The 72,089-nt window shown below is 34.3% G+C and overlaps 1 protein-coding gene and 2 long non-coding RNA genes across 4 annotated transcripts; 2 read left to right on the top strand and 1 right to left on the bottom strand.

The window, feature by feature from the left end:
* Positions 1–34,883: 34,883 nt before the first annotated feature.
* Positions 34,884–36,160, bottom strand: LOC105784628 (uncharacterized). Of its 2 annotated transcripts, XR_008192961.1 has the most exons (4): positions 35,962–36,160; positions 35,519–35,704; positions 35,339–35,401; positions 34,884–35,256 (listed from the first exon to the last, which is right to left on the bottom strand). It is a non-coding gene; the product is annotated as an uncharacterized LOC105784628 (long non-coding RNA). The 2 variants fall into 2 exon arrangements; XR_001130602.2 differs by having other exon boundaries at positions 35,519–36,160.
* A 9,901-nt stretch (positions 36,161–46,061) lies between these two features.
* Positions 46,062–47,401, top strand: LOC105781845 (transcription factor MYB10). Its single transcript, XM_012606362.2, has 3 exons — positions 46,062–46,284; positions 46,400–46,529; positions 46,637–47,401. The coding sequence occupies exons 1-3, from the start codon at positions 46,152–46,154 to the stop codon at positions 47,148–47,150; spliced, it is 777 nt and encodes a 258-aa protein (XP_012461816.1). The 5' UTR covers positions 46,062–46,151; the 3' UTR covers positions 47,151–47,401.
* A 4,498-nt stretch (positions 47,402–51,899) lies between these two features.
* On the top strand, positions 51,900–54,768 carry LOC105784415 (uncharacterized). The gene is made up of 5 exons (XR_008193031.1): positions 51,900–52,001; positions 53,514–53,705; positions 53,797–53,841; positions 54,445–54,510; positions 54,600–54,768. It is a non-coding gene; the product is annotated as an uncharacterized LOC105784415 (long non-coding RNA).
* Positions 54,769–72,089: the final 17,321 nt, after the last annotated feature.

Below are 72,089 nucleotides of genomic sequence, written 5' to 3'. Positions count from 1 at the left end.
TTTTTTTTGAATATGGGTTTGGGTTTCTGTAATTGGGCTATTTGGGTTGTATTGTAATTGGGTTAAAGTAGTGGGTTTATTTATTTTAGGTTTTAGATTGGACCCGGGGAAAAATTGGGTGTTACAGTCTTGAATGGCGAGATGATTGAGAATGCCATAAGATGTGGAAAGATAGATGCCGGAGAAAGTAACAAAAGGTCAGCCTCAAGGAAAAAAGAAAGCGAGGTGAACAACACGAGTACATACAACAAATGTTACTCGAAGTCGATCATGATAAATCAACCAGGAAAGGGGTTTGCCAATCAGCAAGGCTCATCAGGGCAGGAATCGGGTACAAGATAAAATAATGAGAGGCTCCAGTTCACGCCAATTCCAATGTCGTATAAAATGCTATATCAAAGTTTGTTCGATGCACACGTCGTTTCCCCTTTCTATTTAAAGCCCTTGCAGCCTCCGTACCCTAAATGGTATGATGCAAACGCACAGTGTGATTATCATGCGGGAATTATGGGGCATTCTATAGAAAATTGCACTACTTTTAAGAAACTGGTTGAAAGGTTTATCAATTTGGGTCCAGTACAGAGAATCCGCTACCCAATCATGCTGTTAATGGTATGATGCAAACGCACAGTGCGATTATCATGTGGGAATTACGGGGCATTCTATAGAAAATTGCATTGCTTTTAAGAAACTGGTTGAAAGGTTTATCAATTTGGGTCCAGTACAGAGAATTCGCTACCCAATCATGCTGTTAATGGAAAAAACAAGATGAGTGAGACTATAGGAAGAAGAATCAAGGCAGGCGTTACAAAAATACAAACTCCCCTTAGAAGGATCTAGAAGGAGATGATCAAAAGGGGGTTAATTGTTCCAGATTTAGGGGAAAGATGTGAAGAGACGAGGAATTACTGTGAGTTCAACCATAAAGAGGGGTACGAAATCTAGGAGTGCAAAGAGTTTAAAGTCCTAGTTCAAGGCATGATGGATGACAAGAAGTGGAATTTTATGAAAAAATCAAGGAGGAGCGAAGTATATGTGCGTCCGAGTCTACAATGAATGTTTCGAAGGTGAATCATCCTGTGGTTATCATTTCAAGACTAAAAATTAATGACGCTGGGGTACTAGTAGCACCGAAAATCACAATTTAGAAACCCGCAGCCTTTTCTTACAAAGATAGTAAGAAGGTCCCGTAGAACTATAAGTGCAATGTAACCATCCCGGGAAGGGAGACTTCAGTCGGTGCTTTAAAAGAAAATCAGGGTATAAGTTTTTGTACACATAGTGAGAGATGTTATGACGGACAGAAAATGACAGAACAAAGGAACGAGGAGGCAGTCAAGCCCATCAATGAGCCAGTAGGGGAGGAAGAGGCCAAAGAATTCCTTAAGTTTTTAAAGCACAGTGAATACAGTGTAGTAGAACAGTTGCATAAACAACTAGCTTGCATATCTGTACTAGTATTGCTCTTGAGTTCGGAAGTACATCGAAGCGCATTAATGAAAGTGTTGAATGAAACATATGTGGCCAATGAGATCTCTGTCAACAAATTAGATTGGTTGGTTAGCAATATAAGTGCCAATAACTTCATCTTCTTCAATGACGATGAAATACCACCTGGAGGTATGGGGTCTACTAAAGCTTTGCACATTACTAGCCGATGCAAATGGTACACTTTACCTAAGGTTTTGATTGATAATGGATCAGTGTTAAATGTACTACCCTTGTCCACACTTAACAAGTTGCCAATGGATAGCTTGCATATGATGTCGTGCCAGAATATAGTGAGGGCATTTGATGGCATTGAGAGGAAGGTTATAGGGAGAATTAAAATACCCTTATTAATTGGTCCAATTGTCTATGAGGTAGACTTTCTTGTGATGGACATCAACCTTCCTACAATTGTTTGTTAGGAAGGCCATGGATACATTCGGCAAGGGTTGTACCTTCGTCACTACATCAAAAGCTGAAGTTGATATCAGAGGGTCGATTGGTGACGATAAATGCCGAAGAAGATATTTTTGCGGCCATAACTAGTGATGCGGCGTACTTAGAGGCAAATGATGAGGTAGACGAATATTCTTTCCGGTCTTTGGAGTTTGTGAATGCAAAATTTATTACCGAAGGGAGCAGGATGCCGGTGCCAAAAATGTCTAAGGCTACAAGAATAGGTCTACAGTTGATGGTAGGAAGAGGAGCCCAGCCGGGAAAAGGACTAGGGAGAAATCTTTAGGGAAGAGTTGAGGTTCTAATGTTAAAAGACAAGTATGACCTTTTTGGCTTAGGGTACAAGCCAAATATAAGACAAAGAAGGAATGAGATAGAGAAGAGGCAAGAAAGAAGAAGGGCACGCATAAGTGGGGAGGAACTCATGTGGGAACCGATGATATTCCCTCATATATCCTAAATTTTTGTGTCAGATGAGATTATCTATTCCGAGTGAAAGACGCCAATGAGAGAAAGTATTGAAGAGATGTTGGGAGGCTTTCATATCAATGTCATAGACACGGCTGAAAGAGGGACCTTGTTAGAAATCCCCCCTTACAAACCTGTGAGCGAGCTAAATAATTGGACCGCGGAAGAAATCGCTGTAGTCTTTAGAGCTTATTCAGAGTAATGTTCAGAATATTCTTGTTGTTTTTAGCCTAAAATGATAGGAATTCCTTTCTGAAATAGGCTCATGTCTGAACGTTATTAATCTAATAAAATACATTTTTGCATTCACTTTAAGCAAGTATTCTTTTATTCTTTCATTTGTTTGAGATTGTCTTCCAAATCATTCTTTCATTACATTTATAATCATATTGTACAAATGATTATTCATAAATTCATATATTCTTTGTATATTCTTTGGTACCCACCGTAGGTCCCCAGATATTAATGACATGAGTGACGCTGCTGCAAACTCAGAATTTCTTTTTGAATGAGACATGTGTTTAAAGGGATCGTATGAATTTGAAAATGACGTAGATTGTGGTTTATCTCAGGACTTGTTGAGGATGGTAGAATAGGAAGTGAGACAAATCCTACCTCACAGGGAGTCAATAGAAATTGTGAGCTTGGAAGAGGGAAAAGAAGTGAATATTGGAACTGAAATTACCACAGAGACGAGGCGAGACCTCATTGGGTTACTTCAAGAATTCAAAGATGTCTTCGCATGGTCATACCGGGATATGCCAGGATTAAGCACTAACATCGTAGTGCATCGCCTTCCTATAAGAGATGATTGCAAGCTAATACAGCAGAAACTTTGAAGGATGAGGCCTGATATTGTGCTAAAAATAAAGGAGGAAGTTAAAAAAAAGTTTGATGCTGGGTTCTTACAGGCGATCAAGTACTCCGAATAGGTAGCCAATATTGTCCTAGTCCCTAAAAAAGATCGAAAAGTAAGAATGTGCGTGGATTACAGGAATCTGAACAAGGCTAGCCCAAAAGATAATTTCCCATTGCCTCATGTTGACACTCTGATGGATAATACAGTAGAGTACTCTCTGTTTTTCTTTATGGACGGCTTCTCTGGATACAATCAGATAAAGATGCATCTCGAAGATATGGGAAAGACCACATTCATTACCTTGCAGGGAACGTTTTGCTATAAGGTGATGCCGTTTGGTTTAAAGAATGTTGGGGCAACATATCAAAGAGCCATGATAGCCTTGTTCCATGACATGATGCACAAAGAAATTGAGGTTTACATTGACGATATGATTGCAAAATCTAGGACGGAAGAACACGTGCAGGTCCTGAGAAAGTTGTTTTTAAGACTGAGAAAGTTCCAGCTCAAGCTTAACCCAACGAAATGCACTTTTGGAGCTAGGTCAGGAAAACTGTTGGGTTTTATAGTCAGTGAAAAAGGAATCAAGATCGACCCAGATAAGGTCAAGGCGATACGAGATTTACCTCCGCCGCGTACTCAGAAGGAAGTTTGAAGTTTCTTAGGGAGATTGAATTACATTGCTTGGTTCATTTCACAACTAACTGAGAAATGTGACCCCATATTCCGTCTTTTGAAGAAACATAATCTAGATGAATGGGATGAGAAATGCCAGGAAGCTTTTGACAGGGTAAAACAGTACTTGTCCAATACTCCAGTATTGTCACCACCTAGCCCCGATAGGCCACTGATACTGTATTTAACGGTGTTTGACAATTCCATGGGATGTGTGCTAGGCCAACATGATGAGACAGGAAAGAAGGAAAGGGTGATATACTATCTCAGTAAAAAATTCACTGATTGTGAAATGAGATACTCGCCTGTTTAGAAATTGTGTTGTGCTTTGATCTGGACGACTCGGAGACTGAGGCAGTACATGTTGTACCATATGACTTGGATAATTTCAAAATTAGACCCTTTAAAGTATATGATGGAGTCGACTACTTTGAATGAGAGGATGGCCAGATGGCAGATTTTGCTTTTCGAATTTGACATAGTCTATGTGAGTCAGAAGGCCGTGAAAGGGAGTGCAATAACCGACTTTCTAGCTAGTAGAGCCTTGGAGGATTACGAGCCCTTGAATTTTAATTTACCAAACGATGACTTGATGTATGTGTCAGTCACTGAATAAAATTCCCGAGTGGGTCACATTTGGAAGCTAAATTTTGATAGAGCCTCGAATGCTGTGGGCAATGGAATTGGGGCAGTCTTAGTATCCCCAGACGGAGATCATTATCCTTTTAGTTGTAGATTGGATTTTGATTGTACAAACAACATGACAGAATATGAAGCATGCATCATGAGCATTTGTGCGGTTATAGAGCATGAAATCAAAGTACTAGAGGTATATGGAGATTCTGCATTGGTGATATACCAACTCAAAGGTGAGTGGGAAACAAGAGATCCCCCATTAATCAGTTATCGAAAGCTGGTTCTCGAATTGATTGAACAGTTTGATGACATTACTTTCTGCTATCTCCCACGAGATGAAAACCATATGGCTGACGCGTTAGCCACTCTAGCCTCCATGATTAAAGTGAACAGATAGGAGGACATGAAGCCTATCCGGATGAGCATCTATTAGACCCCAGCTCATTGTTGCAATGTCGAAGAAGGAGAAAAGGATGACAGCCCTTCGTATCAAGATATATTACGATATGTGAAGAATCGTAAGTATCCTGACCCGGCAGCTGAGAATGATAGAGGACTCTGAGAAGGCTAACCATTGATTATGTCTTAGATGGGGAGATTTTATATAAAAGAGGGATGGATTAGGTACTATTAAGATGTGTGGACGCTGTGGAGGCCAAAAAAATCATGGAGGAGGTTCATGAGGGTATTTACGGAACGCATGCCAGTGGTTTCACAATGGCTAGACAGATTATGAGATTCAGTTACTACTGGTCCACTATAGAAGGAGATTGCATCAATTATGCTAAAAAGTGCCATAAATGCAAAATTTATGATGATAAAGTGCATACGCCTCCTTCGCCTCTTCATGTTATGACTTCTCCATGGCCTTTCTCCATGTGGGGTATGGATGTCATTGAGCCAATATCGCCGAAGGCTTCTAATAGGCATCGTTTCATCTTTGCGGTTATTGATTACTTCACTAAATGGGTAGAAGTTGTTTCGTATGCTAATGTCACAAATTCAGTAGTCAGCAAGTTCTTGAAAAAAGAGATCATATGTAGATATGGAATGCCCGAGAGAATCATATCTGACAATGCGTTGAATTTGAACAACAGCTCAATAGCGGAGGTCTGCAGTCAATTTAATATCAGACACCATAATTCGTCACCGTATCCCCCAAAAATGAATGCTGCAGTGGAGGCAACGAACAAAAATATTAAAAAAATTATGGGGAAAATGGTTGAGACTTACAAGGACTGGCATGAGAAATTACCATTTGCCCTCCTTTCTTACCGAACATCAATCAGAACTTTCACCAGGGCAACCCTTTCTCCTTGGTTTATGGTATGGAGGCAGTGTTACCTATCGAAGTTAAAATCCCTTCCCTCCGGGTGTTGGCTGAGCTAAAGTTGGATGAGTTAGAGTGGGTCCAGCCTCGACACGATCAATTGAACTTAATAGAGGAAAAAAGGCTAAAAGCTATCCAACACGGTCAGATGTATCAAAGGCGAATGATACGAGCCTACGACAAAAATGTTCGTCCAAGAGAATTCCACGAGGGGGACCTAGTATTGAAAAAGATCCTTCCTATACAAAAGGATTTTAGAGGAAAATGGATGTTAAATTGGGAAGGTCCATATGTTGTAAAGAAGGCCTTTTCCGGAAGAGCTTTAATCTTGAGTGAGATGGATGGTAAAAACTTGTCAAACCCTTTAAACTCAGATGCAATCAAGAGTTACTTTACCTAAAAGGAGAAGGGATCAAGGTGAAAACCTACAAAGGGCGCCTTGAGACTAAAGGGGATTTGAGTTGAAAACCCGAAAAGAGCGGCTCAGATTTTGATCAAGATGGGACATGAGGTGATCAAAGTAACTCAAAATTTTGAATGGGGCATGTGGTGATCTTGCTATGCCTGAATTAACAGGAAAGGGGGTATGCAACATTTGGGGCATCGACAGAGTACTATAGATCTCCTAAACACATGTCTTCAGAAAGTCTGTACGGAGAAGCTCAAGCTGTGATATTTAGGGCACCAAGTCTTCATACTATTTATATTGAACTTGTTGTCCCTGGAATACTTTATTCTTTGCTATTCTTGGAATACTTTATTCTTTTCAAGATACTTGTTCTCAATCAGTTCCTTTTTTTCTTTTTTATACGTACTTCTCGATAATTTATTCATTTTGAGCTATCCTATTCTTATCCAGTGTTATAATCTTTTGCACGCATGTTGCATTAGAATAATGATTAATGGACTAATAAAACTTTCACAATGGAAGTTTTGCATATTACTCTAGAAGTTTCTAAATAATACAGTAACCTGAAATAAGACTATTGTTTAGAATACACCAAGTTTAAAGGTTGAAATATCTAAGAAGGAAAAGTCTAAATTGAGACTAACACCAAGTTTAAAGGTTGAAATATCTAAGAAGGAAAAGTCTAAATTGAGACTATCCCTTCAGATATCCCTTCAAATTTTGTTGTCAAAAGTATTCAATCACCAAACAATAAAAAGGGGTTTCCTTGGAGAAGATAATCATTCATTTGTATATAGGCATTTGGCTTGACACCTTGGGAATGGTGTAAAGGGCCAAAGAGTTTCACATTCCATATCCTTGAATTGTAATGGAGAAGATTGAGGAAAAACCAGATTTTTGTACCCTTAGGTTACAGCGGGAGAAAGATGGTACAAATTTTGTGTCCCAGTGGATTGAACTTTGAAGTTTATAGTGGGGCAATCTGATTAAGTGTTTTTTTTTGAGATACCAGCCGAGCAAGAAGGCGTTATAGCACGTCAGTGATAAGACCTTAATAAATTTCGAGTAATGACAACATAAGCGATAAAGAAGGATCATTCTCAAAAAATGATATTCTGCATTCATGTAAACATCATTCATGCATGTCTAGTTAGGAGTACTTGATTCGTTTTGATCATGGTGTCTTAATCATTAGGCATAATTAAGTTCATAAAATGGATTATACAGGTTATGTTCCCCAGAATAGATCGGTGAAACCATAAACCCTATACCACTAAAGTTGTAGTGGAGTGGATTGGAGAAGACGACGAATCTTATCTTCCCAAGGTAGTAGGGAAGCAGATTTAAGCCACCAGTCCTATCTCCCTAAGCAGCAGTGGAGTAGGTTGAAGATAGCAAATCTTGCCTTCCTATACTGACAGCGGAGCTGATCGAATGCGGCGAATCTTATCTTCCCAAAGAAGTAGGGAAGCAGATTTAAGCCACCAGTCTTATCTCCCTAAGCAACAGTGGAGTAGGTTGAAGATTGTAGATCCTGTCTCCGTAAACAGTAGTGGAGCAGATCGAAGACGGTGAATCTTATCTTCTCAAGGTAGTAGGGAAGCAGATTTAAGCCACCAGTCCTATCTCCCTGAGCAGTAGTGGAGTAGGTTGAAGATTGTAAATCATGTCTCCCTGAGCAGCAGTGAAGTAGGTTGAAAATAAACAGATCTCGCCATCCTATACTGGCAGCGAAGCAGATCAAAGACACCAGTCTTGTCACTTTGACGTCGTAGTGGAACAGGTTAAAGCTAAAGATAACGAATCTTGGGTCCTTGGCGTTGCAGCAGAGCAGATAAAAGCTGAGGGCAGCGAATCTTATCTACCTGGCGTTAAGACTTGGAATAGCTAAAATGGAGCAGATTAAAGTTGTGGGCAACAAATCCTATCTCTTTGGCATTACAGTGGAATAGATTAAAGCTACAACAGCAAATCTTACTTCTCGGGCAGTGTAGTGGAACATATTGAAGCTACAACAACGAATCTTGCTTCCCAGACATTACAGTTAAATAGATTGAAGTTACAACAACATATCTTACTTTCCTAGCGTTGCAGTGGAATAAGTTGAAGCTACAAGTCTCATCTCCTTAAAGTTGTAGTGGAGCAGACTGAAGATAGCAAATGTTTTTTTTGAAAAGCTACGAGTTACAAATCCTATCTCTCTGACGTTGCAGTGGAGTGGATCGAAGTGGCAGCTCTTATACCCTTGAAGACATAGTGGGTCGGAGTGAAGCTACTCACCAAAGGAAGTCAAGACTCAACAAGATTGGGGAAATTTGGCCTTGTTAAAGTCTTTACTTCATTCCCGTTACACAACAATGAGCAAAGAGGGGCAGCTGTACAAACCCAAAATTTGCCCAGCCCATATACATATAATAAAACCAAATTTAAACTAAAACCAAAATAAATGAAACAGGCCCAACAACCTAAAAGCTAACCCTAGCCCAAAACAAAAGAAAAACAAAACCCTAGGTCAGAATTCAAGCCTCACAAGCAAGCCCAATCTAGCAGCCCATGTGTCTCTTCCAAGACATGCCGCCACGTTCATACCTGCAAAAGGACTAGGAGAGTCCAATAACAACACAAACAGTGTAAAAGTAGGGAAAATAGGAAATTTCGAGATATAAAAAGGCCTCGAATTTATGTATTTTAACACACACGAATGAATCAAAAGAGATTGGAAAGAAATCAGTTCAAATATCAGGCATTCTCAAATGTGGTTATTTTATTTTTTTCGACTTATATATTATTTATTTATTTTTCTTTTCTTTTCTTTTAAAATGAAAACCGAAAATAAAAAAATAAAAATCGTACCTTTTTGAGAAGGAGGTGCCGATTTTGATGAAAATCGATGTTTTTGGAGTTCGAAAGTCGAAAAAACAAAAAAAAATGGGTTTTTGATTTTTCAGCCACAGTGTACGGCGGCACCGTCACTGGCGATCGGCGGCCGTTACAATGGTTCGGCGCCGAAGCCATGGCCAAATTTTGGGGAGTGGGAGAGAATTTGAGAGAAAATTTTTGGTTTTTTTAAAAAAATAAAGGAGAAGTGGGGATTTTAAATTCTTTTTGGTATTTATAGCTTACCCAAAATGGCGCCGTTTTGGACCAAAGGTTAAGCACAAAAACGGCGTTGTTTTATTAATGGCCCGTCCAACCCGACCCGATTTGTGAAAGACCCGCGTGTTTTTGAAGCCAAATGGTTTATTTGCGAGAATGGTCCTTTCGCTTTCGTGGCGCAATTCAATTTAGCTCTATTTTTTTTCTCTTTTTTTAAATTTAACCCCATAATTTCTGTATCATTTTATTTTGGCCCATTTCTCAACGCTGTGTATAAAGGCCTGGGGTATTGCCTCAATCGGTCCTTGTTATTTTATGCGTGTTGCAATCAGGCCCTCATCAGTTTTTTTATATATGTTTTAAATCAATGCCTTTAAATATCATTTAGTTTCAATTAAATCCTTTGTTCACTTAGATTCCCTATTTTAAAGTTTTTTTTATTTTCATCATTATCAGATTTTTTTATTATCATTGTTATTATTAATATTATTATCATTATTATTATTACTTTTTTTAAAATTTCATCTTTTAAATCCTTAATTAATTTAACTTTAGCCTTTTAAAGTTTAGATTTTTTGGTGCGTTTTATTCTTGTTTTGAATTTTATTATTATCCTTTTAACTGCTTTTATGTATTATTTTAAATTTCTTTTATTATTTCTTTATTTCAAAATTTTCACATGTTTTTAAAATTTGTTATGCAAGTTATTTATTTCTGAATTATTGAGTATATTATTCATTGTACCTTGTTTTGTATGTTATTTACCTTAAATTGTTGTACTATTTACTTTAAAATTGTATTATATATTATTCCTTGCGTCTTCTTTGATTAATTGAGATGATATGTGCCATTATGAGTGCTAATTGCCCATTTGTATTTTAATTCGTTATTATTCATCAATGCAACTATAGATTTATGATTTGTCTTCCATATTACCTTAATTTCTACTCCCAAGTCTGTAAATTTTTTTTAAAAAATGTCGTATAACAAGATTTGCAATACCTGGTATTTGGGATGACAAGAAGTCGTGCTCTAACTTACGGGGCTTTAGTTTTCTCGTCAAACCTCAGTAATTAAACTTTTTAAAAATTTCAAAACTTACGTTTTTAATAAAATTAAAAGTAAGTTGCATGTCATATTTGGAACTCCGAGAAGTCGTGCCTTAACTTACGAGGTTTCGGTTTTCTCATTGAACTAAGATGACCAAACATTTTCAGATTTCAAAAATACGAAATTTTGATAAATTCTTTTAGGGTTAGCTTATTCTCAAGGATTCAAATGCTGTATCCTAACTTACGGGGTACGACACTTTGTTGCCTTGAGATGAGGAAGCCTTTTCTACATTCATTTAGTTTTTTTTCCCTCCAAGTATTGTTTTTAAAATTGGCATCAATAAAAAATGATCATATTTTTAAATTTCTTCTCGAATTTTCAATCATTTGACCTTAAGACATTAAATAATTAATTTGGTACCAATTTGGGCGTTACGAGGGTGCTAATCCTTCCTCGTACGTAACTGACTCCCGAACCCATTTTTCTAAAACTCGTAGACCAAAATCGTTTTTAGGTGATCCAATCACACTTCAATAAAAGATTGGTGGCGACTCCAATTTTCATTTTTAAGTCGTCAACTAATTTTTGTTTTAAAAAAATGGTTTCGACAGTTCTATTATAAAATGTTAAATGTGATACCTGAACTATTAATTTGTATATTATTTGATACTTATACTTTCATAAAATGTTTAATGTGGTACACGTTCTTTAAAAATGTCCGGTGCGGTACTTATACTTTGAAAATGTTCAATGTAATATTATTATGGTACATGGAGTTAACATCCTTAATAAATGCTAAACCAATTAATGGAAACTAGACAAGTGAATTTTTTTCCAAATCATTAATTCCACACGAATAATATAACAAACGTTATGTGATAAGATAAATAAAACAAAAAATTGGAATGGGATTAAATTAAATTAAAATAAATAAATAAGTAAACCTAAACTATATAAGTTTAACTTAAAAAACCGTCAATTTTAACTTAGATTTTTTTTCAATTTTTAAAACCCTAAATGCTACTAATATTTTTCGAAATTTATATAAGTCAAAATTTCTCAAAATTTATGTCTCTTGCTCGAGTTACTGAGCTTGAATGGGAGGTTGAATAACTTGATTTCGACTACCATTTCATTTTTTTTGTTTTATTTATCTTTTCACATAATATTATATTATCCATGTGGAATTGATGATTTGGAACAAAAACAATCCACATGTCGAATTTTCATTGGTTGATTTAGCATTTAGTACGGGTGTTAACTCCAGGTACTGTAATAATACACAGATTAATAGTTTAGGTATGACATTGAACATTTTCAAAGTATAAGTACCACATTGGGCATTTTAAGAAAGCACAGGAACCAAATAATACACAAATTGATAGCCCAAGTACCACATTAGACATTTGTAATAGTTCAAGTACCAAATAATACATAAATTGATAATTTAGATATCATATTAAACATTTTCAAAATACGATAGTACATTAAACATTTTATTATCCTTAAAAAATAAAAGATTGTAAGTCAACGAATTTTATTCAAGTAATATTGTAAGTGGTGCGATTAATGGATTGATATATCAAGAAGCATAATCAAATAATTTCACAAGTGTATTTTAATCTACTTAATTTTTTAAAAATTTCTTTAGCTAGTTATTTATTTAACAAAAGTGTGTATTGGACAAATAATTTTTAGGCCTGTTTAAATACAACTTTATATGATAGTTATCTAATTTTGCAAAAAAAATTTATTTTAATACCAAAGTTACCAAAGAGTTTTATCTAATTTCGCCCAATTAGTTTGTGTTCAGTCCTATACAAGTTGGTTATGAAGGTTATAGCCAATTAGTTTAATCATATTTTTCCCAAAATAATTGCTCAAGAGCAAGTGAGATTTATAACAGGTAGGTGTATTGTGGATAATACCATTATAACACAGGAGATCATACACTCTATGAAAGACAAACGTAATAATAAGCAATGGATGACAGTTAAGATTGACTTGGAGAAGGCATATGACAAAGTGCAATAGGAGTTTATTGATGCCTCACTTCAGGCTACAGGTATTCCAAGTTTTCTCAAGAATATAATTATGTCTACTATCTCTAATTCTACCATGCAGGTTTTCTGGAATGGAGTGCCTACACAGAAACTCAGGCCTGTCAGGGGAATTCGACATGGTTTTCCTTTGTCTCCTTATCTCTTTGTGCTATACACGGAATGGCTTGGACATAACATTCATTTTGAAGTCTCTATAGGCAAGTGGTGTCCTATTCGACTATCTCGTTCTAGATTGGCTTTGTCTCATCTTATCTTTGCAGGTGACTTGGTTATTTTCAGCAAAGCAAATGTCCAACAAGCCAGGTTACTTAAAGACATTTTAGAGTGTTTATGTGCTTTCTCTGGCCATAGGATTAATGCTAGAAAGACGAATATTTTTTTTCCCAAGTGCAGTTAGGGAGGATCTAGGAAGGATGATAAGTGATATGCTTGGTTTTCAAATAGTGGAGAATTTTGGATATTATTTGGGGGTTCTTTTGTTTCATGAAAAATTCACTAAAAGTACTTTGAGGTTTGTGGTGGAAAAGGTTCGAAACAAATTGCAGAGCTGGAAGGCCTGGCAACTTTCTCTAGCAGGCAGAGCTACTTTAGCGCAAGTGGTTCTGTTATCAATTCCTACTTATTTTATGCAGTCCATGATGATTCCCAAAGGAATTTGTGAGGAGATTGAACACATGGTCAGATAGTTCATTTGGGGCTGTTCCAACTGTAGGAAGAATATGTCTCTTATTGGCTAGGGTTAAGTGTTTCAACCGTATTGCTGTGGTGGCCTTGGACTTAGACAATTGTGAGATCAAAATACTTCCTTTATAATGAAACTTGTTTTCAACCTAGTTGCAAAGGATAATGCCTTGTGGATTCAAGTTTTTGTTCTAAATGTAGCATGAATGAGAGACTTTTAAAAAATTTTCAAGGAATATATGCTTTTTTTCTTTGGAAAGGCTTATCCAGGGTCTGGACTCTACTTCTGAATCATTTAGCATGGTTAGTAGGTGATAGAAATAGTATTCGATGCTGGGAAGATCCTTGGATTTTGGAACCAGGTCCTTTAATTAAGCAAATTCCTTCTCAGGCTAATAATGTTTTGGATTGTTTGCTTAGCAAAATGATAACGGATGAAGGTACGTGGAATCTAGAATCATATTTGATTATCAGATGATGTCATTAATATTATTGTAAGCATTCCCCTCTCACCCTTTTGTAAGGCCAGATAGGATCAATTGGACACATAGCCCAATAAGGTCATTTTTCGTGAGAAGTGCATATTGGATGTTATGGGAGGGGTCTTGGTGTAACAGCCCGTTTTTCAGCATTGTCGAAAACAGTGATTTTGGGGCTACAATCCCTACGAGTGAGTCCATAAATATTATTATTTAATATTTACGAGTCAAATATTGTATTATATTTGATTTTGATATGGTAATTTATGTTATTTGAATGAATAATTTAGTTTAAATAGTGTCCCTAAAGTCAAGTGGGTTTAGAAAATTAGGTATTGAGACCTTATTTTTATAAACCGATAAAATATTTATGGAGTGTTATTAATGTTGTATTAAAATTGGTTAAGAAATTTTATGATTTAGATAGTTAATTAATTTAAAAGGATTAAATTGCAAAGGTTGCAAAAGTAGGTTTCTATTGATTAAATGAATTAAATGGATTAAATGGCTATGGAAAGGCAAACTAAAGGACCTAGATGGTAATTATACTATATATATTAGTGGTGGAAAAATATGGACTTATTGTAATTACTTTATAAGTTATAACTTGAGGTTAAATAAGTAATTAAATAAATTTAATAAGCCAAAATAGCATCATCTTCTCCAAATTGCTAATGTTTCAAACCGAAACCCTTGTTGAGAAGATGAAGCTTTCGGCCATGGAGTTTTACATGCATGCTATGATGTTGAGTCTCGTTATTAGTGTTTTTTTATATTTTTGAGCTCGTATTAACTTAATTTAGTTAGCCCGAGGGTCAATTTGTAAAGTTATTAAATGTTTAGAATTATGCCATGGATGTAATTTATGTGTTATGAATTTATATGATTGATTATTAAATTTGGTTGTTGAATAAACAAGTTTTGTTAAGTAATTTTAGTGATTTTAATGTTTAGGATTTATTTGCGAAAATGGTAAAATTCAAGGAAAACATTGTAAATTTTTATAAATATGTGTTTTTTAAGATTGGGTAAAATCGGCTAGCATGAATTATGGTTAAAAATGATGAAATTTCAAGTTTCGGGTTTAGGGAGTAAATTGCATAAAAGTTAAAATATTAGGGATAATTTTCTAATTTCGCAATAGTGTGGATTATAAGCTTGAATTAAATATTTTAAGTTAATTGAATGGTTTAATTGATTGGAAAATTATTATTTAGATTAAGAAATGCTACAATTGAAGTTAAATCGAGGAAAAGCTTAAGTTTCGGATTATTTGTCGACTCCATTTTAACAACAGTCCTAGTTGAGGTAAGTTCGTGTTACACGTAATATTCTAATAATCGTGGTGATTATAATTATTGAATGTTGGTTGTTGAAAATTAATAATGAAATTGAATTGTATTAGAGATAATATATCGGACTTTGAGTTTAGCAAGCTTCGTACCGGTGATTTATATTAGGCTCTGTGCCTAGTAGACTTCGTGCCGGTGATTTATATTAGGCTCTGTGCCTAGTAGGCTTCGTGCCGGTGATTTATATTAGGCTCTATGCCTAGTAGGCTTCATGCTGGTGATTTATATCAGGCTTTGTGCCTAGCAGGCTTTGTGCCGGTGTAATTGTATTAGGCCTCAAGCCTAGCAGACTTTGTTTTACTGTGATATATCAGTATTTGGTACAATAAATATTGTTTCAATTATTCAATGTTGTTTTATTTGGTTCAACGGGCAAGGTATTGGTTAAAAATGAAAAGGTAAGTAAATAAAATGAACGATGATTTTTGAGTAATGATATGATTTATGATTAAATGCGCAATTGAAAGGAAAAGTTGGTTTAATGTATGTGTATGAGAGATGAATTACAAAAGTGAAATGTTAAATATGTTTTACACCATGCTTTGATTGGATTTGTATATGAAATGTTGCACCAAATGACCTTGTGAGATGATGTGTATAGGAAAGGAAAATTGGCTTATGATATAATGAAGTTATGCTTGGTTGTTTAACTTAAAATGTTCTGTAAGTTTAAGTTTCATTGATACGAGCTTACTAAGCACTAGTTGCTTATTTTGTTGTTTTCTCTGTCATGCAGATCATCGGAAAGCTTGATCGGCTGGAATCTCGTCGGAGCACTGTAATGGCCTAATATTTCCCGGCCCATGCATAAATAAATACCAAATAAAATGCAAAGTCCTATAAACAGTTCAAAATTACACCTAGCCCAACTACACCTAGCCCAACTATCATACGGCCCAACACCAAAGAGAATCAGAAAACCCTAGCAACAGTCCTCCTTCCAGCGCCGCAACCACTAGGGCCTTCCTCGCGTACGCTGTGCCACGTCCACCATCTCCGTATGTCATCTGGCCTTCGTACCTGTGAAGAAGACAAAAACAATGCAGCAGAGAAAAAAACATTGTATTTTCATTCGGCTATAAAAATCAGGAGAAAGCCATTGTATTTTTTTACACGGATACTAATACGAAATCGAAAAAAATACTAAATCAAAAAGCAAAAAGTTTTAGAAAGGTGACCTCAAGTCTCTTTTTTTTCTTTTCGATTCTTCTTTCCTGTTTCTTTCCTATTTATTTATTATACTATTTGTTTGTAAAAGAAAAAAATAAAGAAGGAGAGGGATTTACCTTTGTAATAGGACTGTTGGACCTCCGCCTACTCTGTTGCAAACGGAGTTTAGATGGGGAACCCAAGGACGGCACAGCTTTCGGAAGAGAGGGGATTTTCTTTTTAATCTGTTATCTACTTCATTAAGTGGCTGGGGTAGGGTTTTAGTTTTAGGGTTATAAGAATCATAAAACTATGTCGTTTGAGGCCAGATTTGTGGCTCCAAAATGGCACCGTATTGAGCTATACCCGATGACCCGGTCCAACTGCGGCTAGATCCGCGTGTTTGGTATGGGAAGGGGTAATTGCGCGCCAAGTCCTTCTCATTTTGCGCTGTATTTCAATTCGGTCTTTTGAATTTCTTTAATTTGAGCAACACAATTTGTCGTTGATTTCATCTGGGTCCATTATGCAATGAAGTGTTTTGGGAGACAAGATATTTCTTATTCTGATCCCCCATGTCATTCGTGCTTTGTAATTTGGTCCCTACCTTTTATTTATTTTAGATTTCCACCCTGAATTACTGTTTTAATGTCAATTAAGTATTTTGTTTTGTTAGTTACTGTTGTTATTATTGGTATTACTATTATATTAGTTTACATGTTTATTTATTTCTACATATGTACAATATTTTATTTTATTATACATAGTTATTTTAATTCTTTTCTTATCTAATATATTAATATATAATTCTATGTTAATCTAATATTATTCAGATATTTTTAATGATTTATTTTATAATATATCTTCTCTAAATTTTTTATGTATGTATATTTTGTGCTTTAAAACCAATAATATTTTTATATAATGCTATTTTAATATATATAAATTTATAATTTGTATTAGGTTATCTTTGATTTTAACATATCATCGATTTTACATTTACATATCCTCTACTTATTACATACATAATTTGTTTCATTAAAACCTTATCTTATTATATACTTGATTTATACATATTAATATACATATATCATTAAAGGAAATCTTCCAATCCATATGTAACATTTATTTAAATTAACGTGTATATATCGTTTCACGTATTTTGGTTTTCTTCTCATGCAATATTCATTTTAAAATTCATTTAAATTTTATTTCATGTAGTATTCATCTCAAGTTTTATTTTTAAAATATTTCAAATCTTCACATTAGTTATTACTTCTTTTTAAATTTTTTATGTAATTTCGTGTACATACATTGATAATTTCAAATTTATTTTCTATCATTTTTTAGCTACCTCAAATTAGTTTAGTTGTGTTTGGGATAAACTTTTATATCTTTAATTTTTAGTGTTGGTGCTAATATTTAAATGTAATATGTGATTATGGATATCGTGTACATTATATCATTTCGTTTGTGTTGGTAGATTATTCGAGTTCATTTGCATGTATTTTAGGATTATGAGTTATCCTTTTGCGCTATACATTGTCATTCCATGGCGTTTCATTCATTGAAAGGATTATGTTTTATTTAAATATTAAAATCATTTTATTCAAAGGTTTTCAAGATAACGCGATCTCGGGATTTGGAATCTTCAAGAAGATTGAACCCTAATGTATTGGGTCTCAATTTTCTTTGTCGAATCTAAACAATCGAGAATATTCGCTAATCAAAACGTACAAATAAAAAGCTCCCTCTCGGGAATTTGATACGTTGTGTCCTAATGTATTGGAAATGAATGTTGATTTCTCGAGACGAGAATTTTCCAAAAAATAAAAAACAATATTCAATGTTTGAAATTTTGAGAAATTGTGCCCTAATGTATTGGGCCGCGATTTTTCATCTGTCTTAAACAATTGAATATCCTCTTTAAACTTCACTACATGAGTTTTTAATATATATATATATAAAGACAAACTCATTTTCAAGAACGAGAAATAGCACATCTTAACTTGTTGTTTGTGACAGTTTGTCTCCTAAAATAAGAAGACTTCAACACACATTTTAATTTATACAAGTTTTCAAAGGAGTCGTATTTTTAATCTTTTCGAGTTTTTAATATTTGGCCTTAAGACATTAATTAATCAACTAGGTACCAATTTTGGGCGTATCGAGGGTGCTAATCCTTCCTCGTGCGTAACCGACTCCGGAACCCATTTTCTGGATTTTGTAGACCAAAAATTATCGTTTTAGTAAATTTAAACTTTTGTTAAAACGATTAAATTATGAGGTGGTCCGATCACACCTAAATAAAAGATTGGTGGCGACTCCAACTTTCATTTTTAATAAGTCGATAACTAATTTTTATTTTTAAAAAGTAGTTTCGACAAGCACCATCACACTATCCATACGTTATTTTGGTAGTTTTGGTAGTTTTAGTTATTGGTTATAAATGACATGTAATAGGAGTTTATTTTATGCTAATTACCAATATGATATAGTTTAAGTTTACTTGCCTATATGCCTTGATATTGGCTTATAAATGTATATGTAAACATGAGTTTTGGTCACTTGTGAATGCCTTGTGATTTAGATGGCTTTTGGTTCATTGAAGTGTAAATGAAGTGGTTATATGGTAGATGTGTGAGGTAAGTTTAAAATATGAAATTATGGCATTGAGTTTGAGTTTATTTGAATATTTACATGTAGTACTAATGAGGGTACACTGGTCGGTTGATGGAAATAGGTTGTGTATGTGTGATTTTGGCATGATTTTGGTCTTATTTTAGTGAATTATTGAGTGGATCTAAGAGTTGGCTAATGTTATACTTGTGGCCTAAGAAAACATTTTTGGTAAACTTGATTTTTAAGGTACATTTTGGTATATATGGCCTGAGACACAGGATGTCACATAGCCGTGTGTCACACATGGTTTGTTTGCACGGCCGTGTGTCTTTTTAAGTTACAGGTGCAGGTTTCACACGATTTGAGGCACAACCTACGACATGGCTATGTGGCCCTATTCAGTGAGTTACATCGTTTGGGAACACAAGCGTGTGAATTAGCCACACGGGCGTGTGTGTTAAACACACGTCTATGTTTTTAGCCACACGAGCTGGCCTGTGTCACACGGCTTGGCCACATAGCCGTGTGACCCCTATTTTCAAAATTTTCAAGTTTTTCCTAAAATTTATGTTCTAATTCATTTTGATCCCTAATTGCTTTTAAGTTGTTTTTAGGGCCCCGAAAGTTTGATTTAAGGCCTAAATAAATATGTTTGCTATGATTAGAATGAATTATTGGTAATTATACTTAACTTGAATTATTTGTTCGAATTTAAAGTTAAAGGTTCTATTTTGTACAATAACGTTCTGTAACCCTAAACCGATGACGAACACGGGTTAGAGGTGTTACACTTGGTCCCTTAGGAATACGAAGTGGAAAATGGCGTGGAAGTTTCAAGGGCCCCAAAGGGTAAGATTTTTCCTGTGATTAGTTTTCAAACATCGTTTGCTTACTAATGTTGAGCATGTGAGAAGAGGTGTTGGCCATGATAGCTCTTGCTTAATTTGTGGTGATCCTATGGGAGATATCTTACATGTGCTTAGGGACTGTTCAGCTACAAAAGAAGTTTGGACATAGGTCATCCCAGTATCTTATCATGGTACATTTTTCTCAACCAATCTTCATGACTGGCTTGTATCGAATTTGCAGAACCTTTCAATGTTGAAAATAGAAAGGGTTAACTAGCCTTGTTTTTTTGGTTTGCTTGCTTGGCGCATTTGGAAAAATAGGAATCTCTTTATTTTCCAAGATGTATCTTGGAACTCCTTTGAGATTGCTAAAGTCTTGTACAGTTGGGCGACATAGTACTTGTTAGTTCATAAGGATTTTTGAATCAGGCAGCACGAGGACAGTTCCAGTCAGTCTTTTTTAGGAAATTGGGTTCATTTAAATACCGAAAGAGCGGTAAAACTAGATTCAGGATTCAGTGGGGTCGGTGAAGTGTTACAAAATGGAAATGGGGAATGGATCCTCAAGTATAACAGGCATTTGGGGAAATGTTCGATTTTTTTATACTGAATTATGGGGTACCTTGGATGGTTTGGTCCTTCTCCAACAGCACAATTACAGCAAAGTAGTGATCCATTGTGACAGTTTGTAGGTGATTAAAGGTATCCAAGATAGTTCTTTGGTAGTTTCAAATTTTGCTTTGATCAAACGGATTCATCAAATTCTAGTACATGAAGATCATTGGATTTTGTGACATATCTCTAGAGAGAATAACCGAATTGCTGATTGTCTAGTCAAAATGTCATTTAATGGGGAAGGTTTACAGATTTATGATAGTCCGTCAAGAGAGGTCTTAAAAAAAAAGTCTATAATAATGTTTTAAAATTTTTAATATTAATAAGGTAGTGAAAAGTCTATAATAATGTTTTAAAATTTTTAATATTAATAAGGTAGTGCTGAATAAATTTTTTTTAAATATAACAAGGTAGTGGTTGATATACTTCATAATTATTATTAGCTATATATTTTATTATGAAGTAGTGTATACATTATAAATAAACAAATCTTTTATTTATTTTCATTAATTACCATAATTATATATTATTTTCTAATTTATTTATTCTTTTTTTTTTTGCAGGAAGCCTAAAGGGTAAGTCTAGCTTCAATACATTGGAAATATAAGTTTCTTTTTAAATTTATAATAAATGCATGCTTAATGTAGAGAAAGGTATGGTATTGTTTAGGGCAACTATTGTATGAATTTAAAAATTTTATTTTGGGCAAACACGTAGGTACCTAATATATATTATGATAAATTTAGAAAATTTCATACACATTGTTGGATTTAAATTTTAATTTAATTAGTTTAAACATATATTTTTATCAAAAGGAAATTAATAAAATTTTAATTATATTTTATGGACTTTTATTGTTTCATGAGTTTATGAAAATTTCAACAAATTCAATGAAATAAAACCATTAATTATATTTTGGAAAATTTAAATTGATATTTAATTTAAATATAATTATTTTATATTTTAATTAATAATTTTAAAAAACTGGAAATATATTCTTTGTAAATTTAAATTATTTTTAATTCTAGGAAAACACATTTTAAAGCTACAACTTAAAATATAGGCTAAAATTTATCTACAATTAAAATATATCATTTATATTTTTTAAAAATTGTAAATAAAAATTTAAAATTAATAACTTTTAAATATGTATTAATGATTCACTATAAGGGCAAATTACATATAAAAACCCATTTTTTAAAAAATTTACCGAAATGGGCCCGATAAATAATTATTTACCGAAATGACCTTATTTCCCCGAAAGCACATCCACGTCAGAGCGTTGTCAGATGACGAAGCAGGAAAACGCGTCCTTAAGGTAGCGTTTTGCCTACGTGGACAAAAATCACTCCCTTAAGGGCGCGCTTTATGTCCAAGTAGGCAAAACGATTCCTCAAGGATGCGTTTTGCCCGTGTGTCCCCTTAAGGGGGCGCTTTATGTCCAAGTAGGCAAAACGCTTCCTTAAGGATGCGTTTTTCCCGTGTGTCCTACGGTTAGGGTTTTGGGTTATTGGTTTAAGGTTAAGGTTAAGGTTTTGGTATTTTTAGCTTTAGGGTTTTAGAGAAAAAATTAAATAAATAAGGGATTAGGGTTTAGAGTTTGTCAATTAAATTAATTATAAATTTTCAAAATTGGATTAGGTTTCGTGTTTATTGTTTTTAAGAAAAATCAATTAAATTAGGGTTTAGGGTTACTTGAGTAATTTAATTAATTTTTTAAAAAAAATAGATTAGGGTTTAGAGTTAAGAATTTTTAAGAAAAATCAAATAAATTAGGGTTCAAGGTTACTTGAGTAAATTAATTATAAATTTTTAAAAAAATTAGATTAGGGTTTAGTGTTTAGGGTTTTTAAGTAAAAAACTTAAATAAATTAGGGTTTGGGGTTTAGGGTTACTTAATTAAATTATTTGTTAATTTAAAGAAGCTCCCACGTGGACGCGCTTTTGCTACAGTAGCTTATTTTATTAAATGAAATAATATAAAAATATTCAACATATTGCCCTTTGGACATGCAATTGCCACTGCCTCTCCTTTGCCGACAGTAAATACGACTTGCCATGGATCCTAAGCCATGGCATGTATTTCGACATGCACGCTAACTCTGGAACGATGATCGGTTCCCGAGTAAGTATATAATCATACCGATCTTCCCACATTTGGATATAGTATGACCAGAATCTCGGCCAATCCGTATGCAATTACCGTAGGTCTATTTTGTGATGATCATCCAACACCTTAAGTGCCACGGGGATCGGTTGTCGGAATCCAAATTGCGGTAATACTCTGTCCGACTGGTGCATCACCTCGGTCGCATAGTTGACCAATGCGACTTTCACATGCCAAGCATTTGGATTTTGGAAGTACTCATCCGGAATTACTGCCCGAATTGCTGAATCCTCGTATAGTGTCCATTGAAACTATATGAACATGATGGAAATATTAGTTATATACATAATACATAATACAAAATACTAAATACTAAATACCAATCGACTAGCTCGTGATGGAAATATCTATTTTATTTAATACTTACTTGTGCTTCCAACTAGAGGTGTTCATGGGCCGGGCGGCCCGGCCTGGCCCGACGGCCCGCCTGAAATATGGGAGGGTTTGGGTAAAAATATAGGCCCGAAATATGGGCTTGGGCAAAAAAACGAGGCCGATTAAAAAGCGGGCGGACCTCGGCACCACTTTTTGGCCGGGCCGGCCGAATAATAAATATTTTTATTTTTATTTTTATTTTTAACTTTAAAATACTTTTAAAATACTTTTTTTTAAATTTTTTAATTTTAAATTTTTTTTAAAATACTTTTTTAAATTTTTTTAATTTTAAAATATTTTTAAAATACTTTTTTTAATTTTTATTTTAATTTTTAAAATAAATTTTTGGTATTTATTTAAAAAGCAGTGGTCGGGCCAGGCCGCTTATGAATTTTTCGGCCGGGCTCAGGCAAAATTCTAGGCCCATATTCGGTCAGGTGGGCCGAGCCTAGGACCCGGCTGAAATTTTTTTGGCCGACCGAACCCGCCCGACCCATGAACACCTCTACTTCCAACTATTGGTCTAATAGAAGCAATATATCTTCAAGAGAGGTAGGTAATCGAGCATAACTTGCCGAATGGTTCCACCTAATTAAATATATTTTTAGCATACTATTATATTTTACATCTACGTAATAATTGTAAAATCTAATATAAAATTTACCTCGTTATGAGTGGGAATGTATATGGGTGGTCCACTCGATAACGTAAAAATGGAAAGCGAAACCGTGCCCATGACTGCAGTAGTGACGGGCAACCTCCGATTTTCGCTTTATTCGGTCTCGTCGGCCCGCACATCTCCCAATACAATGTGGCCAAAACAGCAAACCCCCAACTAAATTCACCAACTGCTCTAAAATCAACGAGTTTCAGCAGCCATCTTAGATATACAAGGTTCAGTGACAAGTCCGGCATCAGATAACCTTCAATTATCTAAAGAATGTACGCCCGAACATATCGGATTCTTTCTAGTTCAGTAGAATCATCATCCGGCTCCGGGAATGTGTCTCGTAACCAGCCCATCTCGATCCGACCTCCATTAATATTCTCCGGAATAACACCCAAAAGCTCGTAGTATACTGCTCCCCAATCACCAGATTGAACAGACCCGGTGACTGCGTACCCGTCCACTGGCAATCCCAATTACAAATTAACATCTTCCAAAGTGATAGTACACTCTCCACATGGAAGATGGAATGTGTGCGTCTCGGGTCCCACCTCTCAATCAACGCACTGATGAGTTTCGGGTCCAACTTGCATCCCCGGCCTACCGTCGCCACCTGCCAAAAACCCGCTTCCTGCAAGTAATTCTCTACCAACGGTGATGGAGGACCATGCATATTACGGATATAGCATTGCAATATCCGATCTATAGGCTTTTATAACAAATAATAAAATAAAAATTATTTAAAATTGCATAAATAAAAAATATCTTAAATAATATTTAAAAATTAAATTTAACACTTACCATTTTCATTTGTTCGACGGATATGTGCTTATCATAAAGACAAATTAATTCTCCGGTCATTGCTAACACGATCAAATTTTTACGATTTAAAAAAATTCAAAAAAATAAAATTGAAAACTTTTTTAAAAATAATTAAAAAATTAAAGCTTTTTTAAATAGGAATTTGAGAGAATATTAGAGAGAAATTGAGAGAAAGGATTTAATTGTGAAAAAAATGAAGGGGGTTTTATAGTTTTTTTTTTTTGACCGTTGGGGGGTCACAACGGTTAAAAAAGTAGCCGTTGCTAGTGTTCACACGCGGACAAAATGCGTCCCCAAGGGAGCGCTGACGTGGCAGGAAAACGCGTCCTTGAGGGTGCACTTTTTGTCCACGTGGACAAAGCGCTTCCTTTAGGAAGCGTTTTCCTACCACGTCCCCTGACATCGCACTGATGTGGACGCGCTTTAGGGGAATTGGGTCATTCCGGTAATTAATTATTTACCAAACCCATTTCAATAAATTTTTAAAAAAATTGGCTTTTGTTAGTATTTTGCCCTTACTATAAGCTTGTAGAAGGTTTTCCTTTGAAAATACAGAAATTGGCAAACCACAAATAAAAGAAAATACATGATACTAATAATGTAAGGTAAAATAATTAAATTAGAGGAACAAATAAAAATTAATAAAATTGACATTTATATAATATGATAAACAAATATATAATAATAATAAACAGCAAAAACATTGTTTGGGATTCTAAATTTATCAACATTAATTGTTAGAGTAAATAATTCAAAAATTCAAATTATTTAAAAATAATGATCAATAAAATACCAATACAAAATATAAATAAATAAAAATTAACTACAGAAAACTTCAATTCAAAGATAAATATAATATTTTAAATTTTAACTGGTAATATAGAATTAATATTTAAGATCTCTTTCTTTCTTTTTTCCATACAGAAAACTTAAAGTATGTAAAACATATATAAATAGCTACTTTTGAGTGGTGAATATAAATTTTATTATTACAAAATAATATAGTAGATTATGAGGGTTTAAAAATATATCTCAATCCACATTTATTTAAATTTAAACATTTGGGAATATTAAATTGGTCAATGCAAAAATACACATTAATAAAATTAATTTTCTACACCATTATGGACAATGATTTTGTTTCTATAGCATGATCATATAGAGAATGAATTGTATGAAACAGGGGCGTTACGTAATCCCATATTCATTTTTGATTATTTAATGTCATAATCCTAAACCTTAAACCTTGTGTAACACCCTTTACTCATCCCAATTGCTGAGATTGAGCTATAGAATGCTATGGTATAAACTAGAATAGTTACAAATATTTAACAGATAACTCAAGTAAAAAAATCATTAATTTCAATCATTTACATCAATCAGTACAATTTAAAACTTTTCTCAAGCTTTCGTAAGCCCTAAAGTCGACTCAAGATTCAACAAGGATGAGATTGCAAATTTTCAAAAAATCAAGGTTGATGTGATGACATCCCCCACTTCCATGTCGTGACATCGTCAACTCAGTATGCCACGTCTCGACATCAAGCCACTTGGCGTCACGACGTCACGACATCACAAACTGTTAACTGACATTGGAACGAGGGTTATGGTCATCCTGACGAGGATTCTATTTTGATACAAAAATAAGCCATTTAACACCTTTCACATTCGAATGTCAGAAATAAAAAAAGTTTGCTACTATAGCACGCCTCTGTCTACTACTCTAGCACATTTTGGTTTTTTAGATTTTCTGTTTCAACTTTATTGATTTGTTTGTTGGCGACAATAGGTTTGTGGGTCTTCTAAGGGTGGTGGTAAACAAAACTGAGTGTTGGTTTTTTTGGTGATAGAGAACGGTTTGGCAAAATTATCTCTGGAGGATGGCAAGGAGGAGGTTCTTCTCGTACAGAATGAATCTGAATCTGATTCACAGAACATGGTGTATGATTTTTGTTTGGTTGGGTGTTTTCTCACTGTAAGTATTATCCACTTTCTAACGATGATGAATATCCACTTTCTAACGATGATGAATACTATGGCAAATCTATGGCATCCTTCGAGAGGGGTTTAGATCACATATATGGGGAAAAAGAGATTTCTGCTTAGATTTTTTCATAAAATGGATACTGAATTGGTGATAAATAGGGTACTTTAGACTTTTAATAATCATCTTTTAGTGTTTCATCGTTTGAAGGATGGAGAGGACCCGATGAAGGTTCTACTAGTTCTTTCAACTTTATGGGTACAAGTGCATGAGTTACCTCTAGGATTATTCTCTGAGTCTATCGCAAAGCAATTAGGTGATTTCATTGGCAAGTTCCTGGAATATGACTCAAAGAGTTTGAGTAGGGGTCTGAGTAATTTATTACATATACAGGTCTAGATGAATGTTAGGCAACCTTTGAAGCGGAAGAAGAAGATAATGTTTTCACTTGGAAAACATACTTATGCCACCTTTAAGCATGGGAGGTTGACATTATTCTATTTTTTGTGGTTGTTTAGGACATAATGTGTTGGTGCAAAGAGGCAGCAGCAGACTGTTTTGGTATTGCTTGGATAGCAAGCCTCGAGCCTTGCTGAAGAAACAAACTCAGAAACAAAGCAGAAAAATGAAACTAGCTAGTGAAGAACAAGAAGTAGAGAGAAAGATTGAATGAAAGTGAGCTGATATTTTTCATTAACACACCAACAAGGCATTAAGCCATTACATATATTAGTCAACAAGTAAAACAAACAAGTAATCACTTAATCAATTACCTAACACCACTAATTTGCATTGAAACTTACAAGATTAGCTTGTACAACTTGCATTGCTGATTTTTCAATCAATCAATACCAAAACATTTACCTACTTAGTTCAACATGAACTAAATTACAAAATAATCAAAAAGCAACCAAAAACACCAAGTCGATCGGCAACATTAAGCGTCAGGCTTCAGTTTCTGCAGACCAAGGCTCGAATGCCTGCAACGCATTCTTCTGCATGGCCACCTTTGCATGGGAAGCTGGTTGCATGGGAACTAACTTTAACACTCCTCCTTAGTTTCTATGCTGGTTACGCCTAGCTTCCCTTTTAATTTTATAAACCTTGACACATTGAGTGCCTTGGTCAAAATGTCTGCAATTTGCTCCTCTGAATTGCAATGAACCAGCTCGATTTCATGAGCTTGTTCCATCTCCCTTATAACATGTAATTTGATATTGAAGTGCTTGGTTCTGCCATGGAAGATGGGATTCTTTGCAATTGCAACAGCAGATTTGTTGTCACAGTAAATCTCTGTTGCTTCTTCTTGGTTTTGGTTTAAATCAGCCAAGATTTTTCTAAGCCATATGGCTTGATTCACAGCAGATGCAGCAGCAACATATTCAGCTTCTGCTGTTGATTGTGCCACCAGACTTTGTTTCTTAGAACTCCAGCAAAACATGCTTGAGCCAAGACTAAATGAGTATCCAGATGTGCTCCTCATGTCATCACTCGATCCAGCCCAATCACTATCGACATATCCTACTAACTTCATGTTTTCAACCCATTTGAACATTACACCATGATTGATGGTGCCTTTGATGTACCTCAGCACCCTTTTTGCTGCTTAAAAGTGTAGATCTTTGCAGCAATTCATGTATCTGGATAGCACACTAACTGCAAACATAATGTCGGGCCTTGTTGCAGTCAAATACAACAGACTACCAATGAGACTCTTGTACATAGTCTCACAAACTGGTTCACCAGTTTCATACCTTGATAGCTTCATTCCAACAGCCATTGGTGTGCTTGTTGGCTTGCAATTCTTCATTGAGAACTTGTTTAAGACCTTCATAGTAAAAGAACTCTGGCTGAGAAAGATTCCAGTTGCATTTTATCTTACTTCCATTCCTAGAAAGTAATTCATTCTGCCTAGATCAGACATCTCGAACATTTTCATCATTTTCTTCTTGAAATCATGCAACATATTTTTGTCTCCTCCAATTACTAACAAATCATCAACATAGAGTGACAAGATAAGCTGAGTCTCAGCTTGATTTTTCTTCACATACAAAGTTGGTTCACTGGCACTTCTCTCGAATTCCAAACTGAGCAAGTAGGAATCGATTCGAGCATACCAGGCTCGAGGAGCTTGTTTCAGGCCATACAAGGCCTTTTTAACTCAGACCATGTGTTCTTTACCAGTGACTACAAACCCTTGAGGCTGCTCAATGTAGATCTCTTCTTCTAGGAAGCCATTTAGGAATGCAGACTTCACATCCAACTGATGAATGGTCCACTGATTTTGAGCAGCCAAAGAAACTATCATTCTGACAGTGTCAAGTCTGGCTACTGGTGCAAAGGTCTCCAAGTAGTCCAAACCATACCTCTGGCTAAAACCTTTGACAACAAGCCTGGCTTTCAGCTTGTTAAGACTGCCATCTGCATTTTGTTTAGCTCGATAGACCCACTTCACTCCAATGGTCTTCTTTCCAGCAGGCTGATCAACTAACTCCCATGTTTGATTCTTCTGTATCATGTTGATTTCATCAACCATAGCCTGCTTCCAGCCTTCATCAGACTCGGCCTCTTCAAAACTGGTTGGTTCTGCTATAGCAATCTGTGTTCTTTCATAAATTTCATCCAAGGGCCTTGTTCCTCTCACAGGCACATCATCAACATCCATTTCAGGACCAAGGTGCTCGAATTCAGCTTGATTAGGCACCGTGTCCTCTGGCTTCCTCTGGTTCATTCTTTTCCCAATTTCAAGATGCCTTTTCATCAAAGACAACATCTCGCTTACGAACTTTGCATGTCAAGGGATCCAGAACCCTATAGCCCTTTTTGTCTGAGCAATAGCCCACTAGGATACTTGGTTGAGCCCTTTTTGAGAGCTTGTCCCTCTTTGCTGCTGGTATTTGTGCATAGCATAGGCAACCAAACACCTTCAGGTGTGCCAATGAAGGTTTGAAGCCAAACCATGCCTCAAAAGGTGTCTTGTATGCAAGGGCCTTGGTGAGAAGCCTATTTTGCAGATAAACGGCAGTGTTTACTGCCTCAGCCCACATGGTCTTGGGCAGTTTCTTCTCAAACAGGAGACATCTGGCCATATCCATCAGACTTCTGTTCTTCCTTTCAGATACCCCATTCTGCTGAGGTGTGTAGACATTTGTAAGCTGGTGTTTGATGCCAGCATCATTGCAAATGGCCTGGAACTGAGCTGAAGTGTACTCAGTGCCATTGTCTGATCTTATCGATTTCATCTTGCAACTGTTTACATTTCTCTGACGCTTTTAAACTTCACAAACACTTGAGCTACCTCAGACTTGTGTTTCAAGAAGAAAATCCAGCAAAACCTTGTAAAATCATCAATGAAGAGGATGAAATACATGTTTTTGCTGAGTGATTCAGTCCTCATAGGTCCACATAGATCAGAGTGCACCAGCTGCAATCTTTCAGTGGCTCTCCATGCTGAGTTTGTTGGGAATGGCAGTCTTGCCTGTTTTCCCATCTGGCACACTTCACACACATCATCATGCTCCACTGAGCTGGTGAAGTTCTCTGCCAAGCCTTCTTTGGCCATTTGAGCCATTGATCTGAAGTTGGCATGCCCGAGCCTTTGATGCCAAAGCTTGGAATCATCTGTAGAGGCTGTGTATGCTGACTTTGAGTCATTTGACCAATGGACCTCAAAGCATTTATCAGTCATTGTGACTGTCATAAGGCTTGATCCACTTGGATCAGCTATGTGGCAGTGTTTGTCCTTGAACACTACAGAATAGCCTTTCTCAAGCAGTTGAGCAATGCTAAGGAGATTTCTGTCAATCTCAGGTACCAGCAGGACATTTGAAATGACTTTGTTGCATGTAGAAGTACATATCAGCACTTCTCCTCTTCCTTCAGCTTTTATAAACTGACCATTTCCAACCTTAACCTTAGTTTTACAGCTTCTGTCCAAGGTTTTGAACAAAGATGCATCTGGTGACATGTGGTTGGTGCACCAGCATCCAAGAGCCACCCTTTTGAGCATTTCTTCTCGCAGACTAAGCAAGAAACAAAGAAAGACCGCTCTTCTTGGTCATTCTTGTCTCGGCTACTCGAGCTTCAACCTTTGGTTGTTGAAATTGACTCTGCCTTGGCTTGGTTTTGTTTTTACAAACCCTCTCAACATGGCCTTTCTTCTTGCAGTGTTGACATACTGCATCTGGCCTAAACCAGCATCTATCTTCTGGATGTCCAGGTCTTTTACAATATCTGCAGGGCTGATCATTACTCCTTGCAGCATCAGGCTTAGGCCTACTTTTCCAAGGCTTTTTGCCTCTTGGTGTATTGGTGCTCGAGGCCTCTCTTGTCTTGGCTTGAAATGCACCTTCCTGGTGGTCTTCAGCTCTGCTAGCTCTCCTTTGTTCCTGAGCATAGAAGGTGTTGATAAGCTCAGTCAAAGAGATGCTAGCAAGGTCTCTTGAGTCCTCTAAGGAGGATATCTTTGCCTCATATCTCTCAGGCAAAATGGAGAGGACTTTCTCCACTATTCTTGCCTCATCAAAGTGCTCACCAAGGAGCCTTATCTCATTAACCAACGCCATGATTCTATCTCATCTTTGTTTCACTTGTTTCTTCTTCCCTCATCTTCAGATTCTCGAAATCCCTTCTTAAATTCAACAGCTGCTGTTGCCTTGTCCTTTCAGTGCCTTGAAACCCCTCCTTAAGCTTATCCCATGCCTATTTTGGAGTCTCACAGGCCATAATTCTGGTGAAGATGACATCTGACACACAGTTCTGGATGCAAGACATGGCTTTGTGCCTTTTGGTCCTTTCATCGGCATGTTGTCTGATCTGAGCTACTGTGGGATTAGCCCTCAGTGGTGCTGGCTCAGCATCTGTGTTGATAACTTCCCACAGATCAAAAGCCTGCAGGTAAGTCTTCATCTTTACCAGCCATATGTGGAAGCCTTCCCCATTGAAGACTGGTGGGGCTGCTGGTGAAAATCTTGAAGAAGCCATCAGGTTCCTTGATTTGAAGCAACAGGTCCACTAAGACAAAGACTCTGATACCAATTGTTGGTGCAAAGAGGCAGCAGCAGACTGTTTTGGTCTTGCTTGGATAGCAAGCCTCGAGCCTTGCTGAAGAAACAAACTCAGAAACAAAGCAGAAAAATGAAACTAGCTAGTGAAGAACAAGAAGTAGAGAGAAAGATTGAATGAAAGTGAGCTGATATTTTTCATTAACACACCAACAAGGCATTAAGCCATTACATATATTAGTCAACAAGTAAAACAAACAAGTAATCACCTAATCAATTACCTAACACCACTAATTTGCATTGAAACTTACAAGATTAGCTTGTACAACTTGCATTGCTAATTTTTCAATCAATCAATACCAAAACATTTACCTACTTAGTTCAACATGAACTAAATTACAAAATAATCAAAAAGCAACCAAAAACACCAAGTCGATCGGCAACATTAAGCTTCAGGCTTCAATTTCTGCAGACCAAGGCTCGAATGCCTGCAACGCATTCTTCTGCATGGCCACCTTTGCATGGGAAGCTGGTTGCATGGGAACTAACTTTAACATAATGATTCTTTCTGTCAAGTTAGAATGATCAAATGCCTAGAAGTGGTAGAGATGGGTTGGGATATATCTTTAAAGGTGTAGTCTAAGAGAGTTGTCGCAATGAATAGTGTGTGGCTGAGAGAGGAAGGAGAAGGGATGATGAGCGAGAGTAACTAAGACATTCAGATTTGGGGAGGGGCTCTTGGGAAGGGGTAAGGAGGGAGTCATGGATGAGATCGAATCCTATTTTGGAGTTAAACTTGGAAGGAGATTCGAGGTATATTTCTAGGATGCATGGGGAATTGTCAAAGGAAATGAGACAGATAGATATGGAACATGATTCTGAGGAGAGTCCAATTGAAAGTGGAGATGGAAAGAAAAGACCTCGAAAGAATATTGGGAACTATAATGTTTTAAGGGTGATAGATTCACTGGTGGTTAGAGAGGAGTTATCGTTGGAGCGAGCTTATTTTCTATCGGTGACTGCCAAGGGGCAAGCTGATCGGTTGCAATAAAAATATTTTGTTGGAATATCCATGGTTTGGGGTGTCCATAGGCTATAAAAGGACTTTGACATATGCTGAAGATGTATAATCCCCAGGTAGTTTTCTTTATGGAGACAAAATTAAGTAATAGACGAATGGAGAATGTGCATAAGAGGTATGGATTTTTTAAAGGAATCGATGTTTCAGTTGAAGGATCATGAGAGGGTCTATGTATGGCTTGGAAGGGGAATATTACAATCAATCTTAAAATTTTTTCAATGAATCACCCAGACATTGAAATCCAGGAGATTGAGGATAGAAAATAGTAAAGGTTTATTGGCTTCTACGAGGCCCCAAATGCATGAAGTAGAGATGATTTGTGGAATTTACTGAAAAATCTAGGGGGTTCTCAGGATTTACCTTGGTTAGTGTGTGGGGATTTTAATGATAACATGTATTCTTTTGAGAAGGTTAGGGAAGTACCAAAGAAAAAAAGGAGAATGAAGATCTTTTCAGGAGTATTAGAAGAATCTCGATTAATGGATGTAATATGGGGCTTGGTTTATTTGGGAAAGGGGGAATCTTTCAAAAAAAAAGAGAACGATTGGATAGAGGTGGGAAAACGTGAAATGAATGAACATGTTCCTAAGTACAGTGATTCATCATCTACGACACTCTTTTTCTGATCAATGTCCTCTTCCCATTTATGCAGAGCAAGATGGTCATAGGTTGAGGTTGAAAAGGTTCCGATTCGAGGCATAGTGGGTAATGGAAGAGTTTTTTGAAGGGGAGGTGAAATCGATCTAGGATTCAACTACAGGTGATATATCTATTAAGTTGGAATGTCTAAGAAAGGGTTTGGGAAGATGGGTGGGATCTGTTAGAAGCAAAAAGGAGGGCCTTAAGGGACTTGACTAGAAAACAAGAAAATTTTATAGATAAGGGAAGAGATAATAATAATGTTTTGGAACTTATTGACACTAAAATCCAACTTAATTTAGAGATTGATAAGGATGAGATATATTGGGAGAAAAGAGCAAGAGCGAATTGGTTGAGATTGGGGGGATAAAAACACTACTTTTTTTCCATAACTACGTTTCCCAACACAGAAGAATGAATAAAATTTGATGTTTATAATACGAGGATGGGAGGGTGGCGATGGATGAGGAAGAAATGGAAAAGATCGCTTGAATTTATTTTCAAAACCTATTCTCGACTAGTGAGATAAGAGATATCGATCATACTCTGATGGGGGTGGAGAGATATCACATTTTTTGTTTGTAGATGATTGTGTGCTATTTGGAGAACCAGACAATAAGAGGGCTTAGACACTAAAATAGATTTTAAGGGAATACGAGGTGTGTTCGTGACAATGCATTAACTATAACAAGTCCACTGTTTATATAGTTCAAATACTTATAAAGGAGATAGGCAATTGGTTTCGATAATTTTGGAGGTTAGTTATTCAAATGATCAAGAGAGGTACTTGGGGCTACCAAATATAATGGGGAGGTGAAAGAAGACCGGTTCAAGAAAAAAAATATAGTTGGAGTGCAAGATTTTTGTCTCAATGAGGGAATGAGGTTTTCATTAAAGATGTCTTAGAAGCTATCCCGACGTATTTTATGACATGCTTTTTACTTCTTAAGTCACTCTGTGGAGAGTTAGAAAGCATAACAGCAAGGTTTTGGTGGCAAAAAGGACATGGTAGGAGGGGGCATACATTGGTGTGAGTGGAACTAGTTGTGTGAGTTAAAAGAGAGTGGTGCTTTGGGTTTTAGAAGTTTAACTAAATTCAATTTGGCTTTGTTAGCTAAACAAGGATGTCATCTTAATACCTATCCAAATTCTTTGTTATCTCGTGTTTTAAAAGCAAAATATTAGTTGCACTGTGATTTTTTAAAAGCTAGATTAGGGAATCTACCTTCTTATACCTAGCAGAGCGTGTGGGCAATGAGGGGCCATTTTACAAAATGGACTATATTGGAGGGTTGGTACTAGTGATAGAATTTCAGTTGTCGAGGATGCGTGGTTGCCAGAGGCAGAAAACTACAAAGTTAGAAGCAATATCAATAATGTTGGTATAATAATAATCTCGAATCTAATAAATAATACTTCTAGAGTATGAAAAATAGATGTCATTAACGATACCTTTTCAGACATTGATGGGACTAGAATTCTTCGAATCCTATTAGCTAAGGAGGGGCATGATGATATGCTATTGTGGAAAGGAGAGCATTTTGGGGAATTCTCGGTGCGAAGTGTAGGGGTGTTCAATCGATTAATCAACCAGAACTACCATTAACCGAATTAACCGACTCTTTAAAACCTTTAACCGTTAACCGAACCAAATTTTTTTCAAAAAAATTAATTGAATAGAACTTTTTTGGTTAATTCGGTCGATTAGCCAAAATTTATATTTTTTTTGTTAAAACAAGTATAAAACATATAAAAAATTAACTGAATTAATGAAATTAACTAAATTTAATATATGTAAAATATGTATAAAAATAAAAACTTTCGGTTAATTAACTGATTTCGAACTTAATTAACAGTTAACCGAACTTCCAAAAAATTATTAACTGGCCCCCGATCGAATTAATTCAGTCAACCGACCAATTAATCGAATTTGGTTGGTTAATGAAATTAATTCGATTTTACCCGAAATTTGCACACCCCTATCGAAGTGGATATAAACTACTATTAGTAGCTAATACAGATCCTAATGCTATTGGTTTTTAGAATGATTCCAAAACTTTTTACAGGAAACTTTGGAGTCTAAATCTATCTGCAATACAAAAAATTACAGTCTGAAAAATTTCATGGAACTTTTTGCCTACTCTAACTAATCTAAATTATAAAAGACTAGTGGTGAATACACTGTGTCCCATATGTGGGAGGGATGTGGAGAGTCTTGATCATGTGTTCCATGAGTGCCCTATATCATTGGAAGTATGAGAAATTTTAAATCTTGCATGGCTTGTATCAATGCCTAATTTTGACAGTAGGGAATAGCTTACCTGGGCTTTCAGGAGGTGTTCAATCAACCAATGTCGCTTGTTTTGCTGTGCAATATGGGTAACCTGGACAAAAATGAATAAACATATGCCTGAGGGAAAACTAAATTTTGGACGAGGGATAACTGAGCTGATTTTCAGATATATTAGAGAATTAGATGGTTTAGGAAAAATGACACTTACAAAGGGATATTTAGCCACTGAATGGAGTCCTCCAAACAATACAACCATCAAGATTAATTTTGATGCAGCTTAGGACCCCCAAAAGTTTAGATTGGGATTGGGAATGGTAGTCAGAAATGAGGAGAGGTTCTGGCCTCGAAATTGGTCCTTCATAAGGATGTAGCGTCTTCGTTTGTAGCTGAGGCTCTTGCATGTTCTCAGGTGGTGCAATTGGGGGTGAACATGGGATTGTCGACAGTGGTAATCGAGGGCGACGTATTAACAATAATAAAGAAATGTCAGTTGAAAGACCCGTATAAATCAGTAATAAGGGCTTATATTAGAGACATTCAGCAGAACAAATGGAGTTTTCAAGGTATTTGGTTCAGACATATCCTAAGAATGACGATTTAGTAGCTCATACAATAGTAACTGAAAGTTTAAAAAGAGGGGATGAGGTTTACCTAGTGGGGATTGTGCTTGAATATGTTGTGCGTTCGATGAGGACTGGAAGACAAAGGGTCAAGCCAGACTAGAAGGATTTCTTGAATGGGTCTTGAATCGATGAAGAGGACGGCGACGATGAAAAGTTCCAAAAGGGAGGAGGCTATGCTTATTTTGGAACTGGAATCGACAACAAGGGAAATGAAGAATCGAGAACCAAGAGTGGGCTTGTTATTATTACTTTATATGATTTGGTTGTTTTTTTTTTTTTTTGTGGTCTAGGCTAGCAGTTATGTGCTGGGCTGTGTTTTTATTTTTTGGATTTCGTATGTTTTTTAAATAAAAGTCTAGTTTGATGTTTTGAAAACAAAAGCCTTTCACATAGACAAACATATTACCAACCATTTGATGTTTATATTTACAATATCACCTATCACACCCCAAAATTAAGTCTAGAAGTTTTTAGGGTAAAATGGAAATATTAGCTCGAAGTAGGTTCAGAAAATTCTGAATAGTGGCAACCTGAAATTATTTTCGATCATAGATTTTGAAAAATTAAATCAATTTTTGAAAATAATGCTAAAAGGACCTTTAATTGTAAAATAGGGACTGTTTTGTAAAATGGTTCAATTTAGGAGTAGTTTTAAAGAATTATACCAAAATTTTAAAAAACCCTATTTTCCCCCTTCATCTTTACAAAACCCACGTTAGTTTCTCCTCATCCTTTTGTTTTGCCGTCCATTGTGTTTCCAAAGCCCTATTCATCAAATTTTGATCCCCAAACTTTATTTCTTTGATTTCTTTCATCCTCATAATATTAAACCTCTTTAGAATTCCATAAAAACCATAAAAAACCATCATAGCTTTGTTTATTGTTTAACTTTTAAGTTTTTCAGATTTTCGATCAAACGTTTGATTCTTTGTCAACTAAGGTAATGTTTCATTTTCCTATTGGCTTTTAATGATATCTAGCCTTTTAAATTGAGTTTTTATCTATTGAGTCGAAATATTTGAATAAAAGCCAAAAATTAGGTCGTTAATGGTGAAATTCGAGATTTTGTACAAAATGTTTGAAAGTGATTTTCAACTTGTTTTGATATAATTAAAAGGTTTCTAAACTTTACCTAAAGTTTCGTTAATAGATTTTAAGGTTTTAATGAGTTTTCATGAACAATGGCTATTTTATGTCAAAATTTTATAATCATGAATCTGTGTAATTTTGTGTAGTTTGGGGGTTGGGAATTGTTCTTAGATGTATAGATAGATGTTTGGAATCGATTATAGGCAATGGGAATGAGTAAAGATTGAGATATTTGAGTTTCAAGTTTGTTAGTCGAGAATTTCAGTTCCAAGAAGAACTAGCCTTAGACCTGTGTTTTTGTTTGTTTAAGGTGTGTTATGGCTACTAATTGATTGTGTATATTGTGTGGTTATTATGTGTGAAGCTTCAAGGTCATAATCGTCATTCGAATCGAACGTAGGTCTACTGTAGGGCCTGTATGATCTAAAACAAGCTATAAAACTTGATATTCGATGATCGGTTGGCATGTAATCTATTATCTATATGTATGTTTGGTATGTTATAAGCTAAGCAAGTATGATTTGTTAGCGTATACTGTGTTTTGTTGGGACATGTGTAAGGTATGTGATTTATTCATTTATGATCCACGCTTTGTTAATTTTGATGATTCGTTTCTATGCTACTGAGCTGGATGAGAACATGTGATATCTGAATACGATGGTGTGTCTGATACTAATTCTGATAAGTAACCATGCATGTGACTTCATGGAAAATTTGATATGATTCATTGAGATTTGATCAATCTGTCCTGGAAAGCATGGAATCCCATGCCTTCTGTTTCTGTTATTGTACGATAGCATGTCCTACATACTTATCATTCTGATTCTAAATATGCATGCCATGACACATTGCATGGGGTTCGGGCTGATGTGAATGGAGGAAGTTTCTGGTAGTTTAATGATCTGCATTATCTGGTGATTTATACACAATTTTGTCTCACAGCTTGTTTGCAATTCTGGTGGCACTGTCCATAATTATCTGTTGGTGTGATTTGGTTGGATGAGTTCTAGGGAACTCTATTTTGATGTGTAGAGGAGTTGGATAGGATATTTTCTGTTAATTTGCATTCTAGTTTTCCAAAAAACACTGCACAGGCATAATTATACATCTTCTATTTTGTTATTTGACCGTTATGAAAATCTCTATGATACTCTGATTTGTTCCGCTTTGGTTAGATGATTGTTATGAAATTCTCTACGTTATTTTGATTTGTTTTTTTTTTTTTGCTTGATCTCTGTTTGAGTTTAGTTATACACTGAGCTCTATAGCTCACCCCTTTGTTTTGTATGTCTATTCAAGTAAACCTCTGACTTAGGGCCGGACAGCGTGTGGGAGCTCAGATTGTTTTTTCACTTAATATAAATATGGTGAATTTCATATTTTTTTTATCTTTTGGGTTGTATTCTGTTTTTGAATTCGTTTTGGGTTTTTTATTAACTCATCAGTAGTTTATATTTTCTAATGCGAGACTGTAAAATCCCTTAAGTCGACAAAATGGACTTCGATTTTCAAAACTAAAACTCCGAAAAAGGTTTTCTGCTACAACATTAAGTAACTTCTTAAGTATTTTCTAGAAGCTAACAAATAGCTTTCTAATGATTGTTTGCGAAAGTTGTATTTGCTAAATAGTTACTGAAATCAGTTTTCCAAATGAGCTAATGTAATTTCTCCAGATTCGGTCATAACTTCTAGGCTGGGTTTGGGGTGTTACATAAAGTACATCCAAACTTATATTGATCTTGATAGACATTCACTTAATAAGATATTCATATAATTTTTTGATATAGTTTTCTTTATATATAATATTTATATGTCAAATATTTATTTTCACCATGTATATTGTGGGTATGGTGATTTCTAATTTTATAAAATGAAATAACTATTTCAAATATAATAATTATTTTTATATGTAAAATATTTCAAATATCATTATTTTTTTATCTACATTGTGAGTATGATATTTCAAATATTTTTATATGTGAAATGTTTTAAATACACATACAAAATATTTACTACACTCATGATATGGATTGAAAAATAAATATTACACATATAAAAATTATATTTACTAAAATAATCATATTTGTAATAATTGTTTAATTTTATGAATAAAAGAGTTATTAATTAAAAGATAAATTAAAATAAAAAATTGAAAATTGTAATGAATATCTTATTAAGTGGATATCCATCATGATCAATATAAAGTTTTGATGTACTTTAATAGTTATTAGAATTAAATCTCTACTTCTTTTATAGTTCTTATGCCTATAAATAGAAACTCGGTGAAACATTATAATCATCCCTTTGATTAATAAAGTACAATCTCTATTGACTTTCATATTTTCTTTGTTATTTATTCTCTCCATCTTTCTTTATTTTATAACAAAATCTAATTTATTTTTGCACAATAATATAGAACTATTATTAACCGCAAACATGGCCGTCAAATGAATTGTTAGTAATATAATATTCGGAATGATCTTAGTCGTAAAAGTAAAAATTATATTCTGTGAATGCTTAGCTTATAGGGCAAAATACCAATAAGAGCTCTTTTTTTTAAAAAATTACTGAAATGGGCCCAGTAAAAAATTAAGTACATGAATGGCCCAATTCCCTGAAAACGCGTCCACGTCAGCGCGTTATCAGGTGATGAGGCAGGAAAACGCTTCCTCAAGGGAGCGCTTTGTCAACGTGGACAGAAAGTACGCCCTCAAAAACGCGTTTTGCCTGTGTCTCCTGTTGGTTAGGGTTTTAGGTTTAGGGTTTAAGGTTTAAGGTTAGGGTTTTAGGGTATTTAGGTTTAGGGTTTTAAAGAAAAAATTAAATAAATAAGGGATTAGGGTTTCAGGTTTATTAATTAAATTAATTATAAATTTTTCAAAATTGGATTAGGTTTCGTGTTTATGGTTTTTAAAGAAAAACTCAATTAAATTAGGGTTTAGGGTTACTTGAGTAAATTAATTAATTTTTTAAAAAAATTAGATTAGGGTTTAGTGTTTATTTAAAAAAAGCTCCCACGTGGACGCTCTTTTGCTACAATAGCTCCTGAAAAAATAATTTCGAAAAGACGTTTCTGAGCAAATAGTGTCAAAAATGCTTTAAGCAGGATGCTTTATCAGCAAAAGTACTGAAAGAAGCTCCTACGTGGACGCACTTTTGCTACAGTAGCTCCTGAAAAAATAATTTCGAGTAGACTTTTTTGAGCAAATAGTGTAAAAATGCTTTAAGCAGGATGCTTTGTCAGCAAAAGTACTAAAAGAAGCTCCCACGTGGACGCGCTTTTGCTACAGTAGCTCCTGTTTGGCCTGAGGCATTAAATGAGGAAAATTTTTTTCTCAGATTGCATAAGTTACAGCAAAAAAAATTTAAAGAGGCTAAGAATGATAGAAATTAAAGATGAGTGAACATATTATTGCTGTTATTTACTATGATGGTGAGGTTCGTCACACCGAGAACGGTGTTATTTTTTTATCAGAGAATACAGTGCGACTGGTTTTTAACCAGAACATAGATTTGACAGAACTTCATAAAAGAATTAAGCGTAAAATATTCGAAATGACGCCAATGAAAGTTCTGCCTATTACATATCGGTTTTGTTCTTCTGTTGATCCAGTGACATATGACTCGTTCGACGTAAAAGGTGCTTGTAGTTTGGAGGCAATGGTGCAGACTCATCTCGTTAGTGGAGCACCCTATATTGAGTTATATGTACAATTTACATCGCCAAATAATGCACTTGCAACTGCTATTTGAGAGGTATACACGACCCCTGTCTGACACTCGGTTAGTGGGTTACAAAATACAGAATAGCCCATGTTTGGTAGCGGTATGGAATACACATCCCCTACACGACACTCTGTTTGTGGATGGGACATGCATCTCGGTAGGTCAATGTTTGATGCTGGAAATACGTACTGGGGAACGTTATTAACTTCTAGTGGTTGGCAATCTACATCCAATTTGAGACGTTATGAAACGTCCAGAAGAAGGGATAATGTACTCCTTACGACGTCCACCGGTGAGGGGACCTCGTACGTTACAGATGATGGTGGGTTAGAAGATGACTACGATGTGGATCCACCTCAAGAGCCCGGGCCCGATGGTGTAGAAGTTGCATTATTTTCTGAACCGGAGCCTATTCCAACCGAACCTGAAAATGTTAAAGGGGGTTCAGATAAAGAAGATGATTCACGATTCAGGGCATACTCACCCCCAGCCCACATGCATAATGTCGATCTGTCTGCAGATGATGACTTGGAGTTTCTAGATCTACCATACAGGTTGCGTGATCGTACAAGTTCGATACTGGATTCGGGTGAATTTGAAGTTGGTAATGAGTTTTCCAGCAAGGATAGTTTTATTGGTGCATTGAAACAACATAGCATCAATAACGACGTTAACTACCACGTGGTTAAATCCAAAGCTGATAAGTTTGAGGCGAAGTGTGTAGTGCAAGATGGTACATGTTCATGAAAAATCTACGCCTCGTTGAAGAAAGAGACAGGGTTGTGGGAGATAAAAAAATAAAAAGTTCACATACATATGCTGCAGGTACAGTATTTAGGGTTTCTGAATAATACTGTTATTATGTAATGTTGTATTATTTAATGTACTCCGTTGATAGGTATTTCACAAGATCATCCCAAGATGGATTCAACTATGTTAGCTAGCTTGATACTACCCACGGTGAAGGCAGATCCTAAGACTTCAGTATTGGTCTTAATTGCCATTATTCGTAGCCAAATAGGGTACACGCCCTCTTACCGCAAGGCTTGGATAGCTAAGTAGAAGGCGTTGAAGAAGATGCGTAGTGGGTGGGATGCTTCATATAATGAAATATGGCAGTGGTGTCAAGTGCTAGAGAGATACATCCTAAGTTGCATAACAGACCTTGAAACGGAACATGCGTGCTACAATGGTCGATTGCTACGTGGATGTCAAGTGTTCAAACGCCTATTTTGGACCTTTAAGCAATGCCGAGACGTATTTCCATACTACAAGCCATTGGTACAAATTGACGGTACCTTTATGTTTGGTAGATATACCCATCGGCTATTACTAGCAGTGGCATAGGATGGCAGTGGGAGAATTATTCCAATTGCATTTGCAATAACATCGGGGGAGTTAGCTGATGACTGAGATTTCTTTCTATCTAGGTTAAGGAGGCATGTGTGCCTCCAACCTGATATCTGTGTTATTTCGGATCGGGGCACCAGAATACTAACTGCAATTGATCGACAGGGAAGCTTATGGCAGCGCACACACCATCGGTATTGCCTAAGGCACGTTGCTTCCAACTACTACAGGCAATATCCATCTAAGAGTGAACGACAACAAGTGACCAACATGGGTATTTAGTCTCTATTAATATAACTTTGTTTGTCATTTTGAATTTATTCTAAATGAAATAGTGGTATGTAATATTCGCTATGAACTTATATTGGCAGGGTATGAAATAAATAAAGACAGTTTCCATGAGATGTTGGCAGTTTTGCGTTCAATTAACGGCGAAGGCGCGGACTACCTCCAATTGGCTTGAGGTTACGTGATGAAAGTAGACATATAAATATGATACAGATGTGGCCAATAAATCCATCTGTGGAAGTCCTTCGTGGGTTCTTTTTCTACCAATATACATTATATGAATATACCTATACGTAAAGAGGTATAACCATTTATGGGAACCCGTCATGAGTTTCCTCTCTTAGAGGTACATAAATATGCATGTATAAGCAAATATAGATAAGCATATCGTCCATATGGTGTAATCGCTCGCTTGTGTGAGAAAAACGAAATTACATTGGGTGATAACCGCCTATGGATGTGAGGACATGGATATTGGGTAATAACCATAAATAAAGTGTAACCATACGAGAGTGTAAGAACAAAGATGTCTGTTATCTTCCTTTTTTCTGGCACTTTGAGCAAAATATGTATTTCCAACACAATTGTTAACAAATGAAGCCTATATGATCTACCATCATAGTACCCCCAGTAAAACATAAGATCTGAATAGATACATCATGATCTAATTGCACATCTGTTTATGAAAAAATAGAAAGATCTCATGAATTTGCTAAGTCTTCTACTGATCTGAGCATAATAATCAGATACAAATAATTCAACGACTAAGTTTCTTCATTTGATTTTAAGGCTAGTTAAGCTAACTAAACAACAGATAAAAGATCGTGAACAGTAATAATAAATAGTTGGTATTATTACATATATAAGAACAAATCCCCACGTGTTTGTCATGTTATTACCATGCAAAATAATTCCACATTTCACCACCTTTACACTCTTTTAATTTCATGGTCACTTTAAACTTAAATCTTTCAAGTTCCATAAAAATGTCAATTTCCTTTCATAAAATTATTCACATGCAATTTCCTTTCACCACATTTGTATCATATTTATAATTCTACCGTTTTCATGAGATGTTAGCCATATTAGATGTACAAGGTTCCGTGACAAGTCCGACATCAGATAACCTTTAATTATCTGAAGAATGTATGCCCGAGCATATCAGATTTTTTCTAGTTTGGTAGAACCATCATCCGGCTCCGGGAATGTGTCTCGTAACAAGCCCATCTTGATCCGACCTCCATTAATATTGTCCGGAATAGCGTCCAAAAGCTCGTAGCATACCGCTCCCCAATCACCTGATTGAACAGACCCGGTGACTGCATACCCGTCCATCGGCAATCCCAATTGCAAATTTACGTATTCCAAAGTGATAGTGCATTCTCCACATGGAAGATGGAATGTGTGCATCTCGGGTCTCCACCTCTCAATCAACGCACTGATGAGTTTTGAGTCCAACTTGCATCTCTGGCTTACCGTCGCCACGTGCCAAAAACCCGCTTACCAACGGTGATGGAGGACCATGCATATTACGGATATAGCATTGCAATATCCGATCTACAGACTTTTATAAGAAATAATAAAATAAAAATTATTTAAAAATTATAAGAAATTTCTAATAAAATAAAAATTATTTAAAATTACATAAATAAAAAAATCTTAAATAATATTTAAAAATTAAATTTAACACTTACCATTTTCATTTGTTCGACGAATATGTGCTTGTTATCGAGACGAATTAATTCTCCGACCATTGCTAACACGATCAAATTTTTATGCTTTACAAAAAATTCAAAAAAAATAAAATTAAAGCTTTTTTTAAAATAATTAAAAAAATTAAAGCTTTTTTTAAAATAATTAAAAAATTAAAGCTTTTTTTAAGAGGAATTTCGGAGGAAATTGAGAGGAATTTGAGAGAATATTGGAGAGAAATTGAGAGAAAGGATTTAGGTGTGAAAAAATGAAAAGGGGGTTTTATAGTTTTTTTTTACCGTTGGGTGGTCACCAAATGTCAAAAAAGTAGCCGTTGCTACTGTTCACGTGCGGGCAAAAGGAAACGCTTTGTCCACTTGGATAGAAAACGCGTCCTTGAGGGCGCGCTTTCTGTCCACGTGGACAAAGCGCTTCCTTGAGGAAGTGTTTTTCTGCTTCGTCACCTGACAACGGCTGACGTGGACGCATTTTTGGGGAAATAGGGCCATTCCAATAATTAATTTTTTACCTGACCTATTTCAGTAATTTTAAAAAAAGGCTTTTATTTGTATTTTGCCCTAGCTTATATTAGTAGTAGGTGATGTCAGCTGCTTAACTCACACACGTTTCCTTCTCTAGCGTCACCCTAGAGATAAATATTATTCAAAGTATTAAATAGCCGATGGAACAGATAGGGTTTAAAGAATTCAAGCCACAGGTAGTTTGTGTACATTATCAAGTTTCAGTTTAAGTATAATTATGTGAAGATGAAGATAAACTCCAATTCAAGAATGGAAAAGATTGTATCTAACTACTTTTAATAGTTTAGTATCACATTAATATTTTTATCTTAAAATTAAAATAAAATTATTGAGATAACCTTAAATTATGGGAAAGAGATCTCTCTTTGAGAAGTGGTGTACGATAAGACCTTTTACCATCTGGCTACAAGCGTAGCTATCAATTGGTTTTTATTATTTATGTTATAAGATGGTACTTAAGTTTCCCTGTTCAAAGTTGTTCATTTCATTTCACACACTTTGGTCCACAATTGATGTAAAATATCAGCCATCTGTAAAATTGTCCGTTTACATATAAATTCATAGCTCTCGCTTTCAATTTTTAAATGATAGGTTAATTCTTGCTATGAATTTTTGTTATGTATTTTTTTCAAATTTTGAGATCCAAACCATAATGGCTAAATCTGTAAAGTTAAATTATATTGTTTCTAAAATCTTATGCAAACCATAGGTGTCCTCATCGGTTTAACAGTCTGAGCCAAGTCCTATCCAGGCTATCTAACAATGCCAATTCTAGGATTTGAACTTCGTCAAGATATTCTTTCAACCATTTATTGGTTAATGGCTACTAAATTGAAATTTCAAAATTCATAAAACGTAAAGATTGAAAATGATCAAATTAGAGAATATGAATAAAATCTACAAGTCATACATAGTATGAAACCAATAACATAACCTCATAGTTTTGACTGGACTTTTTAAATTAAGATTGATATTCTAAAACTAAAAAAGAAAATATAATTAAGCTTATGGTCGAACCCCAAGTTTGAGTCATGTTTAATTGCACGCTGAGTGAAGTATAAAGGGTAGGAAAGTAAGACTTAGGAACCAAACAGGAGTCATGATTCAAAGAGACATATCATAAATGACCCCCACCATTAACCTCTTAACCTGTGGGTGGATAAGATGCTGCAACGAAGTTCATTGGAGGATTCTCTTTACCATGCTACAAATTTCCCTCTCTATCTATATTTTTATTTTACCTCTCATGTGACACTTCTATGAAGTCTCCTCGTTCACTCTTGTAACATTATCATATAACCCCGACAGCTTTGTCATTATTCAAAGCTCTATACTGCTTAGTGGTAAGTAACATTAATTATTGAGGTTGCCAGTCCATATCACAAATGTAAACACGTTCCATTTTCCAATCTGGGCTAGCTATAAATACATAAATGAAACCCTAGATATCCAGCTAATGTGCTAGGGAAGTTGACCTTGAACAGACAACATTTCTGTAATAGAAAGAAGTTAAAGGAAGAGGTGGTGGAAGATGGTGAGAGCTCCCTTCTATGATAAAAATGGGATGAAGAAGGGTGAATGGAGTGCTGAAGAAGATCACAAACTAAGATCTTATATACAAAGATATGGCCATTGGAACTGGCGTGAACTCCCCAAGTATGCTGGTATGATTTTATGGAGAAAACTATAGTTTCTTTTTTTCCACAATAAATTCATTTCTAGGCTTCAATCATGTTATTTAAGATGTTTTTTTTTTTTGGTTGTCTAAATTGTGTATAGGGCTTAAAAGGTGCGGAAAGAGTTGCAGGTTAAGATGGATGAATTACCTCCGGCCTGAACTAAAGCGCGGCAACTTCACTGAAGAAGAAGATGCATTGATCATCAAATTACATGATGAAATGGGAAACAGGTTAGAATCTCCAATTAAATCATCATCATCATCATCATCATCATCATCATCATCATATTGTGGATTTAATTAAGAATATTTTTTAACCTTATGTGTATATATTACAGATGGTCCACCATAGCTAAAAGTTTTCCAGGACGAACAGATAATGAAATAAAAAACCAGTGGCACGCTCATCTAAAGAAACGTACAAAGCGTGATGAGAAAGAAAAGTCTGATTGTTGGCAAAGTGAAGCTACCCGGAATGAGAATATTTGTGAAGGTGAAGGTGAAGGTGAAGATGAAAGCAATAGCATCCTTGTTGATACTCTCGACAACATGATCTTAGAGAGTTCACCTTTGTCTCCAGCAACATGTACACGTATTGAACAGTCCTCCTTCAGCTCCGGTAGGGGACCTATGTTCAGCTTCAATGTTGTTGGCGGCTTAGAGGATAACTGCCTTCCATGTTTGGGAACATATAAAAATGAAGGCAGTGGAGATTTCTGGAGTGAACCCTTTGTTGCAGACAATACATCATCCTTGGAAAAGGGTGGATTTGAGATGCTTTTGGAATATGAGGACATGTATCATGATGATTCTGCATATTTGCGCTACGAATTTACGCAAGGATGGATATAAAGTCGGTTTTCCAGTTTTTTTTTTTTTTAATTCTAACACGGTGGATTTGTATCGCAGTACATTTATCTACAATTAAAGTAAAAACAACAATAACAATAAAATTAGATATATAACAATAAAAATAACTAAAAATTGTAAGTATGTTAGTAAGCGCTTCCAGTCAAAATTTGCGGGTTTTTTCCATTTTAGATAATTTATTGCAAATCATAATAATTATCATTATCAATAATATTTAATATATTTTATGGCCACGTTTTTCTAATTGATTCAATATCAAAAAAAATATTTTTATTGTCACTCTGGAGTAATATTTTAATTTGTTTATTACTATTCTCTAGATATAGTTATAATTTAGAACCAATATCTATATTTGTGGTATAGATTAAGTTTTTAATGGAGTTGGTGTTGTTAACTAAATGAGATTTAACTTGGATTAGTGTCACCCATCAATCAAATTTCAACTTAATATGAAAGTACTACCAAAAAGTCAGTCCTTTTATAAGTAATGAACTTATCATTTTCATTATATTTGTTTAATTATATATATGTATATATATAAATATAAATATAATGAAAATTGTGAATTAAACTCAAGATATATTAATCTTCATTATCTTATTTAATCATTTCAACTAAGTCATATTAACTTTTATATATATTAACATAAATATTTTCACTCACATCATGAGTGTGTCATAATCTAGTTAATAGTAAAGCGGCTGAGTTGGTGTCACCCGTTCACTGAGTGCCAACTCAGTTATGAATTTATCAAAAACCATTCCTTTTTACAATAAAAGTTACATCATTCTAAAGGTATTTTTATCTTTTTATATTTCTATAAATTAATAAAACTTGCACATGATAGGATTTGAAGTAAAAGACACTAAGGATGTAAATCTTCAACTTTACTATTTTAACTAAAACATTTAATAAATATATTTTTACATAATTTTTTCACCCATGGGTGTATCATAATCTAGTTATGAATAAAATGATTGATTGAGATGGTATCATTAGTTAACTTAACATCGACTCAATTAATTAAATATAAAAAATCCAACTTTATTATGTAATATTAAATCAATTAAGACTATTACTATAATTACCTTTTTTCTAAATAACTTAAATCTAACATGAGATAACTATTTTATTTTTAAAACAAAAAAACTACAAACAATAAAAGTGCAATTGAAATAAAAAAATAAGGTGAAGTTAAAAGAAACTCTCAAATGTAAGGATGACCTTTACAATTACGAATGCTGACTATGTTTTTTAGAATTTATTTTAAGGTAGCGTTTGGTGGTTTCCATGTTATGATTATAATGGAATGTGATTCCTTTAAATGTCATTGTTGGAAATATGATTATCAAAAATGTTACTTTACAATATTTGGTATACATCGAAAGGTATTGATTAAAATATTAGGAAAATTACATTATCACGTTTGGTTCACTAAGTACTTTCCTAGCAATGTAACGATAATTTACGAATTTACCTATCACACCCGAATTTGTAAGGTCTTAAGTAGCAAAAGAGTTTGGTGTACTAAATTGAAAGGTTCTCTAATCTGGCGGGTTCTTTTTGAAAACAAGAACAAGTAGCGGGCTAGTTGAGGTAAAGTTGGATTTCAACCATAGTCCAGTTGGTTATGAATTAGAAATAAGTTACTAGGAGACATGATGATTAAGGTATTTCTAGGTGGCTGTGAATTGATCTTGGTGATGGGGGTTGGAAGATCTATATATATAGGATAAGCATTCTTCTTCGAGGATGATTTTTTTATTTTTATGTTCTTCTTTTCTCTGGTTCGTCGTGGAAGAGAGAAAGATTGAGGAATGTTCGGGGGAGAGACTAAGGATTTGTCTTAGAAATTGGAAACCTTGCATGCTGGTAAGTTTTCTAATCTTTCTGCATTGGCAGATTGAAGAAAAAAAAAAGAAGCTAGTTAAGGATTTCAGTAAAAACTTGTGACATTATTTTTATAAAAACACCCCTTCGTATGACATGCGTGCAAACTCACTTAAAATTCCATAGTCTGAGTTTAGAAAATCTAGGCTTTGATACACTACACCAAAATAGGCTTTTAGCGGCACTTTTAACGGCGCTTGGACAAAAAACGCTGGTAAAAATCGAGCATTAGCGGTGCTTTATGGAAATCACCACTAAATATTGAGCATTAGCTGCGTTTTTCAAAAAAACGCCGCTAAAAATGAGCATTAGCGTCATTTTTCGAAAAAAATCGCAAAAAACTAAAGCCCAACGGCGTCGTTTTCTTACCTTTCGGGGCTTTAGCGGTGTTTCCAAAAAAGCGCCGCTAATGCTCGGGGCTTTAGCGGCATTTTTGAAAATGCACCGCTAATGCTCGGTGTTCTAGCAGCGTTTTTGGAAAAGCGCCACTAATGTTTGATGTTTTAGCGGCGATTTTTAAAAAAATGCCGCTAATGCTCTAGGTTTTAGCGGCGTGTTTGAAAAGGCGCCGCTAATGCTGGGGACTTTAGCAGTGTTTTTGAAAAAGCGTTGCTAATGCTCGGTGTTTTAGCGGCGTTTTTTAAAAAGCGCCACTAATGCTCGGGGTTTTAGTGGCTTTTTTAAAAAGCGCCACTAATGCTGGGGGCTTTAGCGGCGTTTTTGAAAAAGCGCCGCTAGAAACATTTTATCTTAATTTGTTTATTTATATTAATTAAATAAAATTTAATTTATTTCTAATTGAATATTTAAAATCTTCAGAAAAAAATAGACACGTAGTAATAATTTGAAATAAAACACATGGAAAAATTAAAATACTATTATTTAAAATAATTTTAAAGTTTTTTGGGTACATGATTACCGATTGTTTTTAATTTATATATTAAAAATTTCTTATATAATTTTAAAAGAGATAGTATTAATTTTAAAATATTGAATTAATTATCACTATAGTTTAAGGTTTTTAGTTTAGGGTATATGATTTATTTAAGATTTAAGGCCGGTTTAGGAGTTACTATTTTAAGGTTTAGGGAGTATGGATTTAGGGATTATGGTTTAAGGGTTGGGATTTAAGGTTTAGAGGTTAGGGGTTAAGAGCTAGGGATTTAAGGTTTAAGGATTCAGGGGTTGGGTTAGGGTTTTGGGTTTAGATTAATTATTTTTTAATTTATATTTTAAACATGTTCTTATATAATTGTAAAAGAGATAATAATAAATTAAATATATTGAAATTATGAGTATAGTTTAAATTATTTAAGAGATATATAATAGATAGACTTTATATGTATTGAATGGTTAATTTAGGATTTAAGGTTAAGATTTACTTGAGATTTGTGAAATGATAAAATTTTATACAATTAATTAATGCTTTTAGGAGTTACTATTTTAGGGATTAGGGATTATGGTTTTAGGGATTATGGATTATGATTTATGGTTTAAGGGTTGGAGTTTAAGGTTTAGGGGTTAGAGGTTAGGGGTCATGGGTTTAGGGGTTAGGATTTATGATTTATGATTTAGGGTTTAAGAGATAAGGGTTAAGGGTTTAGATTAATTGGCGTTTTTAATTTATATATTAAATAGTTTATTATATAATTGTAAAGAGATAATATTAATTTTAATATATTAAAATTGTGATTATAGTTTAAATTATTTAAGAGATAATAGACAAATTTTATATATATTAAATTGTTTAGGATTTAATGTTTACTTTAGATTTGTTAAATGATGAAATTTTATACAATTAATTAACGCTTTTATATTTAAAAATATTTAATCTAAACAATTTGATATATTTAAATATTAGATTTAAAAAAACATTGATAAATAAATAAATAAATAATGTAAGAGATTGATATGGATAGGTAACTATCTATTTTGGATAGGACCAAATTATAACAAATAAAAATGAAATATAAAACTAAAATCATTCCTCATCGAACATCTAGCAAAATAGTTATATTTTAGTTAGGAAGAAATATCTCTAATAAAATGGAGATTAGATCGAAATAAATAATATAAAATCATGATTAACATCTCAATCTTTAATAGAAATTTGATATGTGAGAGATTAATTGCTTACATTAGATAATCCTAACTTAATAATTAATTACAACCATTTAATTATTTTTTATTAAAATATACGATATTTATTTTGAGAGTACTTGGTTTTTTAATAAAAATTCAATTTATAAAAATAATAATAAATGTTTTATAAAATCACTTAACTAATAATTTTTAACAAACAAAATAAATGATTTTTAGCATAGCAAAACAACGTTGTTTTGTATAAAATGAAATGATTTTTTTTGTAAGAAATGGCTCAAAAAATAATTTTATTTTAAAAAATCGCACCATTTTATAAATTTTCCCCCTGGTATCCCCAACTTCCCCCCTAAAATCCCTAATTTTCCTGTCTTGAAACCCCCAACTTTACAAACACACCGTCCTTTTCATTTATTATCATTTTCATGTTTTCAGTTTAATAAATAAAAACTTTTAACTCTCTGCCCATTGCTATTTTTTCTTCCTCAACCCCAATTATTAAACGCCCAAATTTGGAACCCTAGATTTTTCTCTGCAAAACTTTTCTTAATCCACAAGCTTTAGCTACTCTATGCGATTCCATCACGGATCCGAAGGACTCAAGGCTCTGCGAATTAGGTCAGTCTTTTATGTTTTTGTGTTTTTTTTTTAAAAAATTCTTAGGTTTTCTTTTTTTAACGACTCGGATCTGATCTACTCAATTGATTGGTGGATCTTTGTGATTTTCAAATGTACAGCCCCATTTTTCTTAAAGACAGTGGCGGATTCGAATGCTCCAGTGCAGGAGAAGGCGTTGGATGCTTTGATTGCGTTCTTAAGAGCGGCTGACGCTGATGCCGGAAGGTGATGCCATTTTCTCTTTTAAACTTATTTTATATATGAATTTGTAATTCATTGGTAAGAACCGCATAATAGAAAACAAAGCTAAACATAACCCAAGTATGTGGTTTCCACAATCTTTTGGGTTTTAGTGTCTGAAACTTTTGCATACCGGAACTTGGTAACGTATCAGTAAGCTACATTCTTCTATCGAAAGTAACAACCAAAAACCTAAAATATGAACACTAAAATAATGATAATAATAAAAAGCGATACTTTGATTGGTATTGTATTAACAGTTATATTACAAAGTGTAAATGTGCCTTTCTAATCAAAGTAAAGCTTGCGTCTTTGAAATTGAGTATTGGGAGCACGTTGTTGCGTTGTTTTTATTAATCTATCTCTCTGTTTCTTTTTCCTTTTTTTTTGAAAGAAAAAGGAAACAAAGAATACTGAGTTTATCAGATTTTGGCAACACTTTTTAGGCATAATTTTACCAAATTAGACTATGCACTATTAATATATAAATATGTATGATTAATGAATTAAATTACGTTAAATCATTAAAATATAACGTATTTTAACAACATTATATCATCATTTCATTTACAAATGCATTTATATATATTTCATTCCATAAATGAATGCGCTTTAAAGAATCATCTAAAGTTATCTTGTGCTATTGTACCTAAAAAAAAAAGGTTGTCCTGTGAATTAATGTTTTTAAATTTAGCAAAAACACAAAAAGAGAGAGAGTAGATTTGAGTATTTATTTCATATTCATATATCATGTGTGTTTAAATTAATTTATATTTATATAAAATATTGATATGTTAAATTGAAGCAAATCATTGCCCTCCATACACTATCAATAAGCAATTCAACCACACAACATTGGTATGTGGCTCATTACACTAGTTTAGTGATAATAACATTGGCGTGGATTTAAATTTATTAGCTTAATTTAGATTTCAAATTTAATCTTTATGTTTGTAACTCATTTTATGATGATTATAATGTAGTTGCTTGCACTCAAAACTTATTATTTTATGCATGTATATAAATATTATTTAGTGTGGAAAACTTTCCTTCATCATATAAACAAGGGATTGTGTTTGTAAAATTTGCTAGTATGAATGCTGTCATTTGTTTTCCTTTCCTTTCTTTGGATAAATAACTATCTATTGTCAAATTTTGTTAGTCTTGAAATGATCCTTGTATGGCAGTGTCTTAGACTCTTATGATTGTTGCTGACTTCCTGAACTCATATCCATCATGCTATATTTTTCTTATTTCATGTTGAAGGCGGGCTTTGTAAACACTGCCCAACATGAATTTAGTCATAGGTTCTGCTTTGTAATTATACAATGAAGTTAGGCTAAAACCAAACTAATTCCTTTATTGGAGTCGATATATCGACATTGCTTTTCTGCAGATCATTTCACAGATACCTTGTTTGATAAATTTCAAAATATGATTTAAGTTTAATTCCCTACTTTAATTGACCATTTCTTCTTGATGTTGAATGATGGGCAGATTGATCTATCATATTATGACCTGTTCTGGAGTCTTAAGTTAGTTCTATTAAATGGTTCCAAGCTTCTGAGTAAACAAGAGGTAAATTCTACAAGAACGGACTTTACCTTTTGACCATCTGGAATTATTTATATAGCTTCCTATGTACAAGCACTAAAAGAATCAGTCATTGAAATCTTTAACTGCAAAGAGGTATATATACAACTGAATATGGCTAATTTCATGCCTTCTTTTTCATTTGAATCTGAAAATATTAATAACAGATGTTCACTTTTATTTACAGGGCAAATTTGCATACCCTTGGGTTGAGAAAGTCATCGTGGGACAGGTCTGACATGAGAGTTTAAGTTGTGTTATTCTATATTATTTAACTATTCTCCATTCTTATTGTCATATTAATTATTTAACTGTCTTGCTATTTCTTGATTTGTTATGCCGGTATCATTATATTTTGATGATGTAGTTTTCCCTAAACATAACTAACTTCTTGGAATAACTTATTTTCTGGGATGTGACTCCCAATAAGGAGAATTACTAGCAAGCTGATAGTGTTTAGCATACCTAGTTATGTTCAAGTTATTGAATATCTAGTATACTTACTTTTGTCTTACTGAGATAGCATGTATTCACACATATTTAATTCACAAGAGGCCTTAAAGCCAATGTTAAAGCATAAAGCTATCTTTTGCAAACCCCGCTTACCACCCTCTAAAAATGACAAATAATTAATAAATAGATAAAAAAAAATAAAAATAGTCTTACTAGATTTTCTTTGGACTTTGGTTTGATTCAATTATCAAATTTTTAGCTCAGCATTTGATTGGTCAGGACTCGGGTCTTTAAAGTTCCTCAATCATTTTCTTCCTTTTTTTCATAATCAGATTTTCTTTTTTGCTTGAATCTTGACTTTATAGTCAATTTGGTGGGTCAGGTTGATTTTTGGTCGGGTTTCTTGAAGCTTTAAGGTTGTATGGTCGTGGCTGGTGCCAAATAGAAGGTAAGTGCACAATGAGTTGAACTGATTTACTTATCTTTGCCATGTTCACTATGGTTTGAACATTTTAAGTTACTCTTATTTTCATGCAGAGCATGTAGGCACCAAATTTGTAGTTCAAATTCGAAGCCATGCTCAAAAGTTTTTCTCTAAGGATCATTGCTTTGAGTTCATTACAAGATTTCCTGGATTAAGTAAATGTATTATATCTTTTATTACCAAGATTTACTTGATTAAGAAAATGCATTGTATGTTTTATTACCTTGCATACGTATTATTTATTTTAGTTTTGATTCTAAATTTTATTTTTACTTAAGAGTTCTAACTTTTGGATTTTAATTGTGTTATTAATTTATTGTTTTAAATTCATTAATTTTTATATTTAGTTTTAAAGTTAAATTTTTGTAGAAAATTTAATTTAAATAATATTTTTTATTTATCCTTAAAAAATAATATAATATTTATCACAGAAATAAATATTATTTGAAAAAAATATTTTTTTAAAGATATGCTTTTAGTGGCGTTTGTGCGAAAAGCGCCGTTAAAAAATTATTCTATAGCGGCGTATGTACGAAAAAGCGTCGCTAAAGATCTGTTCTATAGAGGCGTTTGTGGGAAAAGCGCCGCTAAAAATCATGATCTATAGAGGCGTTTGTGGGAAAAGTGTCGCTAAAAGTCATGACCTTTAGCGGCGTTTGTGTAAAAGCGCCGCTAAAGGTTCTAAAAACAAGGCAAACATTAACGACGTTGTCAACAGCGGCGACGCTTCCAAATGCTTTTAGCGGCGCAAAAAAGTGCCGCTAAAGGCCTAAAAAAACGCCGTTAAAAGCCTGTTTTGGTGTAGTGATACCACCTAATGCAACCTCTCCAACCCGGCTTAGATGTTAAGCCCGAATTTGAAAGATTATATTGACCATTGAAATGACCTAGCAGAACTATCAGAGTTTAAAACAATTGTTTAAAACATCTATTTTACTTTTAACGATTAATTTATAAAAGTGTTTGTCAAGTTAAATGTTTTTCAAAGCCTACTTACATAATAATTACACCTGTTCATGGGTTTGGGCAAAAATATAGGCCCGAAAGATGGACTTGGACAAAAAAAGCCCATTTAAAAAATGGGTCGGGCCTTGGGTAAGGCATTTTTGGACCGCGCCCAATCCGAATTCACTAAAGGACAAAAAAATCTTTTTTTTGTTTTTTAATATTATTTTCTTATTGTTTTCTCCCTATTTCGCTACTATTTTACTATTATGTTGCTACTATTTTGTTGTTATTATTTGGATATTGTATAAAACTTATTTTATTGTTAATTTTGTCATTATTTTAGGGGTATTTACTTATTAAGTTGCATCTATCTTAGTGTTATTTAAGTATACCTATTTTTTAAAATTTATTTTCAATTTGTTGGGAAATGTTTATTTTGATGTTTTTAGTATTTTTGATGTATTATATATTTTTTAAAATTATATAAAAAATAATATGGGAGGGCCGGGTCGGGCTCGAGTTTTAACATTTTATCCAGGTCGGGCTTAGACAAAAGTTTAGCCCTATTTTTCGGGCCGAGCATGGGCTTAGCAAACAGGTCAAAAGCTGTTGGATTCTACCCTATGTGAATCATAAATAATACCAGAAAAGACGAAAAATGTTGCAGCTGTGGAAAAAAAAAACCAAAAGCTTGAAAAGTATTTTAAAGTGTGAATCAAATGCTGAAAATAAAGCATATATACTGAAATCAAAGCTTAATTTTGTTGGCAAACATAACTATCACTACACCAAAACAGGTCTTTAGCGGCGTTTTTTTAGGCCTTTAGTGGCGCTTTTTAACGTCACTAAAGGTATTTGCGGCGCTTCCACAAGCGCCGCAAAAAAGGCCGCTAACGAAAACGTCGCAAACGTTTGCAGCGTTTACAAACAAAAACGCCACTAAAGAACATGGTCTTTAGTGGCGTTTCTTTCTAAGCGCTGCTAAAGAACATGGTCTTTAGCGGCGTTTTTTTCTAAGCGCCGCTAAAGAACTTTTATACAAAAACGCCACTATTTTTGAGATTTTTTTATATTAAAATTTTCATTTTTTCAGCCCTCCTTAGCAACAAATCAAAAGCAACCAGATCTAAACCAGCCAAAAGGAATAAATTTATATAATATTTCAAATTAAACGAATAAAATAGTATTAATATCAATAAATAAAAGTGAATTCATATTATTTTTGCAAAAATGTTAAATGTTAAAATGATATAAATATTTATGCAATACACTATGACGGCGGAAGTTGCGACTGAAACATCTTAATCATAGTCTGAAGCTGCTGCTGGAGTTCGTCATACTTTTTGCTCTCCTCTGCTTCTCTCGTTGCAGCCTCTACTTCCCTCGCTGCAGTCGCTGCTTCCCTCGCTGCCGCCTCTGCTTTAAGTTGTAGTTGAAGTTCTTCATATTTCCTTTGAACTTCAACTGTGGTCGCTTGCATCTGAGCCATCTGGTCTTTTAACCTCTGAACTTCAGCTTGAGCCTGACTTTCCGAAGCCATGTATTGATGCGAGCTGGATCCAAAATATTGGGTTAGGCTAACAAAAGATCCTTGAAATCGAACCCGACCATACCTTTCAGGACCCAAAACTTCAGTAATAATCCGGTTATCAATGTCTTCAAGATTAACAGAACTATCACTAGAAGCAATCGCTTTGTACTCCGCCTTTTTATCCTTTAGTTTTTCCTAATAAATAAAGCACATAGTTAGGAACGCAATATATATTAAAAAACATATGCAACATAACAATAGTCACATTACAAGCAATGAATTAAACCATTAGAAAATAAACACTATAAATAACTAAAACAAGTCAAATCGTATTAAGTAAACGTACCATTATTTCACCAGCTTCAGGAGTCATGGGAGATCCATCTTTCTTCCTATGTGTAATTTCAAAAAGTTTGAAAGCGTCCAACTTTTTGACCGGACGACAGTTCCTACAATATAGTAGTAAAAATATTATTTAATGGAAAGTTATACATATTTGACAATATTAAAAATTAAAATACTTCCGCTCACTACACATGCAAAACTTCTCGACCCGTACCGTAAGTGAATTTTGTTTCACTCTTGCTTTTTCCAACTTGTTCACAATCCTACGTTATGAAATTTTTAGTACGTAAATAGTAAATACTATAAACCAAAATAATTACAATAGTTTGGAAGTATGTCATACCTCGCCTTTCTTCGAATGCCAAAATCTAACCGCATCTTCCCATTGGTACCTCAACATACCCGGCGGGACATTTTGCAATTTCTCATCGAGGGTTGTTTTTGTCTTATAATAATTTTTCTTCAAAGTACTTTTATTGTCTCTCTATCTTTTTTCCAATGCCTTCTTTACATAAGCATCCGAGACCTCTAAAGCAAACCTCGACTACAAAAAACACAAGTTAATAAAGTAAATATAAATGAAACTATTTCCCAAGCATTATAGATGACATTAATATTTTGTTACCTTAATATTATCGAGGGCTAGGTTTTTATTGCTATCGGGCATTTGACGCCATGACTCGTAGTTGATAGGCAACATATTCGCATTTCGTGCTAAAATGCCCATGTATCCTGCTAAAAGTCGAGCTTCTGATCCAACAGGCTGACCAAAACTATTTCGTCCAACTTTGACACGCTCGACTGGATCTAACTCAGATAACTCTCTAAGTAGCGTCGTCCTCGACCTCTGCAAGGCCCCACCATTTTCAGCTACAAATGGTATATTATAATATAAGAATTTGAAAAATAAATCAATTATAAGTCAACATGCATGTAAATTAAATGTAAAATTACTTTGAACTTCTGTAGGATCCTCAGGTGTAATTGGAACATTCGAAGATCCAATTGCTGTATGTTGTTCAGTATTATTTGTGTCTGTCGAGTTTGGATCATTTTGAACAATGCTTCCCCTTAGAATTTTTCTTCTAGGCATTTTATCTGCAATACACATAAAATGTAAGTAAACTTAATAACTAATTACAACAATAACAGCACATATAAAATAGTTTAAATATATAATAAGACCAAGATTTAAATTATGATATTACATATAATTAAACAATCGTAAAATCTTACTACATCATTATTCGTAAATATCTTCATCCGTATCTGACGAACCCATTGAAATTGTGCACTAGTACTAGGGATATTATCGTTTAAGTTTTGTTCGGAAAGGGCAAAGTTTACGATCCGTCGTCGATGTTATCTCTACTTCCACCGCCCATGTCAAACAAGTCTCTAGGGATGTTACGAGTACAACGTACCAACCCTCATCGCTTGGATCTTTTGAGTAAAAACTTGTTTGACTTGAGATGAGAATACATACGGCTCATCTATCGCTTGTCATCTGTGTGAATCAATCGGTCAAAGTTCACCATTGTAAAACCAAATTGATCTTGCTTAATTCCACGAGTTGTATTAACATCGACCCAATCACCTCGAAATAAGACAACTTTCCATTTCTTGTAGTAATCCAACTCAATTATGTCGAAGATGTCCAAATATTTCACATTTCCTCGACAGTGATTATTGTCCCTAGCACTAGCATAACTTGTAATTGCGAATTAACAACTACTCCACAATTTTGCGTTCTCCTCAACCTCTCGCGATATTTTGTATGAAATCTGAATCCATTGATGAGGAACGCACTATATCTTTTAACCACTCGATTTGGACCTTGGGAGAGCCATTTAACTTCGTCATTTACGTTCTTCCCACTCCAAACCTAGTGAGTGGAAAGTAAACCGAGTAATTAAAATGTTATGAGAAAACATTATTATTTGTGGCGGAAGCTCCAATCGCATACCGTTTGGCTTAACCATTCATAAAAGATTACAGAAACAACTTATTGATATCTCGATGTTGTGTTCTTGAGAGCTTGACGAGATCTCAATATTTGTTTGTACTTACTATGTTAAAAAAATGTTCACTTTGTTAGAAGATAAACAATTTTTATTTTGATAAATATTTATCAAATTTGTAGAACTTACTTCCGTAAAGGTTCTATTGATTCGTGGTGAAACAGAACATATCGATGTGCTTGTACCCACGATAAATTATCTAATTCTACAATTTCAACTTTGCTGATTGGTTCTCCAAAACTTTGGAACAAATAAGTATCGACTAAGTTATGGTCTGTGAGTCCAGCATTCCTATTTGGTCTGTTCAACCTTGTTTCAACATCTTCCAAATATCTTGAGCAGAAGGTCATACATTCATCTGCCAAGTAGCCTTCAAAGAATCGATCCTTCGGATATCGCATTGTTGCGAAGAAGACTTTAATTTGGATGGGAACCTAAAAACAATAGACAACATTATCAAAAGTTGTAACTAAAGGCATAGAGGTGAATATTGGAAAATTGGGAAAATTTAAATTAACACCTTTCTATGGGATACATCCTTCGATAGAAAACGGGTCCGCCAAGAATAGCTTCGTACGGGAGATGGATTATCAAGTGAACCATAATGGTGAAGAAGGAAGGTGGGAAGATTTTCCCCATGTTGCACAAAGTCAGAGCGGCTCGATCCTGTACCTTCTGAAGTTCTTGAACATCCAACACTTTGCCACAAATGGCTTTCATTATATTGGATAGTTCAATTATACAAGACGTCACCTTCTTGGACATACAACATCATAGAGCAACTGGCAGTAAATCTTGCATCAAGATGTGATAGTCATGTGATTTTAGTGAATATAATCTTCGATCTTTAACACTAACACATCGAGATATATTTGATTCATACGCATCTGGAACCTTTATATCCTTCAACACCGTTAACCACATGCATCAACCCCTAAAACACTAATTAACCTCTTAACATGACTACAGTAGCCTAAACCCCAAACCCTAAATCTTAAACCCTAAAATCCTAAACCCTAAACCCAAAACACCATAATGATTAACCCTAAACTCAAAACTCAAAACTCTAATATTCACAAAATATTAAACATTATATAATGATTAACCCTAAAACCCTAAACTATATACGATAAACTTTTTAACTTATAATAATCACTGAACCTTAATCCCTAAACTCTCAAACCCTAAACCAAAAACACTATACCTACATCATAAACCTTAAACCCTAAACTATAATCCAAAAATAATAAACATTATATAATGATCCCTAATACCCTAAACGTAAACCGAATACAATAAACTAAATATATAATAACCTACATTATATAATGCATGGTTAAGACCAAAACTGTGCGTTTTGGTTAAGATATTTTGCGGCGCTTCCCAAAAAGCGCTGCTAATAATATGCTTTAGCGGCGATGTCTCGTGAATGCCACTAATTCCAGTATACATCAAGACTTAAACGCAGCGTTTTGGTTAATATATTTTACGGCGCTTCTAAAAAAGCACCGCTAATAGTATGCTTTTGCGGCGTTTATCCATAAGCGCCACTAATTCTAATAAACCCCAAGACCAAACTCTGCGTTTTGGTGTGCATATCTTACTGCGCTTATCTCAAAGCGCCGCTAATACTATTATTTAGCGGCGTTTTCTAGTAAGCCCCACTAACTATAGTATACATCAGGACCAAAACGCTGAGTTTTGGTTAAGAAATTTAGCGGCGCTTCTCCAAACGCCACTAATTCTAGTATACTACAAGACCAAACTCTGCGTTCTGGTTAAGATATTTTGCAGCGCTTCTAAACAAGCACCGCTAATGTTACGCTTTAGCGGCGTTTTTCTCTAACGCCACTAATTGTATTATACATCGAGACCAAAACTCTACGTTTTGGTTAAGATTTTTTGCGGCACTTCTAATAAACGCCACTAAATCTAATATACATCAAGATCAAAACTCTGCGTTTTGGTTATCATATATGGCGGCGCTTTTCGCAAGTGCCGCTATGACTTGTTTTAGTGGCGTTTTTTTGTAAGCGCCACTAATTCTAATATACTTCGATACCAAAACGGTATGTTTTCGTTAAGATATTTGCGGCGCTTCCCACAATGCGCCGCTAATACTTGCTTTAGCGGCGTTTTCTCATAATCGCCACTAATTCTAGTATACATCAAGACAAAAACGATGCGTTTTGGTCTTGAGATTTTGCGGCGCATGATGGTAAATGCCGCTAATGATGTTCTTTTACGGCGTTTTGGGTGAAGCACCGCTAATGCCAGATATTTAGCGGCGTTTTATTTTTTGCGCCGCTAATGCTCAATTTGTAGCGGCGTTTTCCGTCCAAACGCCACAAAAGATGCCTCTAAAAGTTTGTTTTGGTGTAGTGTATTATTTGTAAATAAAAAATGAAAGCTTTCATTTGTCTTTTTTGTTCATTCATTATGAAGAAGATAGTTGATAGCATGGACCATATGACTTTTTACTCTCCTATCATTGCTGTACACCTAGCTATATCCCAACGTAATTATCAAGTTTTAATATTTATGTCATAACTAGTAGATTTAGCCTTACTTTGTGTGAGAGTACATAATATTGAATGGGTTGAAGTGTATTATTCTCATATTTAAGGGTTGGGATCATGAATAGTTTGAGATATTATATTAAAATTACTATTAAATAGAAACTATGGCCACTTCATTTACTCACTAATATACTTACAAGTCCTTGAACTAATAGATTATTTTCATGTAACTTCTTATTTTTCCTTTTTTTAACTATATAACTCCCTTTCTTTCTTTTTTTTATGAGAGTCATTGACTATTCAAGTTAAATTACTAATGTCACACTAAATATTTGTTGATTTCCAAAAACATAAAAATATTTTTTTCTTGATTGGACATATATCACTATTTTATTCGTTATAAAAGGTTTTGATCTAAATCTCTACTACATGATTAAAAATTATTTTAAGCTATTAAGATTTTTTTTAAAAAAGTGAAATTGAATATGGGCTATTTAATTTTGGGCCATTTAGGGTTGTCTAGAAGTATTTTACCTTTATTTAATTTCAAGGTATTTTACTTTAAATGATTCAAGATTTAGGTTCAGGATTCGAAATTTAGAGTTTAGAGTTTAGGGTTTTGAGTTTGGCATTTAGGGTTTGAGGTTCGAGGTTTAAGGTTTGGGTTCAGGGTTAAAAATTATCAAAATTATGTATTAATGACTTGGAAAATTTTGTTAAAATGTCATTAAGTAATTGAAAAAAATTATAGATGATGTGGTGGGAATGTTCCATAAAATAAACTAGGGCACAATCAACTACTTTTCTTTGTTAGCTAGCTAAGTCTTTTTGTCAAGAACGTTGTATTGGAATTTTATGGTAACCTACAAAAATCAATCCGAAATGCAAACCATAAATATTATATGCAGGTACTTGTACGAGGGCACCATTTCAGATTCAATCTAGAGCCATTAGTGACTTCCTTCACCATCAACTAATGGATGATGATCAAACCATTGTTCACTATGATGATCTTTATGCTTACCAAACAAATAGCGGAATATGGTCACCAAGAAGATGTATGTGTTTCTTCATAAGGTTTTCTCTTTCGCCCCCTCTGATTTTTGGCAAATGATATTTTATGAAATTGCTAAGCATTTAGAAACCAAGAGGGTTACAATACCTTTCCCCTCCCTTTATCTTCCAAATCCTTGTCAAGTAAAAGCTCGAGATTGTTGACAATGATGAGGTCTTTGAGCCAATGTTGCTTGAATGGAAGTATTCTTGTAAATGGAAGAAAGGAAAGTATGTTGCAGCGGGCACTTACGAAGTTGTCTCTGATGATGATACTGAGAATGAAAATGAACCAGGGCTAGTCACAAACCAAGTTGCTATTAGAAAAATGTGATGAGTTCCACAATAGAATTTTAACTCTTTTATGCATTTAGGATCAACTTAGGTAGTTCAATAATTTAGTTCTTGGTTGTGTTTCGATCGAAATTGATAAGTTAGAGAAGTTGAGTTGCTATTGAACTCGAACTGTTTGTAGGTAACTGTACTCCTTTCGTAAAAACGACCATATTTCGAACTACAAACCTCAAAATAAAGTGATTCAAAAACTAATTTAAAGAGAACTCGTATATCTATGATTTGGGCACTAGAATATCCCAAAAAGGTGGTAAAAAAAGTCTCTTAAATTCAAGTCAAAGTTACTCTTATGAAAGTAAGTGATAAGTGTCGAACTTCCTACAGTTGCATTGCTTTACGAAAAAGATCATATCTTGAGCCACATAATTCGAAATAAGGTGATTTTAAAATTTTTACAAAGAGAAATTGGAGATATATGATTTAACCATAAGAATCACCCGAAAAGCTCGTTAGAGCATGTTGAAAATCTAGTCAAAGTTATCCTATATATTCCTACAAGATTGTTTTTGAATTCTCGCATAACTTCAACCTTTACTTTCAACCGGTTGGACCTTCACTACTATTCTCCGATTCATAGATTTCAAGATGTATGGCATTATTTCAAATATAAACACAAATATTAAATCAAATTCACTCTTTTTGTAGAACAAGTGAATTGATAACTAACAAGTTTTAATTCTTATAAAGTTAATTATTTTCATCGATGTTTTTCGTCCAACCAGTGTGAAAATAAAGAGTTTGGTTTACTTAATCGCTTTATAATCCTTATATCTCGATTCATTATGGTTGTTTAGGGGAAGAATAAGCACTGGAATTTGTTTTCACTACACCAAAACAGGCTTTTAGCGGCATGTTTTGTGGCGTTTAGATGACAAACGCCGCTAAAAGTTGAGCAATAACGGCGCATGACACAAAACACCGCTAAAGATCTAACATTAGCGGCGCTAATTATAATACGCCGCAAAAGAACATCATTAGTGGCGTTTTCAAAAAAACGCCGTAAGAAAAACTGACAAAACGCATCGTTTGACCTTCAAGAATAGTGGCAATAGCGGCGCAATATAAAAACGCCACTATATAGCATAATTAGCGGCGTTTATTTGTAAGCGCCGCAAAAAATGTTAGCCAAAACGCATCGTTTGTTCTCGAGGTATATTAGACTTGGTGACGTTTATGATAAACGCCGCTATAGTATATTATTAGCGGCTTTTTTTAGTAAACGCCGTAAAATATCTTAACCAAAACGCATCGTTTGGTCTTGAGGTATATAAGAATTAGTGGCGGTTACGGAAAAACGCCACTAAAGGAGAGTATTAGAGGCGCTTTGTAAGAAACGCCGCAAATTATCTTAACCAAAATGCAGTGTTTGGTCTTAATGTATATTAGAATTAGTGGCAATTGTGGGAAAACGCCGCTATAGCACAGTATTATAAAACGCCGCAAAATATCTTAACCAAAACGCATCATTTTGTCTTGAGGTATATAAGAATTAGTGGCGGTTACAGAAAAACACCGCTAAGGGAGAGTATTAGAGGCGCTTTGTAAGAAACGCCGCAAATTATCTTAACCAAAACGCAGTGTTTGGTCTTAATGTATATTAGAATTAGTGGCGATTGTGGGAAAACGCGCTATAACACAGTATTAGCGGCGTTTTATGCAAAACGCCGCAAAATATCTTAACCAAAACGCATCGTTTTGTCTTGAGGTATATAAGAATTAGTGGCGGTTACAGAAAAAGGCCGCTAAAGCAGAGTATTAGAGATGCTTTGTAAGAATCGCCGCAAAATATCTTAACCAAAACGCAGCGTTTGGTCTTGATGTATATTAGAATTAGTGGCGCTCATGTAAAAACGCATGTAGGTTTGGTTTTGAGGTATGAGTGAATAGCGGTGTTTGGTTTAGGGTATTAGGTTTTAGGGTATAATGTTTAATATTTTTGGATTAGTTTTTGAGTTTAGGGTTTACGATGTAGGCATCCTATTTAGTATTTTCGATTTAGGGTTTGAGAGTTTGGTGATTAAGGTTCAGTGATTATTATAAGTTAAAGTTTATCGTATATGGTTTAGGGTTTTAGGGTTAATCATTATATAATGTTTGTGATTGGAGTTTTTAGTTTAGGGTTTATGATGTATGTTTAGTGTTTTGGGTTTAGGGGTTGAGAGTTTGGGGTTTAAGGTTTGGGGTTTGGGTTTAGGGTTTAGGTCGCTTTAGTCATGTTAAGAGGTTAGTGTTCAAGGCTTATAAGAGGTTAGTGTTTTAGGGTTTAGGGCTTGTAGTTTACGGTTTGCAGTTTATAATTTAATATTTACAATGCATGGTTTTAGGATTTGGGCGATTTAGGGTTTATGGTTATGAGTTTTAGGGTTTAATGACTTTTTTGGTACCAAATTAAAAAAGATGACAAATACGTATTGTTTTTAAATTATTATTATGATACTAGGGTTCTAATTGACAGAAATGATTAGTTTACAAATTGATTTAATGGCATGTTTATATGTTATATATGATGAAAAACAAATTATTTAATTGTTTTATTTACATATATATTAATAATTTATATATTCACTTAAAATAGAGTATATATAAATTTAAAATTATAATACATTATTTGAATATCAAAATAATTAATAATTTTGAATATTGATAATATTTAAATTATACACTCACTAAGATTTATAAAATTTATAAAATTTTAACAATTGAAAATAATAAATTTGTATAAATTTTTTTAAATAATATTAATAATAATATTAATAATGTCATAATTTTAATGTATCAATTAAAAATAATGTCTAGAAGAATGTATAAAAAATATATAAAAAATGTTAATATTAGCGGCGCTTGTTCACAAAACGCCGCAAAAAAATATATAAAAATGAAGCAATACAGCACCGTTTCGTTGGGGAGTTAAAGATTAGTGGCGTTTTTAGTAAAAACGTCGCAGAGGTTGTGAAAGTAGTGGCGTTTTAGTGTAAACGCCACAAAAATTATAATATCGAACGATGTCGTTTTAATAGTAATAAATAGGTAATCGTTACTGGCGTTTTGATTTAAAATGCCACAGAAATCTAAAATTAGCTGCGTTTTTAAGTAAATGCCGAAAAGAACATAATAAAAATTAAACGAAACGGCACCGCTTCATTACGAGTTAAATTTTAGTGGCGTTTTCTTAAAAACGCCGCAAAATTTGTGAATCTAGTGGCGTTTTTTTGTTTGCGCCGCTAATGTTAAGAATATAATACGTTGCCGTTTTTTACTACTATATTGATATAAATTTAAGGCGTGGTGGCGTTTTGTAGTAAAACGCCAGAAAATATAAACATTAGCAGCGCATTTTCGTAAAACGCCAGAAAGTGCACGTTTATAATTTAAGAAAACGACACCGCTTCGTTGCGATGTTAAAATTTAGTGGCGTTTGGTTTCAAAACGCCACAAGATTTAAAGTGATAACGACGCCGTTTTTGTCCAAAATTAGCTTCTTTTTCTTAAGTCATCGCCCCCAGCCCGATTTCCCCTATTTCTCAAAATCCCTAAACAGGCAGAGGGAAATACTCCAAGAGATCAAATTGTTGAGAAGTTTTGCCTCCGATTCGTTGAGTGCTTGTTTTAGCAGCAAGGAGAAGGTTCATTTTTTGGGTTTCGGGCAAGGATACATAACCCACACAGAGAAGAAGGTGATTTTGCTGTCGGTTTTTGTTTTTGGGTATTCATTATTTAAGGTACCCTTTCTTTATATTTTGTATTTAAAGGTTGCATTTTATTGTTTTTGTTAAATTTCTTGTTTGTAATTTATTGATGACCCGTTGAATAAACTGAAATGCGAGTGTTCTCTGTGTTTAGGGTTTGTTCGGTTCGGGGCTTTCATTTCTGTTCATCGCAAGCAAGGTACTGTAATGCTTTAATTTATGTTATATTGGGAATGCACACAATCCTTTCTTGACGGAGTTCAATGATTTTAGGGTTTTGGGAAGTTTAGGGTCTTCTCCGTGTTTAGGGTTGGTAGGATTGTTGATTTTTAAAAACACATAGGATGGTATTCTGTTTTGGCACAGCAGTTAAGCAAATGACTTTGTGGATTACTTGGTATTCTGTTTTGGTAGGATTGTTTTGGCACATTACTTGGTATTATTTTTTTGGGATTCTGTTTTGGCACAGTTTCTTTAGCCTTCTCGTATTGCACATTTTCAATGTTAACCGGATGAGTTTAGGGACTTGGGTTAAGCATAAACATGAACTGAACAAAATTTGGTTCTTTGAAAACTATGTTAAGCTATGTTAAACATTTTGAATGTTAAGCATAGTTTTGAATGTTTAGCTATGTTAATCTATGTTTTGAATGTTAAACATTTCGAATGTTAAGCATATGAGTTTTTGCAATTGGTATTCTTTTTTCCTATGTTGTTTAGATTAAAATTGTAAACTTTGAAAACTGAAAAAAAAAAATTGATGCACAATTAAACATAAACTGAACAAAAACAGTTTAGTTAAGAACTGAACAAAAAATCCATCAACTGTTTCCTATTTGCTACTGATTAACAAATTTATTCAGAAGGATTGTGGCACAAATATGTAGTCAGTTTGACCTGCTGTATTTGATTTTCATTTTTTTATTTGGTTTTTTTGTATACAATTCTGATTTGTCCTATTCCTTGTTCGTATACTGTTTATTTATTTTTTGGTTTTTATTTGGTTTGTTTGTATACAATGCTGTTTTCTTTTTTTGTATACTATTTATTTATATTTTCAGCGTATTTATATAAACATCTGAGTTGTTATAATCCATAACAATTTCTCTCTTTATTTAACAAAGAAAAAGGTTATCATTTTCTATAATTAAAATCGATTATAATCATTGAAGAGACGATGAGTTTCAACTCTCTAAAATGTACTTTTTAAGATTTAAAATTTTTAAATTAGTAAATATAAAATTCACGTTGACTTCTCTTAAAAAAGATAAAAATTGATTTAATCCTTTTAAAATGATGAATATATTGACCATTAAAATTGTGAAATTGCACTTTTCGACACAAATTTAATTTCGGGATCTCCTAAAAAATTTCGACTTAGCCTCAGTATATATACCATTTTTAATATATATCGTGTTTTTCTAAATTTAAAATTAATAAAAATAAAAATATTGTAGGCGGATTTGAACTTGAACTCAACTAAAATATTGATTTATTAATTTAATATTTTTAATTTTACTATGTACATTTTATTATTTTTGGATAAAACTAAATTTTTCACACTTTCAATTTAATTTTCTATCATATAAAATGACAATGTAAATTATTTAAATAAGGTTCAGTTTTTTGTTAAGAAAAATGCCATAATACATAACTTACATATAATACACAATATGTATAACTTTTTAGATTTTCATAGTACATAACTTACATAATATTGAACTTACTTAACTTTAATAATAATTTTCACAAGACATAACTTACATAATTTTCATAACTTACATAACTTATTCAATACACAACTTACATAATTGTTTATAATACACAACTTACATAATATTGAACTTACATAATTTTCATAGTACATAACTTAAACGATATTGAACTTACATAATTTTCATAACCTACATAACTTATACAATACACAACTTACTTAAATTTCATAATACATAGCTTACATAATATTGGAACTTACATAATTTTCATAATACATAACTTATTTAATTTTCATAATATAAAACTTACATAACTTATACAAGACACGACTTACATAATTTTCATAATACATAACTAACATAATTCTTCATAATACAATGAGCTACATAATTCTTAAAGAATTAAGAAATGGACCGGTCTTACATAACTTAAATAACTTACATAACCTACATAAATTAAATAACTTACATAACTTACATAACCTACATAAATTAAATAACTTACATAGCTTACATAAATTAAATAACTTACATAACTTACATAAATTCCGTGGACTTACATAACCTACATAAATTAAATAACTTACATAACTTACATTACTTACAGTACTTACATAATAAATAATACATAACTTACATAACTTACATAATACATAAAAATATATCATATCACAAATTTCTGTAATTCATTTATGGTTATAACTGGCGTTTTAACTTACCCGTGCAAATTGTTGTCAACGTCAGACTTCAAGAATTAAGAAATGGACCGGTCTTGGATGAAATTGTCAAGGGTTAGCAACGGTTATCGAAATGGAGTACAATATTTTCTAAATTTTGCATTTCAATATGCAAGCCAAGAGAACATGATTCTTTGCCCGTGTAAGAACTGTGTCAACATAAACTGGCATTGTCGTGAGGTTGTATACGAGCATCTAATTGTTGATGGGTTTGTTCGGGGTTATAAACAATGGTTATTTCATGGAGAATGCCCGCCTAGTACTTCTTCTTCAACGATGGATGTATCTTACTCTGGTCCTGCTTACCATCAGTCTGATAGAGGGGATGACATGGAAGGTATGTTGCGGAATGCATTTAATATGCACAATCATGGTGTCCAGTCGTTCCCAGCGGACTTTGTGGCTTCTGATGATTGTAATATTGAGAGAAATGCTTTTACCGAATCGGGAAGTAGTGTACCTCATGAAGAGCCGAATGAAGAAGCGGCGAAGTTCTACGCGCTACTTAATGACATGAACGAAGAACTGTATGAGGAATCAAAATTTTCAAAAATGTCTTTCTCTGTTCGTCTTTTTTAGTTAAAATGTTTGGGAGGGTGGACCGGAAACTCGTTGACAATGCTGTTAGAGTTTTTAAAAGAAATGTTTCCGTTTGCAAAAATCCCTTAGTCATGCAAATATATGAAGAAAATGATAAAAGATTTAGGCCTTGGGTACAACAAAATCCATAGTTGCCCAAATGACTGTATGTTTTATTGGGGCGATCGAAATGACCAACAGTGTTGTCATGTATGAGGCCAATCCCGATGGATTAGTAGAAACACAGAAGATGGGAAGGACGATGAAAATGGTACACAGTCGAGAAAGAAGCCAGTCAAGATTTTACGGTATTTTCCCCTGATACCAAGGCTTCAAAGGCTATTCATGTCGTCCAAGACAGCGAAGTCAATGACGTGGCACCATGATGGACGAACCGATGATGGATTGCTAAGGCATCCGGCAGATTCTTTGGCTTGGAAATCATTTGACAATAAATTTCCAGGCTTTGCAAGCGATCCTAGGAGTGTGAGGCTTGGGCTAGCATCTGATAGATTTAATCCTTTCAAGATCATGAGCACTTTGTCTGCATGACTTGGCCAAGAGTGCTTGTTCCTTATAATCGCCTCCGTGGATTTGCATGAAGCAATCTTCCTTATCTTATCTATGATTATCCACAGTTAGAAAGGGCCCGGAATGATATCGACATTTATTTACGACCACTTATTGAAGAGTTAAAACAATTATGGGCTGGTGTCGCAGACATACGATGTGGTGAGAAAGGAGAACTTTAATTTACGTGCGACTTTAATGTGGACCATTAATGACTTTCCTGCTTATGCCAATTTATCCGGTTGGAGAACCAAGGGTCGTTATGCGTGTCCTTGTTGTGCTGCACAAACATGTTCGCAATGGTTGTACAATGGGAAGAAGTTTTCTTACATGGGGCATCGTCGGTGGTTACCGGAAAATCATAGATTTAGATTTCAGAGTTCTGTATTTGACGGCATTGAAGAGTTCAGATAAGCTCCTTCCCAGACCAGTGGCTCTGAAATCTTGTTCATGTTGGAAGATATGAATTTCATTTATGGGAAGATGAACCAACCGCCAAACACGCAGAGAAACAGAAGATCAAATGATGAAGGGGATGAAAGCTCCGACGAAGAGGACGAAAGCTCCGACGAAGAGGACGATCCTAATGAGGTGGACTTGTGGAAAAAAAGAAGTATTTTTTTAGTTGCCTTATTGGGAGCATCACCTTTTACGACACAATCTTGATGTTATGCACATTGAGAAAAATGTCTGCGAGAACATTGTGGGTACAATTTTAAACGTCGACGGAAAATCAAAAGACAATCTTCAGAGTCGACTTGATTTAGTCCAAATGGGAATTCGGCCTGATCTTCATCCCAATCCACTTCCGAATGGGAAATATCGGTTGTCGCCTTCTATTTTCTCAATGTCCAAGACAGAGAAAGAACTGTTTTGCATGGTGTTGAAGGATATAAAGGTTCCAGATGCGTATACATCAAATATATCCCGATGTGTTAGTGTTAAAGATCGAAGATTATATTCGCTAAAATCACATGACTATCACATCTTGATGCAAGATTTAATGCCAGTTGCTCTACGATGTTGTATGTCCAAGAAAGTGACGTCTTGTATCATTGAATTATCCAACATAATGAAAGCCATTTGTGGCAAAGTTTTTGATGTTCAAGAACTTCAGAAGGTACAGGATCGAGCCGCTTTGACTTTATGCAACATGGAAAAAATCTTCCCACCTTCCTTCTTTACCATTATGGTTCACTTGATAATTCATCTCCCATACGAAGCAATTCTTGGCGACCGTTTTCTTTTCTATCGATGGATGTATCCCATAGAAAGGTGTTAAAGAAGTATTTTTAAAATTTTCCTTCATTCACCTCTATGCCTTTAGTTACAACTTTTGATAATGTTGTATATTGTGTTTAGGTTCCTATCCAAATTAAAGTCTTACTGCCGCAACAAGCGATATCTAGAAGGATCGATTGCTGAAGGCCACTTGGCAGAGGAATGTATGACCTTCTGCTCAAGATATTTGGAAGATGTCGAAAC

The sequence above is a fragment of the Gossypium raimondii genome, chromosome 13, assembly GCF_025698545.1.
Source record: "Gossypium raimondii isolate GPD5lz chromosome 13, ASM2569854v1, whole genome shotgun sequence".
In the NCBI taxonomy this organism is placed as follows: Eukaryota; Viridiplantae; Streptophyta; class Magnoliopsida; order Malvales; family Malvaceae; genus Gossypium; species Gossypium raimondii.
Note: the sequence above shows the minus strand (reverse complement) of the source record. Positions and strands in the feature narration are given on the sequence as shown.

What these genes read in the sequence shown, in the direction of transcription:
- LOC105781845 (XM_012606362.2), top strand. Translation starts at nt 46,152, where the DNA reads ATGGTGAGAGCTCCCTTCTATGATAAAAATGGGATGAAGAAGGGTGAA. An exon ending in TGAACTCCCCAAGTATGCTG is followed by an intron (nt 46,285 to 46,399) that starts GTATGATTTTAT and finishes AATTGTGTATAG; the next exon opens with GGCTTAAAAGGTGCGGAAAG. An exon ending in CATGATGAAATGGGAAACAG is followed by an intron (nt 46,530 to 46,636) that starts GTTAGAATCTCC and finishes TATATATTACAG; the next exon opens with ATGGTCCACCATAGCTAAAA.